General features: G+C 36.4%; 1 protein-coding gene across 7 annotated transcripts; it reads left to right on the top strand.

Annotated features, from left to right (window-relative positions):
• Positions 1–1,034: 1,034 nt before the first annotated feature.
• Positions 1,035–57,597, top strand: ikzf1.L (IKAROS family zinc finger 1 L homeolog). 7 transcript variants are annotated; one of them, XM_041566113.1, is made up of 9 exons: positions 1,036–1,269; positions 12,491–12,544; positions 19,911–20,030; positions 38,524–38,583; positions 40,310–40,570; positions 51,429–51,596; positions 52,407–52,532; positions 53,303–53,434; positions 56,870–57,597. In XM_041566113.1, the coding sequence occupies exons 1-9, from the start codon at positions 1,128–1,130 to the stop codon at positions 57,568–57,570; spliced, it is 1,764 nt and encodes a 587-aa protein (XP_041422047.1). In that variant the 5' UTR covers positions 1,036–1,127; the 3' UTR covers positions 57,571–57,597. The 7 variants fall into 7 exon arrangements, with proteins under 7 accessions (XP_041422050.1, XP_041422047.1, XP_041422048.1 ...); XM_041566114.1 differs by having other exon boundaries at positions 53,303–53,404; XM_041566115.1 differs by having other exon boundaries at positions 1,037–1,269; positions 40,310–40,474.
• The last annotated feature ends 14,492 nt before the right edge of the window (positions 57,598–72,089 follow it).

Consider the following 72,089-nt stretch of genomic DNA (forward strand, 5'->3'; position numbering starts at 1 on the left):
AATAAGAAGCTTTTGGGCAGAGAGCCCAGAATACTCAGTGCCTGCACTTAGATTAATTTGTTACCATTTAAGATAAGCAGATAAAATACTTTTTAACCTGCAAAACTGTAATAAAACATGGCCCTAAAACTCCCAGAAATGTGTTCAGACATGGACATGGTATTTAGAGGGTGTGGGTATAAAATGGGCATGGTCAAAAAATGTCCATGAGCTATACGCGACTGAACTTTTTCCCTTCTTTCTGTTTTTCGAATATAATCTAAAATTATGGAAATATCCATTATCCAAAAAACATAAATACAGGCCCCATACCCATATTTATGTTTTACAAACCAGTAATTTGTGTTTGTTGAAGGATTATGTAGCACTAATATCTATGGATATTGGGAGTGCTATGTGCTTTTGTGAAGGTGCATTTATATGGTTAAAGAGCTCCATAGTGGCTATTAATATGCAAATAAATAATAGCAGTGAAGCATCACCCTGTATACATTAGCCACTACATTACAGGTGGTACTTATGGTAAGATGTTTACATTATTTTTAGGTTGGTTCACATTTCACCACATCATCACTGTTTAATATTTGACAGGTCTCCTGGGCATGCAAGGGTGTATATACATACTACAGTATATGGCTGCATCCAGCTGATATAACGCATATATTACAATGCTTGGTTAAACATGGATTTTATGGGCAAAGAATATCAGTTTTAACGGAAAGCTTCATCTCTTGTCAGATATGATTTAAAAACCTATGGAAACATTGTAGAATTGTAAATGCTGAAACTTTTGCTTGAAAAGCAAAATCATCTGTTTTTCTTTAGCTTTTAGGAAAAGAGTACTTAAAATCTTGATGAAGAAGTAAATAAAAGGCAAGTTGGTCCTGGCAAAACATAATAGAGCTGTTCTAGTGAGGGGGCTCTGAGCACCAAACATCTGTTTCTCTCCATCTTGTCCACTTGGGCAAAGCAGCTTACACTGGGAGGTGTGTTATCATCTGACAGGCACATCATCAGTTACCACTCCTCTGTCCCCACAGCACTGCGCACACAGGTTCCCTATTAAATGGCAGAGACAGGGACAGAGAGAAGCCAGTGCAGCATATGCCAAGTGCCGGGCTACAGTGATGTTGCATTGGAATGAGGAAGTGGAGTGGAGAGGGGTGGGACTGAGACCAGAGCTTCATCCTGCAGCGCTTCTTAGAGCAGCACATGGAACAGCTGCTGGGGACTGGGAGAGCTGTGTACAGCCAACCCACGGAAGAGCAGGTAATGCATGCCTACTGTGTCACTCTGCTAAACTCTTATTTCCAAGGCTTTTCTCAACAACAATATATTCCTCAGGGAAATTTGGTTTAAAAAGTAGATTTGCATGTGTATTCTGTAAGAAAGATCTTTTTGCAAAGAGTTTCTCAAGCAGTTTTCTAGGCACCATATATAAACAGTATATGAATGTATCCCTAAATATACATATCCCATATATACTGATTTTATCAGGTATCTCATGATTAAATACAGAAAAACAAAAGTACATGCAGTGGATGTGTTTTGGATTCATGACTTCTTAACTATATTTCCTGTATTGCGTTTTGGTCATTTTTACAATAGCAACAGGTTTGCCGTGTGTCAGACCTCTTATTATATATTAAAGTCATAATAACCCAAGCACATGCTTGTATCTGTCCACTGAAATTCATAGCCTCTGTACTTTTTTATCAATATATATAAATATATATATAAACTCTCACACAAGTTGTGCAAACCCTAGTGTAGTAAATTCAAAATAAAGGAGCTATATGTGATTGCTGCTTAAAGCACAGTTGACACTGCCTTGTAGTTTAAGATTAAAATATATTGCGTATATAAAATTAATGGTGAATGTCCTTGTTTAAGCATATTTTCCGTTTTGGCTGTAATATTTATATGATTGCTATAGTAAAAGTATAATAAAAGTATAACTAATAGTACAGGTATGGAACATGTTATCCAGAATGCTCTGGACCTGGGGTTTTCCGGATAATGGATCTTTCCATAATTTGGATGTTCATACCTTAAGTCTACTAGAAGATCATGTAAACATTAAATACACCCAATAGACTAATTTTGCTTCCAATAAGAATGAGTTATATCTTAGTTTGGATCAAATACAGGGGACTGCTTTATTATTACAGAGAAACAGGAAATCATTTTTAAAAAATTGTCTTATGGATAAAATGGAGTTTATGGGACATGGCCTTTCTGTAATTCAGAGCTTTCTGGATAACAGGTTTCCAGATAACAAATCCCATACCTGTACAGTACTGTAAACTTTCTCCTGCAGGCTGTAGGCATAGTTCAGCAGTTTCATTACTTTGGCTCATACTAGACAAAAACTGTCCACGTTTCTCCTGGGAAGATGCTAATTGCTTTCTTGGTATCTCTTCTAACCAAGGTTTGCAGATAAATAAGATTGAAATGTAATAAGGAAAAGAAGACCAGTTTATTTGCACTAAACATTAATGTTGATTATTGTCAATTGCTAATAAAGTATCTTGTAATATTTACTAATTGTACACAGCTATTATTGGTGTTATTAAACACCAATAAACAAAGTGTTAGTATCAGATATGAATGATATATATATATATATATATATATATATCTATATATATAAATATATATATATATATATATATATATATATATATATAAATATATATATATATATATATAAGGATATATATATATATACAGTATATACAGTACAGGTACGTGATCCGTTATCCGGAAACCTGTTATACAAAAAAACTCTGAATGGTGGGACAGCCATTTTAATCAAACAATTAAGATTTTCAAAAATATTTCCCTTTTCTCTGTAATAATAAAGCAGTTCCTTATACTTTATCCCAACTAAAATATAATTTATCCTTACTGGCATCAGAGCAATCCTATTATTTATGTATGGAGATCCAAATTACAGAAAGATTCCTTCTCCCCGGAAAACCCCAAGCATTCTGGATAACAGATTCCATACATGTATATAGATTATGCACTGAGTACACATCTTTTTTTTTTGGGGGGGGGTATTTAAAGTAAAATAGTACCCATATGTTAAGTTTTATATTTTATAAAATTGTTAACTTTTTGACACATGACATTTTTAGAATCAAATGCACTTAGTATATGTTTTACTGGCTAAGGATATATTTAAGGATATATTTAAGGAATCAAACTGAAGTGAAAAAATTAGCTCAAATATGACTGAAAAGAATTCACTACCTTAAAAAACAATAACTGTGCAAAAAAGCTTTTGCTTCACAAAAATGTTGATTTCCCATGTAATAGACCATTCAGCGTGTAATTTGTTTATATGCATAAATATGTCGATCAGTGTTTAATCAATTATTTGGTAGCCCGCTTTCTGCACTGGTAAAATACACGGCACACATTCATTGTACCTTTCTTGCCATAGTAGAAAGAATTAAATCCATTATGTTAGCTGTATAACGTGTATTCTGGAAATCCCGTTTCTGCATAGGTAAATGTGGTAGGTAGGAAATTTCTGAGTTTTAATGGTGCAACTGTAAAGGTCCCTTTTGTGCATACATTTGCCCAATATGTAATGGATGTGATCTTATAGGAAAGATTTTTACATTATATCTGGATGTGAATACAAAACTAAACAAGCTTATTAGCACCTAGTAATAGTACCTAACATTAAGGTTGCATTCAAACATTTGTGTAATATTATTTCAGTGTACAATTATATTTCATATCTGCTCTTCCCATAAGATCCTATCAAGAGATATGCAAAACGCATGGCAAAACAGTGGAGAGAAAAAGAAGAAATAAGGAAGTTGTGAAATAAAGCTGGATAGATAAGAAAGTGTAATACACATTGTGACATCTGTAGTATATACATATACCAAAAACCAAAAGGTTCCTACATTCAATAAGCTTACATAAATGTGCAACCCCATTGTAAACTAAACTCTGTATAGTTTATTAAAACATCTATTATTTATTTGCTTTTTTATTTTTTTTGGAGAAATGTTGGAAGAATTTATTGGAGTCTTTGCCATTCTTTTCATTACCATGATACCGATAATTAGTCAAAACTACCATCAGAAAAACAAGTGAAAACTTGTGTGCAAGAACTGGGGCTGAAATGAGCAGAATATCATATAGTTTTCTTCTGTAGTAAAGATGGATGTCTAGGATTTTGCACTTTCACTCCAAGTTTCTTTAACCCCGTGCAATAAATTTAGACCCATATTTGTGTAGATATGGGATCCATTATCCAGAAAGCCCCAAGTCCATTTTAATCAAGTAATTTAAATTTTTAAAAATGATTTCCTTTTTTCTGTAATAATAAAACAGTACCTTGTACCTAATCTGAACTAAAATATAATTAATCCTAATAAGTAGCAAAACAACAATTTTTAGCAGACTTAAGGTATGGAGAGCCAAATTACGGAAAGATCCCTTTCTAGGTGCCAAATTACGGAAAGATCCCTTTCTAGGTCCTATACATGGATAAAAGCCCCGTATCTGTACTATCATACATATAAATGTAGACTTGAGGTATGGAGAGCCAAATTATGTAAAGATCCCTTTATAGGTCCCATATCTGGATAAAAGTCCCCGTATCTGTACTATCATACATATAAATGTTTAACTGATGCTTGATATTGTAATGTATGTAGTTGGTCTGTGTATGCCTACTAAAAATGTTTTTGACCCTATAAAGTGGAAAAGTGTTTTGAGTCTGTATGTTATAGGCTTACATTTGACAAAACAATAGTGGTCTTCAACAGAGAAGTGATTTAGAATTCACTTCTTCCAGACACTTAAAATGATGCATATTACATTTGATATTAAATAATTTAATAAACACTGGTGACATGAAATTTAATTTAAAATATCAGCTTTTTCATAAGCAAACTTGATGATTGGAGGGATTTTCTCCTTACCTTGACTCAAGTAAACTTTTCAATTGTCTGTCCTGTAGAATATGCACATAACAGAACTGCATAGCATGTACTAAGAGCATGCTGCAAGGAACTGATTTACATTAGAATATGCATCTATTGTATACATGCCCACTAATATTGAATGATTCTTTTTTTTTTTTGGTAGTAATGTAATGATATTCTATTATGTTATGCTGTACCCAAATACATCCTAATTGTCCTGTTTTGACACTGTTGAAATGATGCTTTAGCTAACTTTTACATTGGTGGGAACTCTTATGCATTAAATAGGAGATTATGCTGATTTCTGGTGAATCTTCCGATGTAAGGATTGGAATAGTCAAAAACTAGGCTGTGCTCTCCAGAGGATAAAAAGTTAATTATTAGCACCTTTTAAGTGTAAAAGAACAGTTTATTAAAAATATAAATAGCAAGCATTAAAACACAAAAAATATAATACAAGAAAGGTTCACTAAAAACCCAGTTATTGTGCTAAAATAAAGAAGTAATCCTCAGGTGGGTGATATAGTATCATCATTGATTCTGATTGCCTAACCATAAAACACATTGTAACAGTTTACTTACCCTTGACACAACTGCAAACCTGTTGGATTCTGGTAGAATTTATTGGAATGTTACTTTTGGTCATGTGTTCTTAAACATTGTTCTTATTCTTATTATTATAACAGAGAAAAATTTTGATTATTTAGATAAAATGGCGTCTATGGGAAACTGTCTTCCCATAATTCAGAGCTTTCTAGATAACAGGTTTCCAGATAACAGATCCCATACCAGTATTCAGCAATGGTTCATAACCTGATCAGGTCTATCAGAGTCAATTACATATCCCATGCATATATATATATATATATATATATATATATATATATATATATATATATATATATATATATATATATATATATATATATATATATATATATATATATATATATATATGCATTGTGCCGCTGATTTTACCCTTGCACCTTATTTAAGACTTTATATAAGCAATGGTATTTTTTGGTGTCAAGGGACATTTACAATGAGCACAGGTGCAAGGGCTAAAGCAATAAGGGACACAATATCATGTTTAGCGCTCTTTTTATAACTATTTGTGTCCAGTGTCTTGCACTGTATGTTGGATTAAAAATTAGTCACAAGGCAGTCCTGTCCTTGCCTCCTGCCATTGGTCAGGCAGTAAGTACAAGTTAGTGAATAGGTAGATGCCTATGTGCCTCCCCCCACCCATCATGAATACAGTGGGGGGATACAGTGGGGGAAGGACCAGCACCCACAGGCAGGATGCAAAGTGCAAACTAATGCATGCTGCCTTGCCATTAATAAATGAGCACACCTCTACCATTACATATGTTCTTTTTTGGACATCACCAGCTGTCTCCTTTCCAAATGTATAATAGCATCTACAAAAATAGTAACTGAATTTACGTGGTATAATTTTTAATACAAAGTTCAACCCCAAGAGCAGCAGAAATGGAAATGTCTGCGGAACTAGTCTAGTAAATGAATACTAAAGCATGTGAAGTTAAAGTGATATTTGAAGGCATTACATAATATTAGAGAACTTTAAACATGTGATGCAGCTTTTGCCATTTTCAGCAAAAAAGAAAGGCAGCATTAGCGCATTCTTCCTTTCTGTTAGGTTATACCATACTTCTTGAAGTTAGGAGTTCAAAGGGAATATGCCGTATAACAATATGCTTGTTATATTGCAGAAACCAGTGTTTTATAGTCATGTAGTGAAACATATATAAATGTATTTATTCGTACAAGTATGGGATCTACAGTATAATAAAGTTTGGACCCTGGGGTTTTCTAAATAACAGGTCTTTCCATAATGTGGAGCATTACTGTATATATTAAGATTCTTAAAAATAAAAAAATCCAGGTAAAAAACAAATTGGATTCATTTGCCACATCCAAATTTATGCTAGCTTATTTAGCATCAAATATAATGTGCTGTCATATTATTATAGACAAAAAAGCAAACGGAATACAGAAAATGTCTAATGTATAATAGATCCCATACCTGTACCAAAAAAACCTGCAATTTCAAATCCCATATTGATACAGATATTGAAACACAGATTTCAACCTTAGTAGCACAGTATCATAAAACATGCATTTCAAAGATAGCATTTACTGTGCTGTTTGTATTTTCTCCTCATGTTTTTGCGGGTTTCTATCCAAGGAGCTAGTTATGTTCTAGTAACATTCTTGTAGATCGTTTGGCTTTTGATGGAACAGGCCATTGTGTTTATTTACTTGATTGTGAATTGTACAGTAGTAGGAACAGATAGTGTAAGTGGTTGGAGTTTTTAGTGCTGACCAAGCTGAAGTGTGTGTGGGGATTTTTATGTTTACTCCATGTTTGTGAGTAGCTGCTCCTATTTTTTCCTACTCTGATATATGATATGAAATATTCACTGTAAAGTACTGCATAATATATAAGCACTATATCACACATTTTACATTCATAATGGTTAAATATGATGCTTGGAATTTATAGATTGCCAAAAACGTTCATAGATATGTGTCAACTGTAATTGCCCAAAAATAAAAGAAACTTTTTTACCGAAAAAAAAAGAAACTTTACATTTCTTAAGGTGTCACAAGGGGGGCAGCAACAACTCTGAGAGGCTCAAACATATTGTCACCTGCATCACAACTAGTCTTCATCAGCAAAATAATAATTAAACGGCACCACTTGTAGAGCCATGATTATTATTTACACTACATTGCACTACCCATTCTACCACATTCTTTGCAACACAGAGAGAGAGCCCACAACAAGCAAGAGAACGTGTAAAGCCAAATCCGGTTCCTTCATGAAATTGCTCATTTCCTATGGGTGTGTGCAGTGAAGTCATGAGCCAGAACATATTTCACTTCTCGTTAAACGGATCTTAATTTTCAGAGGATGAAAAAAACTGAATGAATACTATGCAGTAACGGACATTTTACCAGACTTTCATATTTCTTTTCTCATTAACTGTAGGGGTTCTGAACGTCCTCTCTATGTACCTCTTAGCCACAGATGATTTGGTATATACTTAGTACCTATATACCTAGTTATGTAGTCTTGGGGAACGATATCAGTTCAGCTGTGGAATGAGGAATAATGAGAGTAATGAGAGCACTTAAAAATGTACTTTTAGTATGGTGTAGATAGGGTTATTCTTAAAAAAATTGCAATTGATCTTTTTATATTTTTGTGTTCGCCAGTACTTTAGAGATGAAGCAGGTATCTGGATGCTAGGGTCCCATTTACTCTAGAAGTAAGGCAGTGGTTTGAAAGACAGACTGGAAGATGAATAGGAGAAGGTTTGAATATGAAGAAAGGCAATATAATTGAAGCCTCAAAGCATTGTCATGGCTAATAACTGTCAATAACTGTTTTAACTGGCAAGATGGTAAGAGGCAGAAGAGGAAGGCGTACTATTTCCAAACTATTATTTCTGAAATTATGATTTTTTTTGTGTGATGCTGAGAATTGGGTTTTGGGCAGAAGGATACACCCTGCAGCATGAATAACAAATAGTAACTGAATTAACATATATGAGTAGTGCCATTAACTGCTTTGGAGTAGCAGAATAACATTTTATGTATCACTCTCTACTTTCTTCTGTTATATAGCCATTATTACCTTTCACAGACTTAAGGCAGACATATACAATGCTTTTTTAACTGCATGCTCCCAGTACATTATTCTATTATTATATCTGTTAAATTATTGGTTTTAAAAGAAGTCTGTACTAAACTGTAACATATAAGCAACAAGTGCACTTTACGGACACATCTTTGTTTTTTGTATTGCACTTTCATGTGTACTTGCCACCAATATGGAGTTATGTTAACTTAGTTACAATCAAGTCACTGTTTAATTATTGCAGAGAGATATTTTAAAAAAGAAATAGAATGATTTACTTAAAATGTACTCTAAGGGAGTTATTTATCAAAGGTCTAATGTCAGAGTTTTTTATACCTCGAATAAATTCGAATGAACTCACAACTTGTATGGTTTCTTATTTAAGAAAAAACTCGATGGAAAAAGACTCAATTCTGCGAGTTCGAGTTTTCGGGCAAGACCCTCCAAAAAAAACTTGAACATCAAACAGGCTGCTAACATCTTCAAATGGTTCAAGTGACCTCTGCCATTAACTCCTACATGACCACAACAGGTTTTAGATGGTGTATTCTCAAATTTGATCTGTTTCCAGGGTCGGTGTATAGTAGATCTAAAAAAAAAAAAAAACAAGAATTTTTTTTTTTTTAAAAACTAGAAAAATTCAAGGTTATTTTTAACCCAAAAATGTCTTGACCAAAAAAAAAACCAGGAAAACTACAAATTTTCGTGGAAAACACAACTCGAACCTTAATTAATCTATCCCTAAGTGTGATTGCCTTCCCATAATTTGGATATTTCTGTATATTGGGTTTCCAGATCAGAGATCCCATACCTGTATAATATGTATTAGTATACCCTTATGTCTGTCATTTGTTTGTTTAGAAGCACTAGTGATAGTGTCAGTATTGAGAGACAAAGTGCAATATCAGTAAAAGAAGTGCTATCATTGCTGTTTACATAACCAATCTACATCATGGATTTAGGAAGTGTAGTCCTCTTTACAAGTCATCAGGAAATGGACCAGTACTATATGAAAGTGTTTAGGAAGTGTACAGACTCTAATAACTAGTCCTTATGAAGCCTACAAGCCTAATACAATACAAGTCCTTAGGAAATGTAACAGCCCTTAATACAGATCTTTAGAGTGGGACTGCTGTAAGTCTGAGGAAGTGAAGAGTAGGCAGTTTTAAGGAAGTGGGTTTGAGCTAAGTATTTTAAGGCCTTGTTATTTAAGTTATGTTGTTAGTATTTAAGATGTGAAGTTTTATCATTGCTGTATTTCAACTTTATTCTTAATACAAATTTCACTCTGAGCCTATCTCTACATGTATTTTTTCTGAGCAAGTTGAATGTTGGGGGTGCAGTTAAAACATTTGTGAAGTTGCTACCTCGTTCATTTCATACCAGCCACACATAGGGGGTTCTTTATCAAAATCAAAATCTCATTATTTTCTGAAATACAGTATACTCCGACCAAATCTGCACGGGTTATTTCTCCTTATTTATCAATACATTTTCCTGAAATTTTTGCCCAAAAACCACGAAATCTTTGAATTATTGCACGAAACCCAGTGCAGATCAGGATATCTTCGGGACTTCTCCCATTGACCTATATACAACCTGACAGGTCTGTGATGCCGGATTTCGGATTCCGACTTTTTCCATCCTCTGGGTATAATAAATCACTCCCAAAGCAGTGAAGATGGTCCCTGTGAGCTCCACTGCACTGACTCTGTATCGAGGGGTAATTAAAGACTTAGGGGCATTTACAGGTATTAACACCTGTGCGGGGGGGGGGGAACAGGACAGGGGGACTATGAAGGGTAGGGGTTTTCATTAGTTTGGGTGTTTGCTTCTCCTTTAAGTAACATTTCTAAAAATTTTGGGATGGTTAAAGAACAATTCTGCAACAATTATGTTTAAGAGCTTGGATGACTGAATGAATCACTTTTGCACCATGTCACAACTTTCACCTTATTGTACTGGTTTGTACTTGCCACAAAAAAACACAGATTTCTTATACAGTTTCATTTATTAGAAACTAAACTATATAATATTTGTATTTGTTACTCTTTATGCTAATTTAATTCAGGTATAATAATGACACCATAGTTGATTGGCCAAAATTGAATATGGGGCAGTGAATGATCTAATTTGTTATTTTGTGAGTGTACTGAGTCAATGGCTGACCTAACAATTCTCAGAGTAATTTTTCTATTCACACCAAAATACTGAACTGATTGTTCTGAAAACTAATCTGATGCATTTTCTGCATATTCTGCATGTGTAACAAGAATGTGTAGCCATCTTTAAGCCTTATGCGCATCTAATTTTTTGGCACAAGTCATAGGCTGACATTCTGCAATTTTGACACCTATTGCAAAGTCTGAATAGAAGCATTTTGACTACAGATGTTTTCTATATGATTAAAATCCCACTGTGTCTATGTCTTGGCTACTTTGAATTGAATGGAGGAAACATTGGCTGCTGTTTGTAAAGGAACTCTATCATTATCAAAAATATAGTTACATGTTACTGCATACAATTTACCAACTAGTCCAACACACAGCAGTGTTATGTTTGTATACAGCTATTTCTTTTATTTTGTTACTTATTTAAAGGTTAAAAGAACAGCAGGATATGCATATGCTTTGTAAATAAGCCCTGTGCCTTGTCTCAGTCCAGGTCTCATTGTAATTTGTAGTGTAAGGACAGCCATCAGCAGGGGTTACTGCTAAACCTGAAACAAAATGGCCAGTACTGTTCAGAATGGGCCCACACATGGAGGGACCCAAGAATTGTATGCATTGGGTCCAATGGCAGCCCTGTACATAACTACAAAATCAGGACAGTGCTCTTTTTTAATTTTTTAGCATGGGCAAAACATAATCAATGAGTTAACAATAGTTTTATGCTATCTTCAAACAATCTTTAAATGAATATGGGAGATGTTCTGACAATACCTGCCTGACAGTGGGATGCTGCCATACTGGGAGTCAACAGATGTGCACCAGGTGAATGTTGGACTTAAGTCTACTGACCTTAATGCTTAACTAAACTTTTACCTTTTTTTCTACCCAGTTAACCCCCAGCCTATATTTCCCTGGTGTTTCCTGTCATTTGCTAGTGAGTCTCCACAACATTATATGTTGCAACAGGGGGGCAAATGCTTCCTACTATTTGTTCCAAAACTGTAGAGCCATCTGTTTAGTAAAACAGGAAGGTCTTGCTTCTCTCTCCTGGGCATGCCTTGCTATTTTTGGGAGGTATACTTCTCCATAAGTAGAAAAGCACCATTATAGTCTGACTTGAAGTTTTTTTATGCAGTAAAGACCCTAGTTTCTGTTTTGCCCATCTGCCACTGCTTGAGGTGTATTTATTATTAATAGAGGCAGCAACTGCTGCTGCTCAGATATGCAGCCCTGCCTGAGCAAATGAGACATTCTTCAGCAAATTGCTTTCGTTTTTGATTGCTGATTGTACGCGTGTCACCAAACTGACTCAAGGTTCATCGATGCATGCTCAGTAAATTAAAAGGAACATAACTATAGATCAGCCGAGAGAATGAATTCTGTGCCTACAATGACCCAGGGCCATTTAATTTTCTGCTTAATTTTGTTGCAGTCAGTTTGCATTTTGGGTTATTATGCAGTAGGAAATTAACAATAAATAACAAATTTGGTCCTCCTGTGCTCATAATGATATTTTTTTATACATCTTTGTAATTCTGTTTTTCTTTATGAAAAGATCAAGGTCTGCTGCTGTCTGATACCCAGGAAAGAACAGAAGAAAGAAAATAGAAGGAGAATATTCTAATCATTTTAGATATGAGTTTTTAGGGGATTTTTTTATTCAACCATCCTTAACAGTCTTTAAATTTAATTTGCAGATAACCAGAAAAACATGGAAACAGATGAGGCACAGGATATTACCCAAATGTCAGGTGAGATCACTGAAAGATATTTAGCTTTTAAGTCTGCTAAATGCAGCTTGCCAATGCTTTGCATAAAGCTCTAGCACTTCAAGGGTTAACAGCATAATTCAACAGTATGCTAATTAATACAAACTATCTTGAAGTATAATATATCGTCAGTACTAACTATTTTTAATGTAATCTAAATCTGCGATAATTCATGATAGACTTCGCTAAGCAGGTCACTTTCTCTATCCAAGGGCACAATACTATGGGGGTTATTTATCAAGGTCCGAATTTATGTCAATATTGGCTGCTACAAACTCCGATCTAACCCGCTCGGGTTTTTAACTCTTATTTACTATTACATTTTCCCGAAAATTACCTTTGCGGGAAAAGCTCTGATTTTTACGATTTTTTTTAAGCCTGGTATAACACAAAAAAATCACCAATTTTTCGGATTTCGGGGAATTTCGGGTATTCGGAGCTTAGTAAATAACCCCCTAAGAGTAGGAGAGTAATGGAGTTTATGTTAAATAAGGATTAAGGATTCAGGCCCACAAGGCATATTCTCCACCCAACATTTTCAAGACAGTGGAGAGGTGCCCAAATACTGTTGAAGAGCCTGTCATTTGTTTTAATGGAAACCTCCTGTCCAGCAGTATACATTGTGCATTTTCTGACCAAAACTGAATACAACAGACAGAAGACCAGGAATATGCTTGCAGAGAATATACCACATGAGCCATGCACCTTACCACTAACATACCTTGAGAAATGGAAGTGGTATTACCTAATAAACCTGTACCCAGAAACAGAAGGCAGTCAGTAGTAGCAATGCAGGTATTCTGTTCCAATTTTCCTTTAGTTGGTAAATACCAAAAAAATATAGTCCCAGGTGCAAGAATTTCTCATTTATCATGTTGTAGACTCTCTGAAAACTGTTCCACACCTAAGATACCTGAATACATGTAGTTGGAGGAGTTTTTTTAAGAAACTAGCCTTTCTGTTTTTAATGCAGTGTTTACACCTAGTGCATGTAAAACCCCAGTGGTACTGTAGGTTGTATTCACATAGTGAGTATCTTCAATGCCCCTTAATAGAAAGGGAAAATACTGTATGTTTTCAGAGCTGTGGGCAGGGTATGTTCTGTATAGGAGTCTCAGTCATGGATGTCAACAGCCAAGTTGAGGCACTGTAGAAGCACAAGACCCAAAGCGGCACCAAACAATTTTATTGGGGTGCTAATTAATATCAGCAGTATAGAGACTTGAGAACAAATGTCACAAATAGTAATTTAGTAATTTCCTCTCTTTGAAGAGACCCAAGATTGTTCTAGTGAGTCAAAGCCTTGATCTATCTGTGGCTTTGATCAACACACAATCTCTTCTTCCCAAACTTGTCCCTTTAATGGTTGTCTTGTTCTCTCCTCTATAAGAGCTACAGCGGGTGAGGATCAGCCTGTGAGACCAATGCTCTGTACACAAGACATTTTTCCCAAGAAATACTGTACAACCAAGCAGGGAGGCATCAGCTTACATAAGTATTACCTGAAATAAATATATGGAGTTTACCTTAATGGAATATGGTGGCTTTGCAACTTTATGATCATAACCTAAAAACCCTTGTTTTTAAAAATGTATGCACCTGCAAATTTTTTTTTTTAATAAAGCAAGGGACCAGAGAATGTGCATCAATTGGCCCCTTTTTTGTATGATTGGAACAATTTTCACCAGATCACACTTGCATAATAGTTGGCTAAGGAGTGCACCCATAACAGCCTTTGCCCTATTTAAGGATTTCTGTGTACTTTAAGGACCACAGGAAAACAGACCTCCATTTCATTACACCCCCTGCCAAGCCGTCTGCTCAAAGTGTGCAAATCAGCATGTACATGGGTCAAACTACAATGGATGTATAGTGTGCACTGGTTCACAATCTGGATCATGGGAGTGTGGAGGGGGTATCAATCAGACAGAGTTGTTGTATCATACATTTTACCTTCAATCAGTCCATTTAATGGCAATATAACCATGGCTTTAAGTTGTAAAATGATTCCAGATATCCATAGTAAGATTCAGTCATAGTAAAGAAAAGAAAATGTAATTTTTTTTTTCATTATATTTTGGAAAGTCAGCAAGTAGTTCTTCGTGATACCAGAAAAACACAGCCCACACATAAACCTCATTTAGTTCACACATCTCTGCCTTTTCTGAAACTAATATCTGATCGTAGGAACTGTTGCAGTTGTGAAATGAAAAGAGCAAAGTGAGATATATTTAACGGAACAGTATCCGGCACCTCCAGGGAACCAAAGGCTGAGATGTTATCTGCATTAACTGGCAGTCTTTTGCCAAATAAGAGCAGCAGTTCACATGTGAATATTTGTTACATTTTTAGTTGTAAAATACTTCTGTCTAGTCCAACATGTAAAATTGCACAAGTATAGTCTTTTCCACAAGACAAAAGTGCTTTTCCAGTTATTAAAACAAAAAGTGTTCCTGTTTTTCTTTGCAAACTATATATGTGCTTTAAAAAACCACAAGGTACAACCAAACGCAGCAGTGTTTATGAGGTTTGTACTGGTGGCTTGTGTTGAACTGACTTTGTCTGTTTGTTTCCAGTTTTGAAATGACAGTTCAGATCTTTGGGCTGTTAATCATTTTAGCTCTCTATTATGCAAAGCAAATTTTAGTATTACTTGTGAATTTTGTTGGCTATGGGTATGATTTCCAAACTGAAGTTTAATGTGTTCTTGCTGTGGTTGTTCTCTCTTTGTTTTTTCAGAATTATTCTCAAAAATAAAATCTGACTTTTGTAAATAGCTTCAAGACGGGTTGGGTGGCTTTTAGCAAGTGAGGAAATACAGGGTAATTGACAATAGCTCATCTGGTACATCTTGGAGTCAGGAAGGAATTTTCTCCCTCTGAGGCAAATAGGAGAAAGTTTAGAAGGGTTTTTGTTTGCTGTCCTCTGGGTATACTAGTAGTTAGGAAGGTTTTAAATAGACATTTAGGGGCATATTTATCAAAGGTCGAATTTTAGAGTTATGTGATGTTTTTTTTACTCTAATACACTCTAATTTACTCACAACTCACAGGGAGCTTAGTTATGAAAAAAACTCAAAAATCTATAATTCGATTAAATGTTACTGAACGCAATTCAAATCAAATTTTCCTTTGAAAAAAACTTGAATGTCAGAAAGGCTATTAACATCTTCAAATGGGTCAACGGACATCTGCCATTGACTTCTACATGAACTCGGCAGATTTTAGGTGGCCACCTATCGAAAATGAGTTGTGGTGTTTCCAGGGTAGGGGGATGATAAATCTTGGATTTGAATTCGAGTTGGTGCTTTTAAACTCAAAATTGTGAGTTTTGACCAAAAACCAACCTGAAAATCCGATTCCAATTTACCATTCGAACCTTAGTAAAACTGCTTGAACGTGATGAATGTGTGTCTTTTTTTGAGCCTATGTTACTATATAGAGTTAGTAATACTGTTTCTGTGTACAGTGAATTGGTTCTTGAAGAAGTGTATTGGTCAGTAAAGTCCCATCAAAGTAAGTCATGGTAGTTAAAACTACAGTCACCATGGTGGGATGACATACGCAGACTAACAATTCAGTTTGAGAAACTTTAGCGTAAATGTCCCACATGTTTTGGGAGTTTTTTGTTTTACATAATTCTGTACTGTTCCAGCAATAAGGATTTAAGATGACAAACTTGCACAAAGAATAATTGGTAAATGTTGTGTTTGAATGATGATTGTACCCTAAACTCTTCATTTTTATTGAAATTATTTTAATATTGCCTGCTAGTTTTACAGAGTGTGCCTAGTACATCTGGTAAGTTTGGCAATGACAAATTCTTCTGTTCAGATAAACTAGGGCAGTTGTACAGATAACACATGTTATTGTATTTGTATAAAATTTCAGTTAGGGAATCTAAGTCATTTGTCATTGGTTTTTGTTTGTATTGTCACTGAAACACAATTTTAATTATTTTACAAGAAACTAGGTAAAATGTAAAAATAGATTTTTTTAAGAAACCTGTCATTTTTGTTAGCAATGACAAATGTTTTTAGCTGCAATGAAAGCAGAAAATCCTTCCAATATTTTGCCTTTAATTCAGTTCTGCTTTTTGCATGCTCATTTTTCCTTTCTGTGTCAAATAGAAGATTGAAGTATATACAGGTATGGGATCTAGTATTCAGAACCCCAATTTCCAGAAATCAAGGGAAGACCATCTCCAGTATTATCCATTCTAAGTTAATTTCAAGTTAATTTTAGTGTATTTTGACTAGGGAATAGTCCAAATTCAATTCAAGTTAAAAAAAAAATTAAATTAGAATTTTGAAATTTATCATGTACTGTCTCTTTAAAAATTCGAATTTGACTATTCCCCATCTAGAACTTTCCAAACTGGTGTTGTAGCCTATGGGGGACCTCCTACAACCAATTTGGAGTCATTTGGTGGACTTTTGAAGAAAACAATACGTATCAAATTAGATCCAAATTCGAATCAAGTTTGAGCTTTCACCCGAATTTAAAAAAAATAGATTTTTCTTTTCTGATAAATTTCGATTTTTTTTTTGACATTTCGGGGCCGAATCAATAACTTCGAGTGAAGGATTCGAAGTAAAAAAACTTCAAATTTCAAAGTGTTTTTTGGGCTACTTCGGCCATTGAATGGGCTACTACGACCTTCGACTACGACTACGACTTCGAATCGAACTATTCGAACTAAAAATCGTTCGACTATTCGACCATTCGATAGTCTAGGTACTGTCTCTTTAAGAAAAAATTCGACCCCCTATTTCGCCATCTAAAAGCTACTGAACTCAATGTTAGCCTATGGGGAAGGTCCATAGGCTTGGCTAACTTTTTTTGATCGAAGGATATTCCTTCGATCGTTGGATTAAAATCCTTCGAATCGAAGGATTTTATCGTTCGATCGAAGGAATAATCCTTCGCACTATTTGCGCTAAAATCCTTTGACTTCGATATTCGAAGTCGAAGGATATTAATTCCCAGTCGAATATCGAGGGTTAATTAACCCTCGATATTCAACCCTTTGTGAATCGGCCCCTGTGAGTTTATGGGAGTTAATGGAAGTTTTTAGAAACTCCCATAAATTTGAAATTCGACCCTTGATAAATATGCCCCTAAATGTTTTTAGTACACTAAATACAAGGGGGTTATTTATCAAAGTCCAAATTTATCTCAATATTTTCCTAAAAAAAACTCCCACCAAATCTGCACGGGTTTTATAGCTTATTTATTAATACACTTTCCCGAAAATCTTGTTTGCAGGGAAAAAAACTGAAAAAATCTTGAAAAATCTAATTTTCACGATTTTTCGGATCTTTCACCCGAAACTTCAGGGTATTGCCAAAAACCCAGCGCACATCCAAAAATCATTGGAACTTCTCCCATTGCAACCTCGACAGGTCTGAGATGCCGGATTTTCAAATTCGGACTTTTCCATCCTCTGGGTTTAATAAATTCTGAAAAATTCGTAATTTTTTTAAAAGTCCAATTTTATAAAAAAAATCACGAATGAATCTCTAAAAATTAGTGGTTTTCTCATTATTTTAAAAAACTTAAAAAATTTGAGAGTTTGAGATTTGTAAACCACTAATACAAAATTTTGCCAGGTAAAAGGTGTCATGGTTCTATAGACTGCTCTAAGTCAATTCAGACTTTTAGAGGTTTCATATGTTTATTTCGCTAGAAATTGTCAGAAAAACTCAGCACAGAGTTGTGTAATTTTCAATTTGTACGTTATTAGGATTTTATAAAAAATCTCACAACATTTGTAGTTTTAGAGTTTGTGAGTTAATTATGCTTTCAAAAAGCACGAAAATGAGACTGTTGATAAATAGGGTATTGTAATACAGGCCCTTGTTCTCAAACATTATGGATAAAAAATCTTCTGTTGTTGATCTAGCGTAATATTACAATTTACAGAATAAAAATTTCATAAGTGCAATTAAATCTGAGACCATCTGATGAATATCTGGACTCAAATTTGTTTTCTTGATTGTCTTTTAGGTGTTTCTTTAAAAAAAACAAAAAACACTTGCACAACATCAGTGTTATCAGTCATTTTACCGTAACTGTGCTTTGGGTTCAGTAGAGTTATCTACCAAAACGTATGTAATATTTTTCTCTGAGAAGTCTGTTTATAAAGCTATGCAAAAATACACCACCTATAAGCATGGAACGCTTTTGATTTAAGGCATATATGAAGTCTAGTGTAAAATTAAGCACTACAAATGGTCTACAAATACAATATGTAAAACAATAGCATAAATGACTACATTTAGGTGGCATAAAAATACATGTTTAATATACAGTAAATTGTGTCTGAATTATATGATTATATATTGCACACACATTAGACCATCAGTGCATTCTGCAAATAAAAGATCAATAGGGTAATATTGTCTGCCAATACATCCATTCCTGATCAAGAAGGCAGCTCTTTGACAGCTCCTTTATTATTTGACCTATGATTTAAATATTAACAACCTTTCTGACTAATATCTAGTGTCTAGTGGCTAATAATCTGGATGGCTGATGAGTATATGGTAATAAATAACAAATGACAAAGGCTGGGGAACTAGCCAAAACGGTAGTCTTTAAAATAAATACAAATTTAAAAGTGTGTAAGCTCTAAGTGCAGATCATCTTTGCAACGCTCCTAATAAATAAGCACATACCATTTTCTTGCACAGGTATGGGATTCATTATCCGGAAACCCGTTAACCAGAATTATGGAAAGACCTTCAACATTAGGCTCCATTTTAGCCAAATAATACAAGTTTTTAAAATAATTTCCTAATAATAAAATCTCTAATAATAAAACAGTACCTTGTACTTGATCCAAATGAATATATAATTTATTATTATTGGAAGCAAAACCAGCCTATGGGGTTTATATGGGGGCAAATTTATCAAGGGTCGAATTTCGTCAGGCTTTAATAAATTCCAAAAAAATTGTAGTTTAATTTTTATAAATAATTACGATAAAATTCGAATTTAGAATTTATTTTAAATTCAAATCAAATTTGGACTATTCCCTAATCTAATTACACTAAAATAAACTCTAAATTCGAATTTAAAAATTCTAATTCTAAATCTGCCCCTTAAGGTATGACAGAAACGGAAATCTGTTATCCGGAAAATCCCAGGTCCCGAGCATTCTGGATAACAGGTTCCATGCAAAGACATAACAAGCACATGCTGGCCAGGAAAATTTCGGAAGTATAATGAAGTATTTTTATAACATAAGAGATATGCAATAACTAAAATAATACCAATTATATAAATGTACTCTTTTGAGAAAAATATGTAATATTGGCTCAGTGATGTTTCAAATCGTATTATAGGAACTCAAAGCCCTGCAATGAGCGATGGTTTGGATGACCCAGATGAGCCCATGCCTGTGCCTGAAGATCTGTCTACAAATGCAGCATCACAACAGAATTCCAAGAATGAAAAATCAATTGGTAAGATTGTAGCTATGTTGTGGTGCTTACTGTAGAAAGAACATGCACCTTCTGGTCTCCTTTAGAGCAGCATGTATGCAAAATGAAATACGATCAGGGCTGAGACCAATTTTTCACAAACATTCTGGGTTTTACAATCAAAAAGATGTTTTCCAAACACATTTTGTCTTGCTGGTTTTTGTTTCGTTCATTGCTCACAGGATCTCTGCTTTCTTTAACAATGACATTGCTTGACGAATCAGTGCCTTTAAATTATGCTGCATTCACGCTTCATCTTTATGGAAGAATGCTTTCTGTAACTGGAACAAAGAAAAACTTTTTATAGTTTAATAGTACTCCACAGTCTGCACTAAAATAAGACTTTAGAAGGTCAAAGAAAAGCTCATCTCACCAAAACCTTGGTTTTTGTTTACTATATGGGTAATTTATGACCCCTATAGTAAACAAAAACTCTAAGGGCAGAGACACACACAATGCTATTTTGGGAGGTTAGACACCCAGCGACAAATTTCTTCCTCTTCGGGCGACTAATCTCCCCGAACTGCTTTCCTGCTGGCTAGAATGTAAATCGCTGGCGGGAAGGCACTCGAAATGCTTCGTTTTCCGAAGTTGCCTCACAAGGACTTCGGAAAGCCGAAGTGACATCCCGCTGGTGATTTACATTCTAGCTGGTGGGAAGGCAGTTCAATGAGATTAGTCGCCCGAAGAAGAAGTGATTTGTCGCTGAGCGACTAATGTTCCGAAATAGCAGCGCGTGTCTCTGCCCTAAGGCAGCGTGCACAGTTCAAAAATAAAATGCACAGCACTAGTTTTTTGCACTTTCTGCACTGCCTTTTTCTATCATAGAATTTCTGCAGGCCTTTGCGCTACAATTTGAAGCTGGGTCGACAGCGTTGTATTCATGTAGGAGGGGGTAGGCACATAGGTGCCCCTTTCTCATATACCCTAAAATTGTACATCGCTCAAATTAAGAATCAGCATAGGACACAGTCTTCAACCAGGCCCTGTCCTTACCACCTGCCCTATGGTGGGCAGTAAGGACAGGACTGGCGTGTTCCACCTGCATTCATGAGTTCAGCGGTTTCCAGTGGTGCAGTGACTACAAACCCATAGCAGAGAATGAGATGCATTTACTCACATTTTCCCTTGCAGTGGAATACATGAAAAGCCTCTGCAGGGGAATGACAAGTGAATGGTCGTCTATAAGAGCCATTACTTCGGCTTTATGAATCTGCTTAACCGTGTCAACACTGCTCATAGGGTTAATTAATTTGTTCCACTGAAGGCAAGTTGCATTGAGTAAGAAGGAAATCATAATTATTAGGATGCTTCGTGGTGTTTACATAATATTGTGCATAATTGTACTGTCTGGCCTCCCATATTGTTAAATGGCAGGGAGGCATTCAAATGTAATAAACATGCAATTTTAACTACATATGATTAGATGGGAGAATATAATAAAAGGCTAAAATATGCACAATAGCAAAAAGTATTTATGTGAACGTTTTTTCCTTTGCTGATATTGTGAACCATCTTCTTGTACATTGTTCTAGTTTGCACAGGTGGGATGTGTAAGAACCTTTCTGTTACTTTGGCATAGATTGTGGTCTGTTAAGTCATGTGTGCCACACAGGAACATGTGACTTAACAGACTCCAATCTATCCCATAGTGACAAATGCAGCAACTAATTGTCATAGGTGTTTGGTTGAGCAAGTTGTAGGTATACACACTTTGTCAGGGTCATTGTAAATTAACTTGCTAAGACTTCTTCTGGAAAATACAGAATTCTGGTTTAGCTGGAAACCAAGCAGCAATATGCTGAGGTGTGTGGGCTTTTAGACACGGATACAAAAGAGCCTGCTGATCTAATCTGCTGCTAGAGGAAGTTGCCTTTATCTCCAGAAAGCATCATGTTCACTCCGATAAACTCCACATTATCAAACTGTGCTTCGTAGAAGCTGCATACCTTGGAGAAATATTTAAGTTGGAAAGGGAGATAACAGATTGCTAGATGATTAACAACTTTTTTTAGCTTTTTAATAGGTGCATCTTACATCAGTAGGTGAAGGTGTGTCTAACTAAGCCAGTAGTTTACTAAGTATTTAATTTAAGACAGATGTCAGATGAATAGCAAAGAAAACTTTCCGGTCTATAACATCCTGTGTTACTTTTTATTACTTATTTTTATAATCAGGTTCTCTCCTGGTCATCTTCCAGTCTCTCATTTAAACCACTGCCTGGTTACTAAGGTAACTTGCACCCTCACAACCGAAATTCTAAACCGGGGAGCTGCTGAACAAATATATAAACATTTTAAAAGGAGAACAATTACAAATTGTAAACTGTAGGGATATCATTGTCTACTATACATCATACTAAAAGCTGAGCTACACCTTCAATCAGACACTATGGGGCACATTTGCTTGACTTATTTACTTGACACATTCACTAGCTTGAGTGAAGGATTCGAATGAAAAAAACTTCGAATTTCGAAGTATTTTTTTGGGTACTTCGACCATCGGATAGGCTACTACGACCTTCGACTTTGATTCAAAACAATTCGAACTAAAAATCGTTCGACTATTTGACCATTCGATAGTCAGAGTACTGTCTCTTTAAAAAATACTACATACTTCGGCAGTTTAAACCTGCGAGGTTCAATGTTAGCCTATGGGGACCTTCCCCAGCACCATTCTAAGTTTTTTATGATCGAATAAAAATCGGTCAATCGACGATTAAAATCCGTCGAATCGTTCAATTCGAAGGATTTTATAGTTTGATCGAAGTATTTGAGCTAAAATCCTTCTAATTCGATATTCAAATTCGAAGGATTTTACTTCGAGGGTCGAATTCAAGGGTTTATTAACCCTTGAAATTCGACCCTAGATAAATCTGCCCCTATATATACATTTATGAGGGGAATTTGCAAACAAGAACTTTTAGTAAATAACATCAAGTAGGCTTGTGGGGGTTTCCTTGCTTGGAAAATTTTATATATGAATGGTTATCACAAGTATCATCCATGAATAGAACATATAGACACAACTAAGATATTATTCATGCCCACTGGTCTCTATTAAAAATGTGTCATCATATATCTAGTTCTATGTCACTAATACATATTATTTTATTTCCCAAAATATACCCCAAGATTTTTAGCTAGCCCTGTTTTCAAAAAGAATTACAGTTTACATTTTAGGTTTTACAAGGCAATGACTAATTTTTTCCTAAAAATCGACAATATATTTTAGCTCTGAATAGTTACATAGTTAAATTGGGTTGAAAAAAGATCAAAGTCCATCAAGTTCAACCCCTCCAAATCAATCCCAGCATCCATACATACACACACACTCATACCATCCAGGGTTGCAGCGCGGGCGACCCTTGGCCATGCAGCCCTAGTGCCAGACCACTCCCTGACCGCGCGGTCCTAGTGCCCGCCGCCTGCAACCCTGGGGAGCTGTGCATCTTCAGTGCTCCGCAGCAAGCGGCTGGGCGGCATACCGCCCCTACGATTCTGCCGCCCTAGGGCCGAGCCTTTGTGACCTAGCCACAAATCCGGGCCTGACACCATCCCTCCATAATAAGATGATTGCCAAGGGTCTCAACAGGACACAATTAAAGCATATAGTCGTATGATATCAGGTGGAAGGTCTAGCGGATTCAGATCCAGGGAATTCAAAGTACAGCACATAGCTAATTTTACAGTGGTACCATCTAGTGTGAGTATTACTAGGGACAATCTCCTAGAACTGATATACTGGGATGGGATCGCCAGCTACCCAACAAAACCGATATATGACATTTAATAGCTGATATACCATTAAAACTGTACTTTCTACATTGGACCAACTTGCAGAACCAGATCAACTATAAATCAGGGGACCCTAGACATGTCTTAAATGTCATGCTAGCTAAATCAATGTTTTAAGCAGTAATCCCTTCTACTCTGAGTTTAGAAGCTTGATCACTACTGTTGTTTATTTTTATAGTGTCAGCAAGTTAATACTGTCAGTACTGCAAGCTGAAATTTTGGGGTATTTTTTGTACTTTTGTATCCTGCCAGGCATCCAGTTCTTAACTGTGGGTGTTTCACATTAATATAAGTAGACATTCAGCAATTTTTTTTCTTTACTGAAAATCAAACATGAGAATGCTCTATTTTACCATGGGAACTTGGGTAGGCATTGAGGAAGTTGCTCCAGGCTTTGTGTGGCAGCTGGCTTTTTCTGGTCCTTGTCTTTCAGGAGATAAGGTAGTTTCTCAAGGCTTACACAGGAACTGTGTTACACAAATGACCACAGAATATCAACATGGTTCGCTCAACCCCTTTGCAAACTAGGATTTGTGGGATGGCAGATGTTTCCAGCAAAAAGAGCATAAAGCCATACATAGTTCCTTTTAGATAAAAAAACGGTCAAAAATAGTGTTTGGAACAGGCACACATTGTGGATGTGGGATCAGCTGTCAGTCCCTCCATTTATACAGTAGATGGTATATATTATTTCAGGGAAATGTGTATGAAATTACATTTATACTACAATAAAATATCAATATCAATCCATTGGCTGGCACAATAGGTCTCCAGAAACTTTAGTTTCATTAATGGTTGACAAGAAAAATAGTTAAAGTGCCTTGCAAAAGTGTTCAAACTCCTGACCAATTTCCATACACAGCTGAATAATAAACCGTGCAATAAAATGTTGTTCCCTGTGATATTTGTATTTTGGCCTTCTGTTTCAAACCATTATCCTACTGAAAGCTAAACTTTCACCCAACCTTCTGTTTTTTATGACTAAAACAGAATCTCTTGCAGTATTTCCCTGTGTTGTGTACCATTAGCTCATCTTTATATTACACAAGATATCCAGACCCTACTAAATTAAAATAGCTTAAAGCATGATGCTACCACCACTATTCTTTAATATAGGAATGGTGTTTTTTGAGGAGTGGGCAGTAGCAGAAATGCAACTTTGAAGAACTTTGGACAAAAGACTCCACTGGGGCCTCATCAAACTATAAAACCTATTTTTTCATGTTGCAGCTGTATGGCTCTCATTCTTGTTGGCAGACTTCAGATTTGCTTTGACACAGGTCTTTTGAGTAATGGCTTCTTTTGCGTCAACGTGCTTTACAGGCCACTGTTATACAGAGCTCTTTATATATTTGATCAAGTCATTGTTGTTGTCACTGGATTTGTTGCAAATATCTTACATTTTCCTTTAGAATGCTAGGGAGAAGAATAAAATGATTATAAAACAGTCTGCATAGGACTGAGGTAGCTATGGAATTATTGAGTAGTGCTATGCATTGCTGCATGTATATTTTTTGTTGGGGTCTTTTAAGGCAGTAAAACGTGTGGTTACAGGTTAAATGGTATATACGTAGATTATATAATTAGGATACTTGCAACACAATGTTTCATTGCTCCTCTATGTGGGGAAACTACAAGGACCAAATATTATATTGCTTACTGCTCTACAGGAAACAAGGAAACCTATATATAGTCTGTTACAAGCAGCTAAACGAGTGTATGGGTCTATGTATGCTTTTATTAAATATCGGTTTTGCAGAGGAAACCTTTTAGATTAATTTTAGACTGTTTCTAATTTGTTCTATTTATTGTTTTATGAACAGTTACAGCGCCCGAAATTTAGCTGTGGGAACCTACAGGTGAAAATGGTTCTTCTACCATTTATAAAGAGTGTTTATAAAAATGCACAGGCAGGTAGCTGAGAGATTACAGGATTTTCATATGTGTGTGCTAATTATGGCTATATGGAAATAGCTTAATGTCAGTTAAGAATATGTACAATACTCTTATAAAATGATTTAATTGTGGATTGTAGTACTGGATCCCTTATGTGGAAACCCATTCAGAAATCTCCAAATTATGGGAATGCCATCACCCATTGAATCCATTTTAAGCAACTAATTATAATTTTTTTTCCCCCCTAAAACAACTAATAAAACAGTACCTTGTACTTGATCCCAACTAAGCTGCATGAATCCATATTGATGATGGTAAAACATTGGATTACTTAGGGGCAGATTTATCAAGGGTATTTTTAAATTCGAATTTCGAGTTTATTTAAGTGTAAAAGGTCGATCTTTTTCACTCGAATTTAAAATATTCACATTTTTTAATAATTTTCAATTGGTCCAGTTTTTATCAAATCTCGAGTCTATAGGAGTTGATGGGAGTTTTTACAAACTCCCATACCATACTTTATACAAAGCACCATCATATTATTTCTGAAAAGCGACAGTTTTCCTTGAAACTGTAAACATAGGATATATGAACTCATAGGAATGGACAGGTATGAACAGGGCTGGGAATTGTCATTTTTATGAAGAATAAGCCTTTTTTTGTTTGCTAATGTAGATTCAGCAAATAATAACAATACAAATGATAGGTATTACTGTTATGGACTGTGGCTTACAAATGTAGGCCATGGTTTGCTTTCCAGGGCCAGTATTAGGAAACATTGACATTATCCCCTGCCATGTGAAATAGTTACCTGACAGAACTAGTTCATTGTTTGTCATCAGTAGGAACTAACACTCCATGATGATCCATGATGGTTTTAGTACTATTATTCAGTATTGACAAATAAAAGCCTTTATTATTATGTCCCATAGACATAAATAGCTTCACTGCACACAGTCTTACTGAACTTACCCCCATTCCCTTTTAAGGGAGGGCAAGTTTCCCATCATTTAGCTGCTCAGTGGAGTATTTCTGTTAAAGCTTTAGAAAAATGTGAAAATGAATTTCCCATTTTTTTTTCTTTCTCTCTTTATTTTGGGGAAGGGTGTTGTTTATGTCTTAAAGACGAATATGGTATGCTGCATGTCTCGTCACTGAGAACAATTGCATGCTATGTTGGTTTGTGGCTATCACATAAACGCAAGCTGTTTTAAAAGCTGTAAGAAAAAATGAGGGTGTTAAGCAAAACTTCCTTTGCAGTTTCTCTCGTCCTAGAGTTTTCCTGTGCAGAACAGACAAAATTTGCTAATTATGAACATCGTTTCTGAGAATTGTGTAGGTTTTCTTGTATGCACAATAGTTTATTTATTTATTTATGTTAAAGCACTTCATTCTTGGCACCCTTACTTTGTCTATCATCATCTCTCCATCTCCTGCAGCACTAAATATGCCATGCAGGTTTAAATACAGGCTATAGACAGAACTGACATTTAAGGAGAAGGAAAGGCTGCCTAACTTTTGGCACCCCCAAGTGATTGTATTTGCTTACCTGACACCCCAGGTTGATGCTCCTTTAAGAAGAAAGTTGCACCGGCCCGCGCTACTTCCAGCGAGCACCACAGAGCGATTGGCTTCCGGCTTCTTCTTTCTTCGAGTGTGTATGCGCAGTAGAGCAAAAAGACAAACTTTAACTAAAAAGTCAGCTATTTTGTTCTACTGCGCATGTGTCTGCCCTGGGAAATTTGAAGAAAGAGGAAGAAGAAAGCCAATCTCTCAGTGGTGCTTGCTGGAAGAACCAGTTTTTTCCTGATAGGAGCACTGGTCCGGGGTGTTAGGTAAGTAAATATAATCACTTGGGGGTGCCTAACTTTTGGTACCCCAATTAAATATGCATTTCCTTCTCCTTTAAGGCCTCTTCCATGTATTCTACAGGTATGGGGCTTGTTATCCAGAATGATCGGAACCTGGGGTTTTCAGGGTAACAGATCATTCTGTAATTTTCATACCATAAGTCCACCAGAAAATCATGTAAACATTAAATAAACCTTCCAGTAAGGATTAATGATATCTTAGTTTGGATCAAGAACAAGGCACTGTTTTATTATTAAAGAGAAAAAAGAAACTCATTTTTAAAAATTTGGATTATTTGGATAAAATGGAGTTTATTCCGTAATTCGGAGCATTCTGGATACTGGTTTTGGATAACAGATCACATACATTTCATTTGGGAAGAGGGTGTGACTTTGCATTCCAAGTGTTTCAGTTCAGGCCAGTAACAAATTTTTTCGCTGTCTGCTGTAAGTCTCTTAACACTGATATCAGTGAGATATGCCACTGGTCCCTCATGGTGGGTCGTGCCGGTAGTGAGTGGGCCATGGCCCAAAGGCTGCTCTGTTCCATATGTATATGTTAAAGAATTTCTGCTAAGTAGCATTGACTCACTGCCACATTGTAAAGATGCTCATACAGGTCAACTTTATCTGACCTCAAGTTATCTGACCTCTAGACATCAGGCCCTCTAGTCATCTAGACAACCATAAGAATGGTATACACGCATTGTTAATTGCCACATACACACACTTTCCAGAAACAAGTATGTGTTGTCCACCCAATGTTCCATAGTAACTAATCTCACACTGACTGCTGGCTGTCCATGTGTACCATCAAGGATTTTTTACCTCAGCTGGGAGTTCCAGCCATCCTTATCTGCCATGTACACTCTGGCCTCCAAACTAACAGTGTCACCCAAACACTGGTTCTTTGCAGTTTACAAAGCCTTGTGACATAAATATGAATTATGCTCTGGGAATTCTCCTAGCTGCCTCTCCATCAGCCCACAGTGCATTAGCTAGTGAATAATCTGGTTAAACTGCTATTTTGGCAAATTTAAAGTAGAATAATTTACAGAAACTTTCTTAATATTCTTGTATATTTTTTATTACTATTTTATTATAACTATTAAGATAAAATGTCTATGTGCTCCCTGTTTTACTTGCAAAAATGGTTCTGGTCCAAGGGACTGCTGAAGGGGTCGAAGAAAAAAAACGCATTTCCTCTGCTGTAAATCAGGAAGATTGAATATTTTGGGAGAAGGTTTCCATCTACTCCAGACAGTGTACACACTGCAGACTTGAGGTGTGGTATTGTTCAGAATAATAATAAATGCACATACTCTAGCACTGCATTGAAAAAGCCTGACCCTTATAGACACTAGGGGCCTTATTTATCAAAGACTTAGTATTTAAATTAAATACCAAACTATAATCCACGATTGGACCTTATTTATTATTTAGGAATCACAATTTTATAGGATTGGGACAAACAAATAAATCGGGCAAAAATCCAAATTGTACAATTTTTTGGGACTTTTTTCCTGAATCACTTGATTTTTTCAGCCTTTTTCTCAAAACGCCCAAATTTTTCGGATTTTTGCCCAAAAAACCCAAAATAGTCAGATTTTCAGGCTAATTCCAGTGCAGACCACAGAAACAAATAGGACAGGGACAACTCCCATTGACATATACAACCTCTGCAGGTCTGAGATGCCGGATTTACGGATTCTGACTTTTTGCAGCATCTGGGTTTAAAAAAATCCTGAAAAATTCCAGTTTTCTTTCCTCAAAAAATTCGAATTTTATAGTAAAACAAATGGAATTTTTCAAGTTTTTGGCATTCAGACTTTTATAAATAACCCCTAGAAATGTAATAACAAAGAGACCTGGTTGAACTAAGCATTGGAAAAGCAGAAAGGTCTAATTATTATTCCTCCTCATAACAATTACTATTATGGTACATCTAATCCCTGCAAAGTCATTATTTTTTTTAAAGTAAATAGTAATAAGTACTTCAGGGTAAAATGTATGAAACAAACTATTTAAAATTATATAACTACACAGCTTGAGTTAAAATATATCACCCTGTTGAAATAGATGTGTATCCTCATCCATGGTCTATTTCAACTCAAACCTGAAGCAGGATAATAACCTAGGAAGAACTGAAACATTTTACTTCATAGCATGCATCCACTTTTTTAGTCAGTCATATTCAGTTGAAGTTTCCCTTTTTTCTTGTATTTTTAGGCCTTGCAGATTTCAGTATATGCTTCACTGTGAGGATGTGCAATATGTTGTCATTAAAAACATTTCTTTTAATAATAGCATGTTGGAGGTTACCCTTCCATGGCACATATTATTATGACTTGTAATACAGATATTTTAAGGTAAAAAACAAAACTGGTTGCAAATGAAAACAGCAAAGCAGATCTTTTCAGCACTGGAAACTTCAAACTGGTCTTGGGGTTTTCAGACTGTCTCACACATCCAACTCTATTTTAGCTTGAGCAGAAAAAGAAACATGTGGCGTGACACTGTTGTCTCTTTGACCATTTTCGGCTAATTGCTCAGCATACTCACCCTATTTATATCCTGTTCAAAATGTCTGGACTGTTTTATAATTTTATAATCCCACTCTTACTGTAAGTTGTATATATATATATATATATATATATATATATATATATACAGTATATATATATATATATATATATATATACACACACATATATATATATATATATATGTCTGTGTGCATGTGTATGTAACAATTCCCATAATAAGAAACTAGAGATACTGTAAAGCTGATCATATATTAAAATTAAGATAAGAATAGTAAGGGAACTGTGCAGTAAAATAATAGGCTTGCAATAGTTTAATTTGGAGTCCAATAATGGCATTTTGGACAGTTCAAATTTACAAGAACAGCTAAAAATATTAAAATTAACATGAAAAGTACAGTGTTCGTCTAGCAGTCCCACATCCTATAAAAAGCCACTAAATATAATTCCTGGTGTTTGCTTCCCTTTCTGTCACTTCTCCATAATTCTTGCATTTCAGTTAGGCAGCTCAGTGACTTCAGCTTCCTCTTTTCCTATATCCCTATATTTCATTATTTGCACTTGTTCCTCTTCGTCTGCTTGTACAATAGGCTAGTGATGTGGAAACCCAGTTACAATACAGTATGCAAACCGCAGCATTTCAATGTTTTCTTCTTTTTTATGGCTGGGGGGGGGTGAGGGAGGCAAGACTTGCTATGCACATCCATGCAAAGACCAATTGGTTTAGAATTAAAGTTATTTCTTTATTCAGAAGCATAACATGAAACCCCCACTCTGCCAGCAAAAGTCATTATTGCCCTGCCTTACACCATTCATAACTTGTATCCCCCCCAAACACACACACACACTTGTAGTGACAGCTCACTGCTAGGGCATCCAGGAAAAAAAACACATAAATAAACTTCTGGGGCATTATGCTGCATGTACTGTATATGTGTATATTTAATTTTTTTTAAAATGGCACAAATGCTACCAATAAAATTGCTCCAATTGCAACTTGCAATGTTACCTGGCCCTGGTATTAATGAATAGTATGTAAGTTGCACATCAAGACTTGCACATCAATACGGCCAGTAGCATGCTATTCCCTTGGCACACGCCAGTGGCATTGATAAATGCAACATACTAGGGGAACCTTGGCATTACTACAGTGCCAAATCTGGCAAGGGTTTCCATAGCAGCATCTGTAAGTGCAATTGCATGCAATTCACATGCAGGGCACATTTGTTAGGAACATGTTTTGGACCTTTGCAAATGTTGTAAATGCATGATATATTATGCTTCCAACTGGCTTTTCATCTATACTTGTGGTCATAAAAAGTATAAATATGCTTTCCATGTGCTTTGAGCACAATGAGTATCATAACTCACAAATTAGACTGGATACAAGCAACTGGATATAACCCCAAATCACCTGGTAGTGTCACGGTTGGCACCCTAAATTAAGAAATTCAGAACTGATGCACCTTGTTCTCGGCTCTTGCTTCCGCCTTTAACAGCCACCTTTCACCTGACGCAACTCAGACACAAACTCTTTTTTAAGAAATGCAAAAGTTGGATAGCTTTGGGAGGCCACATACTTGGATCTGCACCATTTTTGGTAAGATCTGTGATTGAAGACACCAACAAAGAAAATTTTTGATGAACTGACAATAATAATTAGCAAATCCTAAGAATCTTTGAATTGCACATAAAGAAAGAGGATGAGCCCAGTCCAGTACCAAGGGATGAGGTCAATTGGGCAGTCATAACACCTATGTGTGGGTAAAGTTTCTGCAGCTCTTTTAGAAAATACATCAGAAAAATCAGAGTAAGACGTGGGTAACCCCTCTAGAGACATAACTGCCACCAATTGAGGGACACTTATGCAAAAGCCCTTACACTTTTGACCCCATTGAAGAATTTCCCCAGTTCCTCAATCAATATGTGGGTTATGTACCTGTAACCAAGGTAAACCTCAAATGAGAGGAGAAGAAGAACCTTCGATAACAAAGAAAGATAACTCCTCAAAGTGCAGGTTGTTAATGCACATGGACAAGGCCACCATTTACCTGGTTACCAGACTTGACCCCAAAGGGCTTTTGTCAACGGCTAAGATTCTCATGGGAGGATTTAAAGGAGGAATATTAGACCTTACTGCGAAGGCAGCATCCACAAATTCCCCGCCGCCGCAGAATCCACAAAAGCAGAAACCTTAACTGATCCCATAGACCAGGTTAAATTAACAGGTACCATGATCCTAGAGGAAAATTGGGGAGAGGAAACTTTGCAACCCAAATGGAGCTCCCCTTCTCCATTTAGGCTATGAAGTTTCCCGACCTCTTAGGACACTGGTTAAGAAAATTACCCTTTTCCACACAGTAGTTACACAGACCCTGAGACCGCCTGCGGGCCTTTTCCTCAGGAGTTAGATGAGTTATACCCAACTGCATGGGCTCTTCCTGAGGTAGAGGCACAGAGGGGTTAGATGGTTTAGCATTAGTAAACCCAATAAGAAAAGAAGTACCCTTCTCACCCCTTCTCTCCCTCTGCCTTCTGTCTACTTGGATTGCTAGAGACATTAGATCATCCAAATTAGTAGCCAGAGGGTAGTTTACTAAACTGTCCTTGACTGTATCAGAGAGCCCTATCCGGAATTGGCTACAAAGAGCCATATCGTTCCAACCAGTTTCTACAGCCCACCGGCGGAACTCGATGCAATACACCTCTGCATCCGTTTCCCCTGACGTAATTTATGAACCGCGGTATTGGCTGATGATGCACGATCCGGGTCATCGTAAAGTATCACCATGGTGTTTCGAGGGAAAAACCGGCAGGATCAGAGGGGGATAATCTTAGGGCCCAAATTTGTGGGTCACCCTTTAATAGGGTCATTACAAACCTCACTTTTTCCTCCCCAGTAGTAAAGGAGGGAAAAAACTCAGGTATCGTTTGCATGCCTCCTGAAAGACAAAAAAAATGGTTCTATCCCCACTAAATTTTTCAGGGAAAGAAATTTTGTGTTCATGGGGTTTATGAACATTACCCATCACGGCATGAGAACTCACTTGGACGTAACAGGAGGTGAAACTACTGGACTTGGCGTCTGTTGCAGAGTGACCAGTCAGGTTATGAAAGCCTTGCATCAAATAGCCTTGTTTCCGCTCTTGATCCTCCATGCGCTGTAGCAGAGTAGTGAGGAGTGCTTTGGTAGTAGAAGGAGTAGCAGCAGCGTGACCTTCCATTTTTGGCCCGTTATAATGTCACGGTCGGCACCCTAAATTCAGAACCGATGCTAAGCACCCTGTTCTCGGCTCTTGCTTCCGCCTTTAACCTCGGGAGGAGCCCTCGGCTAATCAGATGCTGCCAGGTCTTATTAAGAGAGGTGCAAAGCGAAGGGTTCTGCACAAGCAAATGGGCACAACGGTAAAGCAGAAGTCTTTTGGGCAGAAGGTCGCAGTACAAGGAGTAGACAGAAAGCAAAGTCAGACCAGGCCGGATCGGGGCAGGCAGAGTAACAAGCGCAGTCAAACAGGCAAGGGTCAAACCAGGAGATCAAGACGGAATACGGAATAGAGGAGTCGGTTAACAGGCAGGGTTAGGATTTCAGAAGTCAGGATTGTCAGAAGTCACAACAGGTAGTCAAATCACAGAATAACAGAAGCTATAATAGCACAGACACACTAGGAACTCGCAAGGAGATTACCTATAACTGGCAAAGAACACAGTACTGAAGCTCCTTTAAATCCTGTTTGAATTTGGCACCACCCCATTAAATTCTGTTTGAATTTGGCGTGCGCCCATAGGAACTGGCACTGAAGCAGAAGAACGGTGCAGCGGGCGTCCCCGCCTGGAGTGCGGCAGGCGTCCCCGCTGACCCCCACGAGGGTAAGCTATTACAGGTAGATTGGATACAAGCACAGTATGCAAGGTAAAATACTCAAAACTAAAGAAGAAATATACAGCTTGTTAGCAAAAAAGGAGCAGGGTTTGGTCAGATCCTCCTTCCCTCTTGGGGTCATTAAAAAAATAAAATTGCCCAACCCTCATGTTCAGATCGAGCTTAAAGCTTCTGAGACCTGGTGTCCAGAGCTTGTTTGTCATTCAAAACATCCATCAGGCGTTAAATACAGGGCACTTATTTTCATTAGAGGTGCACTCTCCACCTTATTCTGGATATTTAACCCAGCTTTCCATAGCTGGCACATACGTGTTAACGTGACACATGATGCTTTATCATACAGCATCATGGGACATACTCTTTCTGGTTTAGGCAGCTTGGAAATGTTTTGAAGTACAAAATAAATCTGCATGGCTGGAATAGGGCTGTATTAGTAGATATTCTACAGTACTACTACAGACTTTACAAATTAGTCTGTAGTCAGGTCCCTGTCCTAATGGAGCTTACAAGTCCCTATATCATTCACACACACCATTGTCAATACAAGGGAGAAACATCATTCTTTTTTAGTCCGTTTTAAGAAAACAGAGCAGCTTATATTGTTCCCCTATCCCATGCTTCAACCAGAAATATACACTTCTTCTTTATGGTTCTTCTTCAGACAAAACCATTGTGAAAATAGGAATACTTTAGGACAGTGTGAGGAAGTGGAACTTTCATAAACAAGGACAGTGCTGGATTTTGCAAGAGCAGGGGGACAGTAACTGTTGGTTAACATGCCTGCTTTACATACAGTATACTGTGTTTAATTAAGTGCAAATTCATTGAACAGTTATGTCCCATATGGTCCCCCTTCAAGTCGCTGACTAACTCAGAGTTAGCTGAAAAGCAGGAAGTTGGATTCTGGCTATTATGTTAGACATCCAGTTACTCCAGCCTTTATACATTACATTTTTGCCTAACTTAGTATATTAGAAACATTTTTTATTTTGCACATCCTATTTATCCAGTTTTTATTTTTACACTGAACTGTTCCTTTAAGTAAATATTTTTTTCAGAAAAATACAATTCGCTCTTTAGTAAATTTGCCCCTATGCTGCAACACCAATGCAAACTGCTGTCTCAACTATTTTCTATGCAGCCATGAAATCCGCATAATATATTAATAATCAGCCTTGCAGCATATACTCATACTGTCATCTTCTAAAGTTTAGGCATCCCGTGTCAAATTACATGCTGTGTTGGGTTTTTTTCAATGAAAAAAAATTATTTATTTGCTAAATTTAACAGTCGAAAAAATAAAACTTTTAGTTTTATTTACTAAAATCCGATTTTATCTCATTATTTTAATAAAAAACCATGACCAAATTCCCATACCCGATTTGACCTTATTTATGAGTTAAAAAAGTTTAAAAAATTGGTTCAGGGAAAAACCTCAAAAATAATCCTGTTATTTTGGGCTAAACCCAGAGCAGACTACGATAACTTCCAATTAAAATAGGGACTAGTGATGTGCGGGCCGGCCGAAACCCGCGGGACCCACCGGTCGGTCGAGTTCGGGTCGACCTCGCAGCCTCTATTCAGGTGTCGGCCCGGGTCAAGCTCTTCCTCCTGCTCTCCCTGCCCAGCACCTTCAACTGCCAGCTTCCGACTTCCAGCTTTATAGGCAAGCATCTGCTTGCCCTGCCCCTTTTGTGACATCATCGGTGGGCAGGACTCTATAACGGGAAGCCAGAAGTCAGCCTCGACAGGCTGTGGGTGGAGGGAGGGTGGGTTAGGGTCGGAAAAAACCCGACCTGCACATCACTAATAGGGACCACTGCCATTGACTTATACACAAGCTCAGCAGATCTGAGATGGCAGATTTTCGGATTCAGGCTTTTTGCACCATCAAGCTTTATTAAATCTTTTAAAATCTTGAGTTTTGCCCCAATAAACCCGACCAGATAAATATGAGATTTAGTAAATAACCATCAAATGTAAAAATGAGCGCAAATAAATACTACTTCATGCAGTGGTTTCTGAATAAACAAGCTGCAGGCACCTGATCACTAACCAGTCACACTCCATGAGATTTCATATATAACTAGTATTATAAAGGTATAAGGACACACATGTATGCAGTTTCTAGTTCCAAACTTCTCTTTACAACCAAGATCTTCCCTTCAAAAGGCATAAACTTAATTAATAAACATTGAAAGCATCTATTTAAAAGTGTTCACAAATAAAGAGATGATCCAATCAAGTAATTAGTTATATGGATGAGGCAAAACTATACATCACAGAAAGAATACAGTTTAACTTTTACTTATAAATCTTGCAAGATAATTCGAAAAACTAGACATCTATGAAATATAATATATAGATTCAATAAGCCAAGTACAGAGACTACACATATAACATTGGATGCATTCATTCATGCATTTTTGGAATATGCAGCAACTTATAGTATTCCACTGGTTCCTGATATACATGGTTTGGAATTATGTAGATGCTTTTAGTTACAGAAGACATCACTCATTTCAAGGAAATCTTAGTTTATCACCTGGGTGGAGTTCTTTTGAACATTTGTCCCATGGGAGATAGCTTATCTTAACCCTGCCAAAGTTCCCTGCCCAGCTAGGATCATACAGGATAAATGCCTGGAATCATCACCGAACTCTATCAGCAAATGCAGGGCTCTTCTGTTCTTTGATGGCTAAGCAGCTTTACACAAGGATATATTTCCTTTCTTTTTTTCTTCTTCCTTTACGGTTTTGCCTTTATTTAGTTTTTTCTGCAGTAAATAGCTATGTATAGATGCATAAATTGTTCTATAATTGCTAATAAACATCCATAAAACAATATTACAAACAGTCATAAATATACATTTGTTAAGGCAAGCATTATGGTATTTCTCACTTGTATGCAAGTATGCAAGAAGGGAATGTGCACAAAATGAGCTTTGCACTCATAGTCTACTAAACCTATTACTATCCTTTTATAGTTAGAATTTACTAGACTTACTACAGATTAATCAAAACATGGGTTTAGAGCTTAGTCCCTAAAAAGTCACCCGCGTTCTATTCATTCCAATGGATTTTTAGAACTGTAGTTATCAAATCAAATTAAATTTTCACCCATTGATAACTACAATTCTAAAAATCCCATAGGAATGAATAGAACGTGGACGAGTTCTTTTATTTATTTTTCTTTTATTTCTTTTATTTATTAAGCTCTAAAATCCCATTTTGATAAAGAGTATACTGGGTGTTATGGAGTATATCTTTAGTACTGATCCTAAACAATGGGGAGCTCTGGTTTGGCATTTTTAGAACTTTAATATGTGTCTTTAGTAGAGGTATGGTCCCTTATCCAAAAGCAGGTTATCAAGAAAGCTCCGAATTACGGGAAGGCCATCTCTTGTAGAGCCCATTTTAAGCAAATGATTCCAACATTTAAAAATTATTTTAGCACTTGCCTGCCTCCACATGAAATATAGGCTGTATATTCCTATTGCCTTAGGCAGCTGTTGCCCTGTCATAACTTCATATTATATTGCTAAACTAGAACATGGTCTGAAGGAATATTGGGGCTTAAAAGTGCAGATTTTATATGCTGGTCAATATGATTTCAGTATTTATTCCTGATTGAAATAAAGGAAATGAGGGGCCATTCACTTATTGCAGGTGCAAAATGCAAAGTGTAATTTGGGATGCAATCACAATGTTTATTACCCACAATACAGCGTTTTTCCCATAATTCCAGCATAACTGTTTTTGCTGGGGGTGGACATTGCGCCTGAAGCAGTTGCAGCTGATGTATTAAAATAAGTGCATTTGTACGTGCATTTGGATACAAACTGGATACAGTTGAGCAGCTCAGCTGAGAAGTCCAGATTGTGTTACTTCTGGTATTTAAAATATTGTGTGTCCCCAATTCCTTAGATACAAGCTTCCTGTGTAAATGGTTCAATGTTGGTGGTAGTTCCCTGTGTTAGTTGATGCAATTGTGCTAAATTAGTAAAAGGGGGCACAATATAAGCAATGACACTGAGACTGACTATATGGAAGTGCAAGGAGTGACTTTAAATGCAAGTACTTTTAATGAACAGCAAGAATTTGAATAATGACTGCATCAAAAGTTGCATGACCAAAACGGTGTATTTTAGCATTAATGACCCCTATGAAGTACAGCGCTACTTTATTTTTTTTGAAAGAAAAAGAGAGAAAAAGGAAAATGTGTAAGTTAGACATTGCTTTTTAGCTGCCATTTAACAGGAAAATGTTTGTGTCTAATAAGAAATTATTTTTCATTTTAAAGCAAACCTATTCAGCTTGTTACTGTAAATTAAACCTTGAACCATATCTATATTTTGACATAATGCCATGTTAAACGAAACAGCCTTCTATGCCTCACACCTCACATTATAAAGGGCAATTGAATATGAAAAAAACTCCGTCACCACTTCAATGAAACTGTGACATTAGTCTGTTCAACCCAGCATCCTGTTTGCCTTCTGTATTGCAGCTGTACATGAGGCTGAGCGCTTTAGGGATTTACACGCAATCATTCTCAAATCTTTTTCCCGTAAGTATGTTCTCAGTAAACCTTGGCATGGTTGACATTTATAAGCATGCTGCATTTTGTGTCTGTGTTGTGGAATTGAGTTTTGCATGACATTTTTTTTAATTACTTGTGTTAATTCAGCATAACCTTAATACATTTTATTTTGTGCAAGAAGCATGTTTATTGCAGTGGTTTACAACTGAACTGTGTACATTGCACATTTATGAAGTTTCAGGTACATACACTTAGGGGCACATTTACTAATGGTTGAATATCGAGGGTTAATTAACCCTCGATATTCGACCATTGGAGTTAAATCCTTTGACTTCGAATATCAAAGTCGAAGGATTTAGCGCTATTCGTTCAAATTATTAAATCCTTTGAATCTAAAGATTCAAAGGATTTTAATCCATCCATCGAACGATTTTCCTTCGATCAGAAAGCCTATGGGGATCTTCCCCATAAAGAGACAGTACTTTGACTATCGAATGGTCGAATAGTTGAATGATTTTTAGTTCGAATCGTTTGATTCAAAGTTGAAGTCATAGTCGAAGGTCGAAGTAGCCAATTTGATGGTCGAAGTAGCCAAAAAAATACATTGAAATTCTAAGTATTTTTTATTCTATTCCTTCACTCAAGCTCAGTAAATGTGCCCCTTACAAAAGGAGATATATTAGAAAGAAGGGAGAGTCATTTACAGATGAATGTATTCTCTCAGAATAGACATATACATTTTGACCTCTAAGGAAGATATGCAAGGGTGGACCTTGACCCAATCTTTGCCTTGTGATTCTCATAAACATTTTCACAATATGTTGACGAACCACACCAATCTTCACATCTGGCGTACTTGGAGCTGTGCTGTGGAAGTGACAACATCATAAAGAGTTACAAAAGGTTTGGGTGGGTTCAGGTTGAAATTTGCCGAACCATTGTAGGCTAGGGTTGGGCGGGGGTCAGACTGGGGAAATACACTCCTCTACTGCTCCCGAAGATTCCCTGTCTTGGAACCAGAGACGTTCACACAAATAGTGTACAAAGTGAGTAGACAAGGGTATGGTTTAGGCGTGGGTCCTAGAATTCAAATATTTTGTTGGTTAGGGTCAGGTGCGGGTTAAGGTTTTGCAGGTTAGGATTGGGTGCAGGTTGAGTTTTTTCTGACCCGTATATCACTATTAAGCATGTTTTGGTTAGTAATTGCAGGCCCTATCCTTCACTGTGTTTCAAAATAAAATGGAAGAGATTTGTAAAATTGTTTGTTAGGCACCATTCCATGGGTTAACCTGCAGAACTTAAAGCTCCTCATGTGAAAGGGTTATATGTGTTTCATTCCATGCATCAAATCTTTGACCCATGAAATAAAACAGATGATTCCTGCACTCTACCATACAGTAAGTTGTCCTAATTAAATGTTTACCCATTAGAGGATGTGCAGGACCAGGAGCAAAGTGCAAACAATTGCCACAATCTGCCATGATTTTTTGTACTTTGACTTTTACACATGGGTGAATCACCTCAAGACTCTGCATTCCATGACGGAGCACAGAGACATGTTTAGGGATTGCTTACTGCCTGCTTATGCCCTATGGCAGGTGCTAAGGACAGGGCTGCCCTGTGTTCACCAACAATAAGCACTAAGGGGAGCTTTTTTTGTGCACTTCTGTCCATGATCTCTGTACATCCTTTAATTTGTGTTGTAGTTGTGTTAAGATAAACAAAAATCTCATGTCTACATTTTCTCTTTCAGCTGGCAATATCAAAGTAGAGAATCACAGTGATGAAGAGAACGGACGTGCCTGTGAAATGAATGGGGAGGAATGTGCAGAGGATTTACGAATGCTTGATTCAGCTGGGGAGAAAATGAACGGATCACTGAACGGACAAGGCACCAAGGCCTTGACAGGAGTTGGAGGTATTCGACTTCCTAACGGAAAACTAAAATGTGATATCTGTGGGATAATATGCATCGGCCCCAATGTGCTCATGGTACACAAAAGAAGCCACACTGGTAAGGCCTGGCATAGTTCTTTATTTAAAGGCCGAACAAAGCGTCATAGCATGCTAAAAGTACAGTGATCATGTGGCTTATAAAAGGCAATTGGCCACTGTAAATTTTTTTATGTCTCTTAAAGCAGCAGTGCCACTAATGCGACACCATTTGGGTTGCCCTTTCACACATAACACAAATAACCACTTTAAAACCTATTTATAACCTAACCTATTTATAAAGCATCATTGTTAGCAACATGGCTGATGTTTGCATATTTCAACTTCAGCAGAAATGATTCATTCCAGTAATATAATCCAAATTTTACTTTTTTAAATCACTCTATTTCTAAAGAACTTTAACTAAAATAAGCATTGCAAAAATAGTTTTTCTGCTTAGACTTGAAATCCTATTTGTTCAGTTGGAGGATGAAAAAAATCTAGAGAAAAAAAATGTCATTGGTATTGCTATTTTGCACTAATTTGGTCTAAGCAATTACATGTCCATTGGAATAGTGGGAATTCCATGACATTTTATGAATCGTTTTCATTACTACTTCATTACAACCATTTTTTTCCTACTATTTTACTCGAACTTTATACATAGGCAAAAAACAGCAACCAAAACTGTCAAGGCAGTACTACTAGATTCTTTATAAATAGGTCCCTTCATTTCTCATATATATAAAATTCATTTACAGATTTTGAGTTTATTCCCTGACCCAATTTATTCTAGTTATTTCATTAATAAATAAGGCAAAATAGGGCAGTTTTATCAAGCTTTTTTAAATGTTAATTATGGATGGATTTTAGTAAATAATCCCCACAGTCTACTCAAAATGATTTTAAACATTAAGGGGCCCATTCACTAAGTTCGAGTGAAGGAATAGAGGAAAAATAGTTTGATTTTCGAATGTTTTTTTTGGCTACTTCGACCATTGAATTGGCTACTTTGACCTTCGACTACGAACTTCGACTTTGAATCGAACGATTCGAACTACAAAACGTTCGACTATTTGACCATTCGATAGTCGAAGTACTGTCTCTTTAAGAAAAAACTTCGACCCCCTAGTTCGCCACCTAAAAGCTACCGAAGTCAATGTTAGCCTATGGGGAAGGTCCCCATAGGTTTTCCAAGTTTTTTCTGATCGAAGGATAATCCTTCGATCGATGGATTAGAATCCTTCGAATCATTCGATTCAAAGGATTTAATCGTTTGATCGAACGAATTGCGCAAAATCCTTCGACTTCGATATTCGAAGGATTTTAATTCGCCAATCGAATATTGAGGGTTAATTAACCTTCCATATTCGACCCTTAATACATCTGCCCCTAAATAAACCCAATAGGATTATTTTACCTCTAATAATTATATCTTAGTTTGGATCAAGTACAAGGTACTGCTTTACTATTACAGAAAAAAAGAAAATCAATGTTAAAAATCTGTGATGAAATCAATGTGATGAAAATGGAGTCTATGTGAGACTGACTGCCCATAATTTTGAGCTTTTTGGATAACAGGTTTCCAGATAACAGATTCCATACCTGTATAACCTGGTGTAACCAGGAGCAAAGGTATACTTATCACTGTCCCTCAAATATGTATAACTGATTTTGATCTTTGGTCTTTTATTAGGTATTTTTAAATGGGATCTTTGATATAGTAGCTTTGAGAGTTTATTGGATATGCAAGCAGCTCCAGTGAGATGTTGCATTGCATGCTTCCCCCCTGCAAAGATTTATAATTCTCCACACACTGTGAACTAGTTTAATTTTCTCTTTGAATTATGATCCCCTTTATTCTATTACATAACGCAATTTGTTCCTATGACTTCATACAGTAGGATTGTATGTCACCTTTCAGATAAGGTAGTTAACATTAGACCAAAATATAAAACTGTTGGGGGAAAATCATAGAACTCTCAAACAAAGTAATGAATACTGGCACATTTAAAGTAACCGAGTTTTACGATTTCCTCCATTGCTACAAAAGTTTCCCAACAATCAGAAATGTATACTTCTATTGTCTGAGCCAAGACATTAGTAAATATACCATTATTCTATTTCGTTCAATTTTTGAAACTTCAAATCTTTGCTTCCTTGTTGTAATTGGCTGATTATGTCATCTTAGATCACACATTACTGGCACTGCTGCTTAGGACCAGATTATTATACTCTCTATGGGGCCTAATTAAACTCCCAGCACTAAGTGTGACTTAACAAATTTTAACCATAATTTACAATTCAGTTCTCGAATTTATTTTCTTACGTGGCCAAATAATTTGTATTCAAAATTGGAAAAGGGGTGCAAAATGCAGCCACAAACATAATGTTCATATCATTCCATTATCATTATGTTAATTGTGTCTGATTTGCATGTATACAGTTGGGTTTATTCAAGCTGATGTTCAAGAGACAGGAACAGAACAATGAAATAGTGTTATGTGTGCTGCTGAAAAACTATACCAAAGCCTCCTGAAACTGTTAAACACGTACATGTAGCTTGTTTTTTTCCACCGACTTTTTCTCATTGTACTTTTCAACTGGTAAAATTTAAAGGACTATTAGGAAATATCTAAACAGCATAAAGATCAGAAAGTAATATCTGTCCCTTGAATTTGTACTGATACTGGCTTAAGAGTAATGGCTTCAGATTAAAGATCCTCTAGTAAGAAAATGTATCAAACTTATAATCAATTTAGAATATAGAAATATTTTGAAAAAACAAAAGCTCTGTATATATTGTACAGTAGCTCATTTACAACTGATCTATATATAAAATCTCTCAGTACATTCCTTAATAACAAAAATAAATTAAATATTTATTCAGATATACAAATAAGGTGGCAGGACCTGAAATTCTTGTATTCTTGTCCCTTTTTATTTTTTAATATATTGGGGTTGCCAATACAGACTGGTATAAAAAAAAATACAGTATTGTGAAACAAGCACATAATACACAGTGAGTGCAGTTACCCCAGATATATTAAACTCAGTGAGGGGCTGAGGAAGGGTTAATGCGGGCAAGTTTCATAGTGCCCCCAGTAACATTAAAACAATGCCAGTTTTACATATTATTATTTGACCAGAAAACCAAGTAAACTTAAATGCATATATAAATTATAAATCATCCACATCAGTCCCTGCCCTTGTGGAGTTTATGACCAATCAAATTGACACACACTATGCTCAGTTTTATCAGGAGCCAATTAACCTGCCTGTTTGTTTTTGAAGTGTGGGAGAAACCCAGAAGTAAACCACTCAGACACAGAGAGAATGCCTGTGGTTGATATATTAATAAGAGTGGAAGAAGAAATAAACCACAATAAGCAAATGCCTTCGGCATGCTCTCTCACCCCCCCCCCACGTACATGAGTGTACCTGCTGTTGCCTGGCATGGGGCAGAAAGGGCAGGAAGCGAGTCTGGGCCGTGGGCCGGCGGCCCAGTCAGACTTTGTTTGTGTCCTTGGACATTTTCAATAAAAAGTGGCCACTTCCAGTAATTTCACCTTTATCACCAATAAATACATACAGGGTCGGACTGAGGGGCCTAGGGTCCACTGGGGCTGCTGTCTCAGGGCCCCCCCCAACCCTGCCACAAATTCCCCTCCAGACCCCAGCTGCAGCCACCTTTGGCATGCCCGCCCTCCCCGCAGAGCGCACGTACCTAGTTTTGAATCGACCGGGGCCGGAGACAGAGATCAGGGCAGCAAGGGCAGGGAGCGGGTCTGGGCCAGAGGTGAATACATACATATGACCTTTATATACCCGATGTATTTAACTTTCACGAACTTGAACTAACTTATCAATAATTTTTCTCAAAAAAATCAGAGCAACAAAATGGCGCATCAATTCTTATCATACCATCAATTCAAAACCAAGCATCAATTCTTATCATACAACTGATTTAATGTCCCTGTGAAAACTCGAATCAAACGAAAACCCTGACCTTTTTAGATTATCCAGTGCAGATTACAATGTCAAGAAACAACTTCAGGGACATCTGCCACTGACTTCTTCTTGACCTTAACAGGTTTGACTGTTTTTTCGGATTTTTAGCAGGTTTGGCGTATGGTAAATCTCAAAATAATATAAATAAATGGGCCCCTAAGAATGTTTATGCATAATTTTGTGCAAGTTCTCCTTAAAGGAGAATTCAACCCTAAAGTTAAAAAACCCCTATCATTGGCCCCGCTCCCTCCTCCCCCTAGCTCAAGTGTTACCCCGGACAAATGCCCCAAAGTCTTTACTTACCCCTCCATGCAGATTCTGTCCAGCGGAGTTCACGGCGCCATCTTCTTCTCATTAATCTTCAGAATGTATGTGCCGTATCGGCACACGCGCAGTTGGAGCAATTTTCTGTTTTGCAACAACTGCACATGCGCCGAAACTCACAAAAATTGCAGAAGCGCCGGTCTCATTCCAAAGATAACCGAAGCAGCTAAAGATGATGTCTGTGAACTCCGCTTTACCGAATCTGCACGGAGGGGTAAGTAAAGACTTAGGGGCATTTGCCCGAGGTAACACTTAGGCTGGGGGGAGGGGGTCTATGTAGGGTAGGGGTTTTTTAACTTTAGGGTTTAGTTCTCCTTTAAAGCACTACATTGGGTTTAACATTGTGTCTTTGTATAGTAACAAACTTGAAGGGAGTGACTCCTGCTGCATTGTTTTAGGAACGCTTTATAAGGAGAAGAAGCACACCAGCATGCCTTTAATTCATTTATTGTGGCAGAATCTCACCAGAAACTTTTGGAGGACAGTCCCAGTGGCGGAACCAGTGGCGTAACTACCGGGGGAGCAGGGGGTGCAATTGGGCCAGGGCCCGCACCCCCGCAGGGCCCCCCCGGCAGTCACGCGCCCCACGCACCCACTGCAGCGCCACACGGAAGAGGCGGGGCCTGGCCGCACGGCCCGAACCAGGGCCCACCCCCACCTAGTTCCGTCTCTGGGCGGAACTACCAGTGGAGCAGGGGGTGCGAGCGGGCCAGGGCCCTAACCTCCTCAGGGCCCCCCGGCAGTCCGTTCGCCGCTGAAAATGCGGCCGGAGGGAGGCGGGCCCAGCTGCGCGTCATGAACCAGGGCCCGCCCCCCTCTAGGATCGCTACAGGACAGTCCCTTCCTTAGGTGCAGATGTTTTAGGAGTCAGACCTAGAGAACAGAAAGGGAAATAAATAAACATTGCAATTGCAGTTACAATCAACTTTAAAAGCAATGAAAACATTTGATGAAGGTATATACTGGAAAGCTGCTTAGAACTGCATTTCTTTCATTTTGCAAAAATAGATTTTGGGTGGAGGACCTCAATAAACAAATTCATCAAAATCTGAGTTTGTGGAAAAAAATGCTGACAAAACTTGTGCTGGAAAAATCTGGAAAGAGTCAGAAGAAGAAGGCAAATAATCAAAAAAATATAAAAAAATAAATAATGAAGACCAATTGAAAAGTTACTTAGACTTGGTCATTCTATAACACGCTAAAAGTTCATTTAAAGGTGAACCACCCCTTTAATTGATTTCCCACTTTTGCTACTGAAATCCCTTCTAATCTTGCTTACACAGCTGCTAAAATTCTACAAAGAATCTGAATGGGTTTGAAAGAGTAACTGCAGGGAAAATAATAAGACTACTACTAGTACTACATTCTACTATATGTTCCACTTTTTGTGGATAGTAAAACAACAGGTTTAGTTTAGCTATCCAGAGCAGGGGTATGTTTTTCTTTTCAATTCTGCACCTTTTACGATATATACATATGATAATAAGTAAAGCCTTTAACTTGGTTATATCAAGAATTTACTGGAAATCCCCCTGTTTTCTACCACTGATGAAATCTTGCATGTTGCTTGGTATGGTGGTAAACCATTAACAAATAGGGCTTCTAAAACTGGGGCTTCAGGTCTAGAGCTTCCTGTTGACCTTATTGGTTTATAATACTCGTTCCAGCCTCCTAAAATATCATGTCTTCTTCATAATTATTTTTGTTCATGACCTTGGCTCATTTCCTCCAGTACAATTTGCCTGAACTAAAAGATCTTAATATACATGACCTGGGGTTTGTTTATCTCTTAAATTCTGAAATGTTATATTATAACAAACACAATGCAGATACCAAGGGCAGTACATATTTTATTCTTAATTTCCAATTATATCTATATATATATATATATATATATATCTATATATATATATATATATATATATATATATATATATATATATATTAATGGGGAAGCTGGTTGAACTGTTGATCTGCTCCTATAAGTATTAAATGATAACAAATAAAATTGTTGATTTAAAAATATTCTATTATGGTGTAGCTGGGGTTTTGTAACTGTCCATACATTTCATACACTTACATACATATGTTATTTTGTTGTGTACCAATTTTTTTGTATTATAATTTGTGTTACAATTTGAAAGGAAATTTGATTTAATAGTGATTTATATAATCTACATTAAATAACCATAATTTGTAGAATTGAAAATAAAATCAACATAGTTTCAAATGTATTTACAATTAAAAAACTTTAAAGTCTTGATTTCAAGAGTAATATGAAACCCCTTAATAACAGCTGGTGCAACCCACTGCCTTCAAGGGTCACAAAATGATGTAAGTGGAGTCTACCTGTGTGAACATACTTTTATAGTTTGAACATCCCCTGGAGCACTTCTAAATCATGATTAGAAATTGGTGAGACTATGCACAGTCAAACGTCTGTCTAGAGATGTCTGTCAAAGTGACCCGCAAAGGTGGACATAGGTCAGAGTATACACCAAGAGGCCATTGGTAACTGAACAAACTGAAAATATGTATAGATGATTCCTGATAAATCATCCATGGGCCAATTATCTGGAATCTATAGAAAAGTGGTGAAAATAAATCAATTTCTAAAAAAAATTAGTTTAGAGTTTGCAAAAGGCACATGGGAGACATGAATAACAAAAAATGCTCTGTGCTCCAACGAAACAAAATGGATCTATTAAGGGTTCATTTAAGAACACTGCAGCGTTCTCCCCCAAAATTCTAGTTTATACGTTAGAGACACATTAATGTAGCATGTATGGAGCATGCATAGATGCAAGTGCCTTTGTGAATAGTATCAATGTGTTCTAAATTTTGTGTCCATATTAGTGCTGTGATTATGTTCATAAAAAAAGCTTGTACTGCTATATAGAGCCTCCTGTAGTCTGCCAGTCCACATAGGGACCACCACATAGCAAATCACAGCCCTTAATTTGGCACCCCAGGAACTTTTTGAATGCCTGAATGCCTGTGTAGCTCCCCAACTCTTTTTATTTTTTAACGTGGCTCATGGGTAAAAAAGGTTGTGGACCGCAGCCCTAGAAAAATTAATGAGCCAAAAAATGAAATGAACCAAATAAAGAACAATTCTAAAGGAAAAACTGTTTTTGTCAGCATGAGAACTGAGACCTTTCAGCTAAGCCCTAAACACATAGCCAAAGCTACACTAGTATGCAATGCAATTATACAGTAAAAATTAAAATCCATCCAATCCAGTTAAATTCCAGGTTGAAACACAACAAAATGTGGAAAACTACATAGGGGTGCAAGGTAGAGAACATGTAATTTGGGGTGGAAATAAACTCAATGTATAAAGTGTATTCAGTGCAGTGCAGTGCAGCGCAGTGAGGAGTACTCTGATTTGTATGTGGGAGAAACCAAACAACAGTTACACCAGTGTTTGGCGCAGCACAGAAGAGCCAGCTCCTCTGGTCAGGACTCAGCAGTGTACCTACATCTAAAAGAAAAAGGGCACACTTTGAAGACTGCCAAGTCCAGATTCGAGCCCGGGAGAGTGACTGTTTCAAAAGAGGTGTTAAAGAAGCCATATATCGAAAAAGAGCAAATTGACGGCACTCTGGTTAAAAATGTATTGCAGCAAACTGTGGATAGGTATAAAGAAGCCATATATATATATAAAAACTTTAAAGCTAAGTTTGAATAGAGGCTAGGGGTGTGACATCTATTGTCTGCAACATACAATGCTGTTCTGGCACCTCTCCCTGGAAGGTTTAGTAACATCTCAAAGCTCCAATCTTGCTAATACAATCAACACCTAACTTCATGACATACCTGCTTATTATGATAAAGAGATTATGCTGATTGGAGCAACATTCCAGAGGATATATTGCCGAAGAAAGATCCTATTTACAAGTTATTCTGAATTGAGAAAGCCAGTTGGATGACTGGTGAAACATTGTCAAGTAAAGCAAGTCCAGTTGATTTTACTTATTTCTACAGATATACCATGACCTGGATGAATGAAAATCTTCACAAACAAACTCAATGTATGGGATAGAAAGTCATACAATGCAACTACAATATGTCTAATTTCTCTTGCGCCTTTCACATAGGGGCAGATTTAACAATATTTGGAGAGTGTTCATTTCTCCGATTCGGGTTCTATAGAGCAAACAATTGTATTTTTCTCTAAGTATCTTAATCCACCATTTTTCATAATTGGTCAATTGCCCAAACCATAAAATCCATGAAAACAAAAGTACGCCAAATAAAAGATGTCAAGGTCATGTCGAAATCAGTGGAAGCTGCCCTTCTTGTCTTGCAGAAATCTGTCTATCGTTCATGGTTTTAGAGGTTTTCAGAGATCTGTTTGTTCGTTGTCATACAAAGGTTCATTTGTTTTTAAAAAAAGGTTTTTGGCTTTTTTTTTGATTGCTCAGGCGCTATTTTTGTTCATGCTTTTATAATTATATATTTTATATAACTTTTTTGGCATTCATGGTTTTAGAAAACTGTGATCTCAACAAGCTCGAATACCACAAAATTCGGCATTTAATAAATGACCCTTTTAGCCCTATCAAGCAGACTGAGAATAACCAAGCCATATATGTACAACAAAGGTAGCTGCTAAGTATTGTTTGCTCCTTATAGTTTATTAAAGGACGTTTACTCTGTTTGCTTTAAAGCACACTCCCAATTTCAGAAGCTTCCCTTTCTGTTTCACAAAGAAGAAGGCATCTATATTATCCTGTCGCATTTATCCTTGCTTCCTTAAGGGTGGGAAAAAGCCATGTTTGTATTGTTGGAATTGAGAAAGGAACTTATTTTGCGTTTTTATTCGGAAAGTAATGAGTGAACAGCATTTGTAATTACCATGGTAAGAGCCAGTGTAGAATAATAAATGCATTTTATTGTCACTACATGGTAAAGTCAATGATATGGTTTTCGGTTAAAACTGGTGATGTGGGTGTGATTTGCAAAAGGATAATTTGGTTTCTGATAATTTAATTCTAACACAAATGTTTCTGTGCACAAAAATCAAACGTGTATGTTTTTTTTGTTTTGTTTTGTAAAGAAGAGGAATCTTTTAGCAGGCAGGCTGAAAAGAATAGTTTATTACTAAAACAGAAAAGAAGAATTAACTTTCTTCATTAATTCATTGTTCAGTACATGAGATGGAATCTAGAGAGGCTGCCCTGCAGTACCTGAGATAGAAACAATTATTACCTCCAGATACAGATATGCTGGCATTAATATATATATATATATATATATCTGTGAACCTTATGGCCAGCAGACTGGAAGATAGGTTCTTCCCGTAGTTCTTCTTGGATCACTGTAATTATGGATCATATTGTCACAACTTGATCACAGCTTGATTTATAATGTGGATGAATATGGATGAAGTTTTGGCCACTCAGTGGACCTCGCTAGTTCGATAGGAGATCCTAGCAGGTAGAGGTAACATGTACATTTTAGCTTTGTTGTGTTCCACTTCTGCTCAGCAAACCCAGAATTCACCAGAAATGCCTTTTAAGTTAACTTCTTCATTTGCGGTATTCCCTGAAGTTGCAAATATATTAATATCACAACCATTGGGTCTAGTCCAGATATTATGAAACAGCTTTTCTGTTTTAATCTACCTCCTCACCACTGGGATTCAAATGCAGTAAAAAGCTGGGATTGCCATATAAATGGTTCTATAGTATATATCACTTTTATTTGGAATATATATAAATAATACTGCACTGATAGCTATGTGAAATACCAGCAGACGGTGCAGGTGAAGTTCTGAGGTCTGCGTTTGGCTGGCAGATACCTGGGTCGTTTATGTGAAGCCCTGTGATAATATCCTGAAACGATAATGGATAATGTCCCTCAGCACAGTGTTGTCTGCGCATTTTTATTTCACTATCTCATTCTCCTCCCTGATTTGGCCGCTTAGGGACAGGCAGGTAATGGAGACGAAATTGAAAGGGAAAATACATGGGAAAATGTAAATGAAAAGAAGTTATTATAACAGTTATAATGAAGTGCCTTTCATTTAAATATAAGAATGTAACGCTGAAATGAACTTGTGATCCTGAAATGCATTTTTAATGAGTTCCTTTTTTATTTTTGCTGCTTCAGTAGCATATTCTAAAGACCCTTTGAAAAAAAAATCCACAAAAAAAAAAAACACATAGCAAATGCCACAACATACAAAATTGGATATTGGTTTATTCCAAAACTGCTGATCAGGAAGAGTGGCTCTTCAACACAAAAATGTTGCAGTCACTTTATTTAAATTAGGCTGAATTTGCATTGTGATGTGCCATTCTGATTTAGAAAAAAAATTAGATTTTCAGATCAAATTGACCCAGCCAGTGAAGCGTTAAGAAACTGGCAGGTCTAGTCTAAAAGCCTCATGTTATATCAGACCTGCAGCAGCTGGAAATCATACATTGCTAGCAAGAAAACAACTTTCTTTCTGAATTTTTTTCTCTTGCTCTTATGTTGTGTGCTATGTTATATTTTTGTTCTTGCATTCTTCTGCATGTATATATTTGTATAGACATTTATGTATGTATTAACTCACACCATTTTTTCCCCTTTTTTGCTCATGTTTCCTTTGCTAGGCGAACGCCCGTTCCAGTGTAACCAGTGTGGTGCCTCCTTTACCCAGAAGGGCAACCTCCTTCGTCATATCAAATTACACTCTGGTGAAAAGCCCTTTAAATGTCACATGTGCAACTATGCATGCAGGCGCAGAGATGCACTCACTGGTCACCTCAGGACACATTCTGGTGGGTCTTTTATGACTACTGAAATTGTAATTAGTTATATTATTCAAAATCACTTTATAAATGACAAAAATACATTTTTGCATACATATTGAAAAAAAAGTAAACAGAAACTTAGAGTAAGGCATCAGCCAATTGAGCCAAGTGGCAATAAATGAAAAAGTTTCCATCAGATCAAAAAAAATTACTTCTTAGAGAAAAAAATGTAATATGAATCTGCTTTTAAAATTTTACCAGACTGATAAAATCCTCGTCCCAATTCATGCAGAGTCTGGTAGAATGTTTTGTCTATACACATGGTAGTAGCCATCTCATTTGAAAAATCCGCCCAACATAGACAATATATATGGTGACTATAAGACTTAAGGTTAAAGAGACAAGTAAGCAGAGGTTTATACATCTCAGGGTTTTCACATAAATGTATTAATTGTTTTGTATGCTATTATTTTCAGCAATTTTGGAGGGATCCATAACACAGATAATTTTTAATTCTTCATCTTGCAGTACCCCCTTCAACACCCATTTATATTTAGAATATGCTGGTTGCCTATCTTTATTCATTACCGTGTGTTGGTCAGCATGTTCTTGCCATGAAGAATAAAAAATATGTTTTGATGGCCACACCTCCCAATCCCGATATGTGGTCATATGACTTCATCATTAGACACACAGATTCATATATGTACATTTAGTGCCCTGTACAGAAAACAGAGAATTATTAAAATAAATGTTTAAAAATGTGACCTAAAATGTTTTATGTTGTGTTCATAAATATTTTCATACAAGCACTAATTAATATATTTGCTTTAACAGTAGGCAAACCTCACAAGTGTGGATACTGTGGTCGTAGCTATAAGCAACGGAGCTCCTTAGAAGAGCATAAAGAGAGATGTCACAACTACCTACAAAGTATGGGCTTGCAGAGCCATCTTTATGCTGGTAAGTTATTTAAATTTAAATTCCTCTTTATAAAACAGAGGCCACAATTCAAAACAAAGTAGGCTTGGGTGTAAAATTTTCATTTTTTCAACAATGTTAGGAAGAGTGGTTTCTCCAACAAGGAATACACTTTGAATAATAAACAGGAGACTGTGTTCACTGTAAAAAATACTTTTAGTATGGTATAGACAGTGGTATTCTAAGAAGGTTTGAATTGTGTCATTAATTTGTTGTGGTTTTTCAATGTATACAGTTTGGTGTTCATTTGTAAGGCTTAGCCAAACTCGGTAGCAGTTGGAAAACCAGAATAGAATTTCAATAATAGAGGGTACGAAAAAAAAAAAAACAATTTGAGGCTAAAACCATTAAAAAATAGAAGACTAATTGAAAAGTTTAGATGTTTATAACATAGTACAAGTTTATGCAAAGGTCCACTTTCCCTTTAATGATGTGTGCCAGATAAAGCTAAAATTATAGCTGTATTATTTTTGCAATGTGCTTAACCCCTTCAATCATAAAGTGTTCAATCCACCCTCGTTTCAATATGGCACGAGAGGGTGTTTCACAGATATGCCTACATATATGTTTTCATGTAACATTCAGCATGTCTGTGGCTGCTATTATACATGAAAGTGTTTGTATAAACTGGCATTAAAAAGATTGCCTCTTACTGCTTGGTGAACCAGGCCAGGTAGGAATGAGTTGGGTATAAGAAGAGATTTCAGAACATAACATTAGGTGCCATTTCATGTTTGCTGTCTTTATTGTAGTAAAAGAAGAGAGCAATCAAAATGATATGGCAGAAGACCTGTCCAAGATTGGGTCAGAGAGATCACTTGTGCTCGACAGACTTGCAAGTAACGTTGCCAAACGTAAGAGCTGTATGCCTCAGAAATTTGTTGGTAAGAGTTTGCAGCCTCCTAACACATCTTGCTGGAATCATTTGGCATGCTTACTAAAAAGCCCTAAATAACCAACTATAACTTTTTTTTTTCTTTTACTGCCTGATAATTTATGCAGGAAATGCATTTATCATGATTGCTATGTTAAATATGAAGATACTAAAAATCATAAATCACTAGAACACTCGCTTCTGCATAATCTCAGCAATCTCTTTCACTTGATAAAGTCGAATGATCTGCTCTGCAAGTTTTTCCAACACTTTGCTATTTTTATGCACAACACTCAGAAGACTGTTATTATCAGCATTACTAGTTATGACTATTATATCAGCACTGTTCTTTGAACTTCACAGATGAGCATCTCCAGCCCAGTGCTCATATAGGCAGATGACTGGTTAGCCTGTCTACACAGGTGGAAGAGATGCTCATGTGTTAAATATAAGCACAAATATCTTAAGATCCCTCAGATGAAGAGATTTACCAACAGCAAATCTTGCTTTTACAGCTGCCAATTATCAAAAAACTATCACTACTGGTTCTGTATATACCAGGACCCTTTTATAAAGTTGTGTACATCCACAGCCATACATATGTATGAGCTAATTTCACAGAAGCCTATATTTGGCCTCACAAAAGTCAAAGGCTACATGGAAAGGGTTAATATGCACACAAAGAAAACACTTCTCTAAAGAATGCATTATACAGGGATGTATGTTGCATATTATAGTAGATATGTTGTAAAAAGCCTTCTAGGATTCATAGTAGGAATGAATTTAGGTTTTCAAACTTATATGGTATCAGCAAATCTTTATGAACCTTAAAACAAAATCACACTAGCTGATGGGGATTCTAATGAACTGTGTCAATACAAGCAATGGGTCTGGCGCTATCCTTGTAACTGTGGGATTTCCATGCATAGTTCACATAAGAGCTAGGTACATTTAAATAGTATGTACTTATGCATCTATCAGTATATACAGGTATATTTCAGATCATGCATAAGAACCAGAAGGGAAAGTATCCTTCATACCAAAGAGATAATATTGCCACATCTCATATTTTTGCACAGTTCTGGTTCATATTTTTATTGCTTTAACCACATAAATGTGCCATTTCTTCTAGCACACATGAACTGTTTCCTCCCTTATCTGTCTATACTAATCTTATTGTCGCTAAGCTTTGGAAAAAAATTGTTCAAAAAGTCACATAAAAAAAGACAATAACAAAAGTCATATATATATCAAATATGTGAGAATGTGTAACAGATGTGTTTTTCCAACACAGTTTTAATCCTTAGTACAACCTTATATATCAGGGAAGCACAAATTAAAAATGGAAATGCAGCAATAAGAAGGCTCACTCTGAAAACCCCTGGGTGCATGCGCTTCCACACTCACTCCTTTAGAGACCTAACACAGGCCATTCTACATCCAAACTTCATTTTACAGGGCTGGCAACTATTCATACAATGCCCCACGTAGTGTAAAGAATGACAGATTGCAACCTTTTTTACGCTATGCACACTGCATTGGACATTAGGAATGCGTCCTAACACCAAGACGAGAATAAAACCACATAGGCACCTGTAGTTTTTATAAAATGTAAATTCTGTAAGTGGAGAATAATGATGCAGTCATCAATGCGAGTATACAATTAGTACTTGCACCTTGTACAGAACAGCTGCCTTGTTGTGCTGGTTGTGTACTTAAAGGAACAGTAACACCAAAAACTGAAAGTGTTTTAAAATAATGAAAATATCATGTAGTGTTGCCCTGCACTGGTAAAACGAATGTGTTTGCTTCAGAAACACTACTATAGTTCATATAAACAAGCTGCTGAATTGAAAAACGGCTAAATGGCACAGGATAGATAATGGATAACAGATAACATTATGTTCTACAGAGCTTATCTGCTGTCTGCTGTGTAACTTGAGCCTTTTCTCCTTTGAATGGCTGCCTCCGTGGCTACACAGCAGCTTATTTATATAAACAATAGTAATGTTTCTGAAGCAAACACGGCAGTTTTACTAGTGCAGGGCAACACTGCCTTATATTTTTATTACTTTAAAACAATTTAATTTTTTGATGTTACTGGTCCTTTAATGGCCCACCTAGCACAAAGCAGAGCCCCTGTACAGATGTTATATGAAGGGCTTCAGAGCGCCTTGCCTCCTCAGATTTTGCTTTTTTTGTTACTTTTCATCTTCTTTCATGAATGACACCCAAAGGATGAACATGCAAGGTGACACCTATGTTCCACCAATATGCCATGTCTTCTGTATGTCAGTTTGCTGCAAGTGCATGAAGTTCTACATCTGTATCTCATTAATCAAATCCTTTTTTATGCATTTTAATATTCTATTAACCTTTGCAACCACTATCTGTAACTGATTCATGTAACCAAGTTTGTTATTTGCTATTTTTCATAAATCTGTTACCATTACATTTATCATTTAATCTGCTGGTACTGCTGGTTAATATTGCCTAGGTATTCAACTATATTTTTTTACACAATAAACTAATCTGACTATCATTTAAAAAAGTGCTTTGCAACTTGCAGGCCTCAAAAATATTTTTATGGCCCTCCATTTTGCTTAAAGGTGAACTAAAGCTTAAATAAAAAAGAGGGAAGAAATGTTGTACATTATGTTTTGGGCTTTTGTACCAGTACCAAAACAACCACAGCCCTTTAGCATGGTAGGTCTGTGCCTCCAAAGATACTCCAGTCACTGAGGGGACCAACACACAATATACTGAATTTAAATAATATACATGTTAAAAAATAAAGCTGAGTGATAAATAGTAAATAATTATGGCAAATGGCAGCAGCACAATTAGCATAAGAATATAACAATCAGCCCTGTAGCATCAGTTTATATAAGATTTTTTGCTTGATGATTTGTGACAACCCCAAAGAATACCTTCTCAAACACTGCTCAAAGCATACTGAGCATGTGCATGTCTCAGACACAGAAACTTTGTTTTGCAACAACTTTAATGGACTAAACCATTACTATAGAGATGTTAAATCTTTAGGCTGGTCAATACATAAATGAATAGCTGAATTCATTTGCCTTTAGCTCTCTAAGTTAAAGGCTCAGTAGAATTATCTGTATAACGTTATTAGTAATATAATCTAGTCCTTGAACAGAAATATGAGATATAATTGGCCCAAATTGAACTGATACAATATACAGGTCGCAGTATTTTTAACCTTGCAAAAAAAAATTCTTTTAATTTTTAGTATTTTTAGTAAAAGTAAGGCACTGTAGTGGCTACCCATAAAAACTACAATTCTTGTGAAATTATAAAATATTTACCTCTTAGTAAGCTATAGATTAAGTTGATCTCTCTTTTATTTATCCATCTGAAGGTCAAAAACATATCCTCCAATGTCCATAAATTAAAACAGATTTTGTTACTATTCTTTCTATAGGTGAGAAACGATTGTCAGATATTCCCTATGATTCTAATGCCAACTATGAAAAGGAAAATGAAATGATGCAGACGCATGTTATGGACCAAGCAATCAACAATGCAATCACCTACTTGGGAGCTGAATCCTTGCGTCCATTGGTGCAGACACCACCAGGCGGCTCCGAAGGTGTACCTATCAGTTCTATGTATGCCCTGCATAAACCCCATGCAGATATCACTACTAACGCCAGCCAGTCTGCCCATGAAAGTGCAGTGGAGAATCTCTTACTGCTTTCACAGGTCAAGTCCATCTCTTCTGAAAGGGAAGTTTCTCCAAGCAACAGCTGCCAAGACTCAACAGATACTGAGAGTAATAATGAGGAACGTGGAGGCCTTATCTACCTGACCAACCATATGACCCCTCATCCTAGAAATGGACTATCAACAAAAGAGCATAGGCCATTTGAGATGATGAGGGCTTCTAGTGACAATTCACAAGATGCTTTTAAAGTGATCAGTGGTAGTGGTGAATCACTAAAAGTGCACAAGTGTGAGCATTGCCGCGTCATCTTTTTAGATCATGTAATGTACACAATTCACATGGGCTGCCATGGTTTCCGTGACCCATTTGAGTGCAACATGTGTGGTTACCAGAGCCAGGACAGATATGAGTTTTCATCACACATAACCCGTGGTGAGCATCGTTTCAATATGGGTTAGACATTTTTGTTAGTGTTTTTTTGTACACTAAATTCACTGTTTTTGCATGGATACAAATGAAGCACAAATACTTTGGAGATCAGAAAAATGTATTCTTTTTAGTCTTTTCGACTGACTTAAGAGAACTGGTTTACTGGCTATAATAGCCAAGGTTATTGTTTTCTTTAGAGGAGCATGCTTTTTTTAATTCAATTTGTAATATTTACCACCTGGTGCCACATTTTGAAGCATCATGATTTTTTAAATCATTTTTGAGAACTTCTACATATTAATGCAGGCTAGCATTTGATTAATGCCCATCTAAAATTTAGTCTGTGACACATGAACACTTTATTGACTTGGAAGAAAACCACAACAAACTAAGGCAGCCCATTTGAAATAGAATCCCATATAAACCTTAAGATCATTATTGTATACCCATATCATATGTGCAAGTTACAAAATGCATGGTGAAATGAGCCATATATATGTGTGCCAGGAGTTTTGAAATGTTTTTTGTTTTCCAATTGCAGGAATACTGGCATAATTTTTTAATCTGTTACATCTCCAAGACAGAACAAGCTGTATTTTTTTTTTTACCAGTGTCAAGTGCAAGCTGCATGCTGCCTAGATCACAGAATCCACAGAACACAGTTTACATAAATGCAAGGGAGTTCCATACTTAATGCCTTTAGCAGGTGGTAAATACATGGCTACCTAGCACTTCTGTCTTGCTGCAAGCTCCTTATTTAAAATAGGCCCAGCAATTTGTGCCCTAAAATCTTTGTATCAATAGATGGTGAGCGCAGACAAGAGTCAAACAAGTCAAAACCAGAACTAGAATTAACTTAAAACCCACAGAAAATATTAAATGTATCTGTTTTGGAAAGTTGCCTAGAATTAAATTTAGCTGCCATTTTCATTTTGTTTTTATCGACTTTCAGAAAGTCCACATCAAGAAGGTTATTGATGTACTGCTAACTATAAATGCTTTACAGCTTATATATAAATTATCACCCTCCTATGTCAAATACTTAAATTACAATTACAGTGCAGTTGATTTAAGGCAGTGCTCCCCAACCAGTAGCAAGTGAGCAACATGTTGCTCCCTAACTCATTGGATGTTGCTCCCAGTGGCCTCAAAGCAGGAGCTTATTTATGAATTCCAGGTGTACTGCCAAACAGAGCCTCAATATAGGTTGACAGTCCACATATGGGCTACTAAATGGCAAATCAAAGTCCTTATTTCATGCTAGTGTTGCTCCCTAACTCCTTTTACTTCTGAATGTTGCTCACTGGTTCTAAAGGTCGGGGATCCCTGATTAAAGGACTTGGGTTAATTTAAAAAAAAAAAAAAAAGATCAACTAATAAATTCCATTGTAACTAGTAAAAATTGAACACAACATTGGCAAGATACTAAGATGGGAGTATGACAAATTTTTACATTTACATGTTTTCACCAGGTATAATTGACCCATTGCAAAACTTTGATATGTCATTGTGTGATAATGTCACCTTTATACACAAACTGGGAAACAGGCACATCTGACCGTAGTCTTAAAGTAATTCTGCATTTCAAAATGAGGGTTTGTAATACACACAAACTGCAGTATTTGTTCCTGTAACCAAGTAACAACATGGCTGAATGCTTTGAGAGCTGCCATGTTTCTAAAGCATTCTTAGCTAAAGGTCAGTGATCACTATCTTGCTTAATACAAGTAAATTCAATTTATAGGCATAACTAATACAAGTGCAAAACATTTCTGAATCAATACCATCTATTAAACCCCCTACAAAACCATCATATCCATGAAAAGGAATACGGCTTTCACTAATTTGTCACTTTTATCTACTATTTAACAATAATATTTCTTACTCCAGTTTCAGTTTACTCTTTTGTGAATTCCCCCTAGGTCTAATAATCAGCTGCTTCCGCTACATTGTTGAGTTTGTGACTCATGAGTTCATGTCAGGGAAGCAAAGAATATGTACAGCAAGTAAACAAAAATGTTGTTTTCAATAGCAATTACATTTCCAAATAATTAAATTCTAAGCAAGAACAGTTTTTAGGTGGAGGCCCCCTTAAAAATTCTATGTACAATGATAATGAATAGAAAAACCTACCTACTTATGAAGTTTCAATCAAGCACATTAGCTTAGCTGACTTTCCGATACACATTAATAAAACATTTTTAATTTATAGTTATTTGTAAAATGTAATTGAAATTGGAATTAATGTGTGTTTATCACATATATAATTATATGTATATATACAAAATTGGTACTGAGAAGTATTTGGAGTTAATGGAATAAAATGTTAGTTTACACCAGAAAATCAAAAGAGCAAATTCACAGTGGTCTGTCTTTAGGAATTTTTATGAATAAGGCAATTTTTCCAGTTATACTTCATCTTTCTGACTCTGCATAATCATGGAGATAATAACTCCCAAAACACTTACACCATCTTCAAACTGGCATAAATTATATGTCAAATGTGAGGGGAGAAATGTACTCCAACTTCACTAAAATGGCGTTCTGGAAAATAACTCTAAAGTGTACAAAACCATCAAACTCATGAATTAAGCATTCACTCATTTGATATTCTTTTATATATAATTTCACTATAATATTTTTTACTCCAGTTTCAGTTTACTCCTCTTTTGTGAATTCCCCCTAGGTCTATTAATCAGCTGCTTCTGCTACATTGTTTTCATGAGCCAGTGTCGATAGCAATTACATTTAAAATAGTGGTTTATGCTAAGCAAGAACAGTTTTGGGTGGAGGACCCCTTGAAAATGATATGTACAATGATAATGAATAGAGAAACCACCCTACTTAGTGTATGTAGTTCAGCTTACTCAATCAAGCTAATTTGCTTAACTGCAACGGCTTGTGAAACAACAGAGCTTAGTATTCAGCGATTTCACAGCTTGGGCAGCCAAATAAAATAGATAAACATTTTATAATGTCATGTAGCCATAAACTTTAGCCAAGGAATGTAAAATAGTTTCAGCTGTATGAAGTAAAGTTGCTAATTACTCATTATTATTATTATATAGTGCCGCCTTTGTATAATCGGGGGTGATTTACAAAATTATACATACACAAGTCAATTTCTGAACCAATGGAGTTTACAATCCCATCATATTAACAAACACACACACACTATTAATGTTCATAGAAAGAAGTAAATCCACCGATAGCTATTCAAACTGACAGTGTTACAGGAGATACATTATATAATATGTGCTTATATATTTAGTGCCCTTTTACATTTAATATGTTTGTAGTATATTTACTAAATTATATCATCCAAGGTAATAAGGATTTTCATTGTTAATATAAAAAAAATGGTAAAAAAAAACCAGTTTGTTATTTTGTCCCTCATTAAATACAACACATTGCTTAACCCAGTGTAAATGCTTGCTTACGTTACATTACACACAGTTATTTATGTGAAGGTCTAATCTTACTTAGTAATAATATTCTTGGATATGTTTTGGATAAAGATACAGAGGTCATGTATTTTAGTACTTTTTATTTATGCTCCAATATAAAAGCCTTTTTTAGAAGTCTGTTGCCAACGTTTATTTATAAGGGGTTATTGTTATTCCTCAATGGAAAAATGGGAAAAAAAAATATAATAGGCACAGTACTCGCTCTACCAAACAATAAGTACCCTGCTAATCATGTGTATACATTCTTTACAAGCTGTGGCTATATTTATTGCACTTATTTTATAGCTGAATGATTACGATTGAAGCTATGTGATATTACTCACCTCACTGACCACAAAGGGCATTAAATAGTGTCCATAGTTTTTATATGGTCATATTAGGAATTCACATAGCCTGACAGTGCCCTTACCTATAGTACATTGTATGGTTACATAGTTAAGTTGGGATGAAAAAGGACCAGTCCATCAAGTTCAACCCCTACAAAAGATCCCCAGTAAACATATATACACTCACACTGACCCATCCATACACTCACATATATAAACTATACTTACTGTATATATCAATATCTATACTTATTGTAGATTTTAGTATTACAATAGCCTTTGATATGCTTGTTCAAAAAAAATCATCCAAGCCACTCTTGAAAGTATTAATAGAATTTGCCATCACATCCTCACTGCTCTCACTACCTATGCTGCTTCAGATGAAAGTTCTGTTTCTCTAATCTAAAGGGTTGACCTCTAGTGCATTGATACTTTTTATGGGGAAAAAGATCCCTCACAATCTGTCTTTAAGTACATTATAATACCCTATAATGTACTTGTGAAGACTAATCATCTCCCCTCGCAAGTTTACCCTCATAGTTTAAGGGGCAGAATAGATCAAGGGTTGAATTGAAAATTTGAAGTAAAAAAATTTAACGCTATTTTAGTGTACTTCGACTAGGGAATAATCCAAATTTGATTTGAATTAAAAAAAAAATTTGAATATCGAAATTTATCATGTAATGTCTCTTTACAACTTCTACTTTGACCATTCGCCATCTAAAACCTGCCGAATTGCTGTTTAAGCCTATGGGGGACCTCCTAGAACCTCAATTGATGGACTTTGAAAATTGAATTCGATCCAATAGGATCTTACTTCAATTCTAACGATCGAATACAGACTATTCACCCGCAGAAAAAAACTTGATTTTTTTAATACATTTCGGTTGGTCTTTTTTTATTTGAATTTTGAGTTCAAAAAAGCTCCCATTACTTCGAGATTTGACCCTTGATAAATCTGCCCCTAAATCTTCCATCCCATCTACCAGTTTAGTTGCACATGTCTACATTGACTTTCATACTTTCCCAGTCTCTGAGTGAATGCTAAACATTGCAAGAGTATCTGCTGTCTCTATATGAAACAGCAAGTGTGAACCCAGGTGCTGTATACACTTATTGGGATGGGACATATCTTATAAAAATTCTGACTTTTAAGTTCCTAAACATTCTTATGACGTGTATGTGTCCAGTTCATTGCAATGGCAACTGAGCATTTTTCTAGCCGGAACAAAAAACACAATACAGTATTAGTAAAGGAAATTACAGTCTGTTTGAAGAAAAAAAGGAAAAAGATTGAATACACTTTGATTGTTAATACTTTAATTAGTGGTTTATTCTTCATCCATTTTAAATGAGAAACAAACCCCTTATTAAAAAAAACCCTAGCCCCCTACCCTCATATACCTCGTAGGAATGCTGAGGTAACGCTGGGCTAGGGGTGGATTGGGGATATTTTTTTTAGAAAACAATCTACAGCAAAGATTAATAGGAAAGGTCAGTATCACTAAAATTGTTTCCAGTGTTCCATATTTAGTCTTTATTTATCTGCTTGAAGAGGTTGTTCATAAACTGAAAGCTTCTTCATTATTAGGTTATCCAAAGAGTAAACTATTTCATTTACTGCACCGTTTAGTTCCCTGCTCCTTGGATGAATTGTGCCCTACTAACTGCGTTAATGGGTCCTTTAAAAACCCAGGACATTATCACACATACAAAATTAAATTTACTGAGAGGCTCCATTTCAACAGCATGGAGGGGTCTAGGTATGGCTCAGTGGACAAGCGTTCTAGGTTTGGGAAGGGAACGCTGTATTGTACTGTAACTATGTCATAAGCTTTAAACTCCAAAGACAGCTCAACAATATATACCTTTTTGTGTTAGCTACAAGTAGTAGCAAGTAATCTCATCCTTTGACAAAAGCCTTTGATTCCCCAATCAGAACTTTTTCTAAGGGGCTTAAATAACATGATCAAAAACATACACTTTTACAAAGTTTAAAACACACATACTTGTACAATTTTAAAATGAAATAGCTGGTAACACCAACAAAGTAAAGTATTTTTAACCTAGACTTTAAAAACTCAAATGAATGCTATGGCCCTTTACTGGAGTGTCTAGAAGCCAACATAAAATGATTGTTGTACAGGTTTTGATCTGTCCATGATGTTCCCAGACTGATCACTGTTTTTAATAGTAATTCTTGTAGCATGCGCAGTTTGTAGCACCTACAAAGGCAAAATATACTGGGTCAAATACACTGGAATTTTCGGGACACAGTAACAATTAGTATTTAATCACTGATATGTTTAACCATTCTTGGGTTCTGTAACCCATTGTGTGTGATAATTAAGAAACAGAGAACCCTGACCATACAAACACAATGAGGAAAAAAACATTTAAAAAACCGATTGCAAAAAAAGGTGAAAAAGAAGAGATGCTGTAATTATGGTATTTATTGGCAATGTAATTATTCTATGTACAGTTGCCTTTTATGTTTTGTAGCAGTATGGATGCCTTTTTATTATTTGTATTTTGTTCTGCAAGTTTTTTCCATTATTCAGTTTTTAACATGCAGTTTGATATATTATGGCTTATTCTGTTGCATTCATGTATAATTTATTAAATCAACATACAGTGCATTTCTATTTACTTTTATCGAAAGAATTCAGTTTGTTAATACAAATCTGAATACCTGAGTAAGAAAAATGTGTTTCAGGAAGTATTATTGAATCTTTGTACTGGCATGGCATTTTATTTGCTGTGCACAGGTAATTTTATTGTCACATTTTTCTGACATCAATAAATTTACAAGGTGTTCTAATACTACTGTGTTGATCGTTGTTCCATTTCCTGTTTTGCTTCACTGAAAAATTAGCAAAAACATAGGAATTTTCATGCAACAAATACATTGGAGGCTGTTTTGTGGTGTTTTTTTGCACAAAGTCAATGGGCATTTTTTTGTGGTGACTTTTTTTGTGCAAAATACATTGGGTCAATTGTCATTTTCAAAATTCTGCCATGGCTTTGCAAAAATATTCACTGATGGAAAAATGCAGGATTTTGCTATGAATTTATGCCTGGCAAAACATTTTGCTCATCATTGAGTATAATACTTACAAGTATATTTAAGGGGTAGGTTATCCTACATTGATTTTAGTTTGGTGTAGTGACTTTTTCAGTTAAAAAACACAGGAAGTCAACCAACCCCTGATGCACATAAATAATTAAAAGCCCTGTCCCAAATTATCCTAAGGTGGGTAATACACTACATGGATACAAAGAAACGGGAAAAAAACCCTGTAGAATAGGAGCTACTCACAGACAAAGCACAGAAGTTATCCAAAAGCCTTTATTGAATACTAATTCAAAACCTTTCAGATGAAAACACACAAATATTTAAAGTAAGCCACAAAAAACAAATTATGGACTCCATAATGGGTCAAAAATCCCCATATGTCACAACTCTACATTCATAGCGTCATAGGGATAAACATAGCTCTAAGTACCCCTTTACTAACAAGATACAGTACCCCACATTGCACACAACATTCGGCCATATTGAAATTATAGATGCACAGTAGAGGGCATATCACTACAACAATCAATAAAAAATATCCTCCCATATACCACTAATAAGGGAGATAAAGTGGAAAAATCTCCAAAAAAGTGGAAAAATTTATTAAACAATAAACTAATAAGGCCAAATGAGCACAAGAATCCCAGAGAACCTTATCCCAAAACATGACAGCACCAGTGTCACAACTACTGCCAGTAAATATTAGCAAGAAATATTCAGTGACAGGATGCAGTACAAAAGTCGGGGTACTCAGGTTTATTTAAGTGCTGAACAACAAACACACTTTTCAGCGAAAACAGTTTGATGTATAGCACATGTTAAAATCAGAACGCCTTTATGTATCTTAAATTTTTTCATATTCTTTATTTTTATTGTAAACATATTGGAGGATTCTAACCTAGAAAGAACAAAAAAGGACATTGAAGAGTAGGCCGACTTTTGTACAGATATTCTCAATGTTTACAAGCAATCAATTTGTTCATTGTAACAGATACTTTGCAAGGGTCTGACAAGTCAGACATATGGGGGTTGATTTATTAAAGAGTGAAGTGGTTATTGCAAGCGACTTTTGGCCAGCGTCGCCACCCGCAGGGACATCGCCAATTTACTAACAGGTGCAGACGCCACTCTATCGCCTGCCAACTTTTCACTCAGGGGAACGGACGTTACTCCGCAAATTCACTAAAATGCGGATTCTACTGAACGTTACCTAGATCACTAGCAAATATTCACTAGGCACAAGCGAAAGCGCCAACGTTTGGCACCCGGGATGAAAATTTGCATTTTAGTGAATTAGCATATTTGTATCGCATTTGCACCTGGCGAAGTATTGCAACATGTGCAAAGCAGTCGCTGGCGACAATACTGCATCAGTACCAGGCTACAGGACAAAACTCACTTGTTTATAATGATCACATCCAAGATAATAGCTATATATTATATATAAATGAGAATAATTATTGCAGTGACATTTCCCTCAATCATTCCCCTATGCACGAGGGTCGGAACAGATTTCCAATGCCTAGGGACGACAACTGTTGCTGCCTGCAATGCAAAATGGTTAAAGACTATGCTAATTGAGCCCGGCAACATGGAACACCTCAGGGAACCTGGGCAAACCCTGAGACATGACCCTGGTGAAGCACCTTTTACCATAATGGTTAAATAACTTCACATGACCACCATATACAGTATGCATTGGAGTGTTTCTTGCCACACCACCAACAAACAAAAGAGGTGGTAAAATATATTATTTTTAATAGGAACAGGTAAGAGATACCACCTAGTTAGGATTTTTTTTGGTTGCTATTTTTGCCTATTTTTTCCCAGCTAACTGCATAATTAGGTTTAAACTTAAACCAAGTTTTGTACCTTCAATTTTATTATGCTAGTAGGAAAGTGGTAACCCCCATGCCTCCACCATCAACTATGGTTTCAGGTTCTTCCGAAGCATTGGGTTAAAAGGTCTTCTCAAACCTATACACCAAGGAGTGATCAAGGTGAAAGAAATCTTGATTTATACCTGTGTTGTGATAATGATAAATGACCACTTATAAGCATTATTTTTGTCATATTCATATTTTTCAGGGTTTATCTGTAAAAGTAATAAAAACAGATTTATATTTAATGGTGTCCAGTCTTGTTGGGATGTAATTAATTAATTTGTTCTCAAGTCATAAATTGTTTGGCCTATATAGATTTTCTCTGACATCTAAAAAGAATATTCTTAATTTTAAAAGATTTAAAGAAACTTGCAGAAGAGATCAGTAAAGCAAAAGTATATACATTTTGTTTGAAATTGATACCTTAATTTACCAAGGTAGCATTAAATTGATCAGAAATGATCAGTGCATACAAAATAACATAATTTTCTTTACATATAGATATTCTATTCAAACATTGCAAGCCTCTATTATCAGCAATTCCAGCTTTGTGAAATTTAGGTATAGGGTAACAATTAAAAAGCTGATTTTTTCTTCTCCAGTGGTTGTTACACATAAAGAAATTTATTAAAATTTGCTATTTTCCTTCATCTTTTGAATTGAGAAAATATGCAGAGACGAGATAAGCAGGCCATTAAAAACACGAGTTCTTTTGATACTAGCATTCCGTAGAGTTCATTAAAAAGAACTTAAGCACAGAGAAGGTTTAGAAAGAGATACCTTATACATAGCTTAGCAGTCAAACAAAATACCAACCCCTATAATAGAAAGCTTCGGAACATGCACTAAGTGTCCCCATCGTGAGTATGCATTAGTTGTGCAGCACCCAGTGAAGCACACTGATGTCATAGCTTCCATATCTTCGATGTCACAGTGTGATGCAATGTTTTCGCTAAATGCATACTTTAAATTGTGTCTTCAATTTTATATCAGTGACCTATCTGTTGTAGGTCTTTTCTTGTCTATGCGTATTTGCTGCCTACCCTGGCCTAAGCCTGACCAATTTCTTGCTTTAAATAATGGCATGCTCTGCAGATGTATTTTAAAAATTGTGGCCATTGGGAAATTCCCTTTTCATGAGCATCCGACAGTTTATTGACTGTACTCTCCTTTATTATGACTTTTTGAAGTGATAAGATAGAAAATGTAATTTCAGAATGATAAAATACAGTGAAGTTATAGACTAACTGAGCAAAGTAAGTTTCAGAGGAGTGGGAGTTCTAGCAAGAACATGCAATTACAGCTATGAATATTCACTTGAGTAATAACGGATCCTGTAAATTATGATTTTAGGAAATAATTTAACATGTTTTGCTATGCTTCCTAAATATCCCAGAATCTGAAAATTAGAAGATATTTGCATGTCTATTCAGATTAGTAAATAAAATATTATGGGATAAAAACAAAGCATTTTCCCTAAGGTGGTACAGTGTAGTCATGGTGATACTATGGTTATAGTATGTATTATGTGCGCATTTGTCCTACATTTTAATCATATGTGAAACGGTCTAGAAATTGGAAAAGTGATAAGTGGAAAATTATTTTTTCGAAATGAACCGTTCGCTTGTTTTTCTGCAGAATTATGTATTGAAGACAACCACACACATCTGGTTCTAGCATGATTACTCATTGTTCACTTAAATTAAATTTCCTCTTAAATTAGAACAAAATATTTCACTAATCTTTCCAACTGAAGAAAATTCTGGTAGCTCTGTCAAATTCTCTTACATATAGCTCTCATTCACATTTCTTTTTGTGTTCATTCTGTTTCTCTCTTCTTATTGCTATTTATGATATATTGATATATATTACATTTCTTTCAAATAAAATCATCAGTTGTGAAATGTGATACACAAAGAATTTCTTCTTATTTTTTATATGGAAAAACAATACATGATTTAAAGGGATATTGTCATGGGAAAACATGTTTGTTTTAAAAGACGCATCAGTTAATAGTGCATCTCCAGCAGTATCATGCACTGAAATCCATTTTTCAAAAGAGCAAACAGATTTTGTTATAGTTAATTTTGAAATCTGACATGGGGCTAGATATCTTGCCAGTTTTCCAGCTGCCCCAGTCATGTGACTTGTGCTCTGATAAACTTCAGTCACTTTTTACTGTTGTACTGCAAGTTGGAGTGATATCACCCCCTCCCCCCCCAGCAGTCTAACAACAGAACAATATGAAGGTAACCAGATAGCAGCTCCCTAAAACAAGATAACAGCTCCCTGGTACATCTAACAGCACTTTATAGTAAAAGCCAAATCCCACTGAGACTGATTCAGTTACATTAAAGGACCAGTAACGTCAAAAACTTTTACAAAAAAATTTGTTCAAATACAACGAAAAAAAAAACACCAACACAAATTAAAATTTAAAATAGCAAAACTTACAGAAACTCCACTTCCTGTCCTCTTCAGAAACGGCGAAAGGGCGACCATCCATCTGCAGCGCTCGATTTCTCCTCCTGGCTATACACTGACAGCGTGTCCTCTGCCCCATCGCCTTCTCCAGCTCTTCTTCATCCAGCAGCAGTAAGATGTCTCAAAACCCTGCTCCTCTGCTCCAGGAATGCAGCCCTGACTGCCGACCCCGTGCCCACTCCGTCACTGTCAAGGCAGCTGAAACAAAGCAGCCGGAAAAGAATGAGTCCAAGGAAGAATGCTTCCAGGCTGCATTCCTCCCCCTGAGTCTGAGTGCATGATGGATACCAGGGAGAGGATGCTGTTGCTGGGGAGGTAGGGGTTAGAGGCAGCCGTGGCCATCACTTCCCCCCTGCACGCTGCTATCCACAGGTTTGGGGCTCCTCCTCCCCCGCAACAGCCTTTCAAGGCTCCCGCCCTCCTCCGCGCAGCCAAGCTCAGTTCACCTATTAGCGGATGCTGCTGGTAAAACAACAATCCCGTAGGATTCCTTTTCTCCAAGAGTAACAATCCCTACTCGCTCCCAGTCTCTCGTGGCGCCACTGCTTGTCACTCGATGCCTTCCCGGGACATGACATTTGCGGGAACGGTACACATTCTGCTTCCGCCTTTCCTTCTACAACTTTGCCCGCTCTCCTGTCCCAAACTGTCGGCAATGATGGGTTTGGAGTCATCGCCTTCCTACTGCTGCTGGATGAAGAAGAGCTGGAGAAGGTGATCGGGCAGAGGACACGCTGTCAGTGTAAAGCCAGGAGGAGAAATCGAGCGCTGCAGATGGATGGTCGCCCTTTTGCCGTTTCTGAAGAGGACAGGAAGAGGAGTTTCTGTAAGTTATTTCTTAATAAAGGATTTGCTATTTAAAATTTTAATTTGTGTTGGTGTTTTTTTTCGCTGTATTCTAACAAATTTTTTGGTAAATTTTTTTGACGTTACTGGTCCTTTAAGTAGGTGAAATAACAGCCTGCCAGAAAGTAGTTCCATCCTAAAGTGCTGGCACAAGTCACATGACTGGGGCAGCTGGGAAACTGACAATATGTCTAGCCCCATGTCAGATTTCTACATTGAATATAAAAAAATCTGTTTTCTCTTTTGAGAAATGGATTTAAGTGCAGAATTCTGCTGGAGCAGCACTAACTAGCATTAATGTATGCGTTTTGAAAAAAACAAGTTTTCCCATGACAGTGAATGAAATAGTAAATTATGGTGACCCTGCTATCTAACACCTAAAAACAGGGATTTTCTGAGCAAGGGAAGGAAACAATTCCTACTCCTTAAACCCATTTCTCTAGTGGGAGATCCTAATGAAAAGTAGACCCTAAAACCAGCATACAGCCGTACTTGCTGCAAAAGAAGCCTAATCAGTATGAAAAGACTGCTCTTTGGATGAAGCTAAGCAGATGGCAAAACGGGAAGCAGATGTGGCCACTGCTTCTCCCCATGCATAACTGGGAACCAGCCAGTTGGTAAGGAAATTTGCATAGCAAAGGATAATTATAAAATGTATGTGTTGTTAATGGATCAGTGGCATTTGTGACAATTTTCACTTCTTCTTTCTCCATATTTAAACCTTCATATCCTTTTACTGTATAAGGTTTCTTGAAGTCAACGCAAGTCCTTTTAATGTCTGAAATTAAGCAGCTCTTAAAATAGTTCTGTATTGTGATCACTAGCATGGGGTAAGTTTAATTGTGTTTGATCTTATTGATATGTTGTCACCTACTTCATGAATGTTCATCAAATGTATGAAATGATTTGGTGACTGTCCTTCAGTGCTGTTTGTTAGTTGACTAAGGGTTACCCCATATACTTCATTTGCTGATTTGGATCAAGCAAAAAAAAAAAAAACAGTGTCATACAAACAGTAGGTGGAGCAGACTACTGTATGTGGTTGCAGGGAAGCTCAGAGACACAGGGGGACCAATAATGACTGGGATCATTACTACACGTACATATTTGCAGCACCGGCCTACTTTCTTTAACTTTCGCCTACTTTTCAACGTCTTTTAACTCAGCTCTTCTCTTCCACCTTGTTTCTTCTCAGTTTGCTTTTTTTAGGTTACTATCCCATTGATACCTGCCAATTTCTTTTCACAACTATTGTCATTCATGCCTCATCTGGGTCTGCATGTTCTTTCAAGCACAATTTGGCAGAAGCAGGAACGAAGCTCTGAAACCAGCACTTGCAAATAATAGATGTGAAATTTAGGAACATCACAAAAATACAACGGTCTAAAGAGAGACAATTAACAAAGCAAGTTTGAGAAAATATTTAACAAAAATAAGAAAATCATATTCAATCCTAAAACCAACGGTTAAATAATCATTTAATTTAAAATACAAAATCAGCTCTTCCATCGGTATGCTTTAAACCAGGGATCCCCAACCTTTAGAACCCGTGAGCAACAACCAGAAGTAAAAGGAGTTGGGGAGCAACACTAGCATGAAAAATGTTCTTGGGGTGCAAAATAAGGGCTGTGATTGGCCATTTAGTAGCCCCTATGTGGATTGTCAGCCTACATTGAGGTTCTGTTTGTCGGTACAACTGGCTTATATGAAACCAAAACTTGCCTCCAAGCTTGGAATTCAAAAATAACCACCTGCTTTGAGGCCACTGGGAGCAACATCCAAGGGATTGGGGAGCAACATGTTGCTCAAGAGCTACTGGTTGGGGATCACTGCTTTAAACATTTTAATGTTAACTCAATTGACAGTCAGTAACTTAATTCCAGAAGAAGAGTGTAGAAAAAAGTTGGATAGTTTCAAAATATCACATTTGCCAAATAAAGGGTATTTGAGTTTATAGCAGACCTTCTCTGCTGGTGGAGCAAGTGCTTAAGGAGCCATGGACCTCATGGCTGTTTAATTTACGGGGTGCTAATGTGTGTATTGATGCATTCACATAATTCAGCAGAGAAGTCTGGGCGGGATCATACATGTTCAAAGTGGATACATGGGCATCCATTTTTGCACACTGCAATTGTGGTTGTGTTCGTAAATAAGCCCTTCTATCTTAATCTTTTCTTGATGTCCTCATTCTTTCTGGTGAATGAGGTTCCAGAAAGTTTATTATATGGTCAACTTACAGATTTGTACATTATCCTCATATTACCTTTTATTATAAAATATTTAATATATATTTACAAGTGGCTCTGTGGCTTAACGTGTGGTCATTAATATGTCCTTAAGAACTTCATGGCAGGATGTATAAAAGTTACATTGGAGTAAATCATATAAATCTTAAAACAATATTTAGCAAATTCACTCCAATGGCACTTTTTAAGATCTCTCCTTTATTATGATTTCAGGGCATTT

The sequence above is a fragment of the Xenopus laevis genome, chromosome 6L, assembly GCF_017654675.1.
Source record: "Xenopus laevis strain J_2021 chromosome 6L, Xenopus_laevis_v10.1, whole genome shotgun sequence".
NCBI lineage: Eukaryota > Metazoa > Chordata > Amphibia > Anura > Pipidae > Xenopus > Xenopus laevis.

What these genes read in the sequence shown, in the direction of transcription:
- ikzf1.L (XM_041566113.1), top strand. Translation starts at nt 1,128, where the DNA reads ATGTTGCATTGGAATGAGGAAGTGGAGTGGAGAGGGGTGGGACTGAGA. An exon ending in CATTCTCAAATCTTTTTCCC is followed by an intron (nt 38,584 to 40,309) that starts GTAAGTATGTTC and finishes TTTCTCTTTCAG; the next exon opens with CTGGCAATATCAAAGTAGAG. An exon ending in TATGCCTCAGAAATTTGTTG is followed by an intron (nt 53,435 to 56,869) that starts GTAAGAGTTTGC and finishes TTCTTTCTATAG; the next exon opens with GTGAGAAACGATTGTCAGAT.